The 72,089-nt window shown below is 42.0% G+C and overlaps 3 protein-coding genes across 7 annotated transcripts in view; 1 reads left to right on the top strand and 2 right to left on the bottom strand.

Annotated features, from left to right (window-relative positions):
* The window catches only part of LOC103186537 (regulator of G protein signaling 10), an 18,869-nt gene extending 10,308 nt beyond the window's left edge, over positions 1-8,561 (bottom strand). Inside the window, exon 1 of one of the 2 annotated variants that reach the window (XM_007905644.2) lies at positions 8,439-8,561. In XM_007905644.2, coding sequence (XP_007903835.1) covers positions 8,439-8,490 — 52 coding nt within the window. In that variant the 5' untranslated portion in view covers positions 8,491-8,561. Of the gene's footprint in view, positions 1-4,008; positions 4,105-8,438 lie in introns of those variants that run through there. The other variant, XM_007905645.2, reaches the window with a different exon arrangement.
* Positions 8,562-20,858: 12,297 nt separating this feature from the next.
* Positions 20,859-39,972, bottom strand: tial1 (TIA1 cytotoxic granule-associated RNA binding protein-like 1). 4 transcript variants are annotated; one of them, XM_007905642.2, is made up of 12 exons: positions 39,808-39,972; positions 35,130-35,226; positions 32,293-32,442; positions 30,623-30,677; positions 28,699-28,786; positions 25,085-25,160; positions 23,096-23,204; positions 22,781-22,876; positions 22,569-22,653; positions 21,978-22,101; positions 21,701-21,843; positions 20,859-21,531 (listed from the first exon to the last, which is right to left on the bottom strand). In XM_007905642.2, the coding sequence occupies exons 1-12, from the start codon at positions 39,834-39,836 to the stop codon at positions 21,411-21,413; spliced, it is 1,173 nt and encodes a 390-aa protein (XP_007903833.1). In that variant the 5' UTR covers positions 39,837-39,972; the 3' UTR covers positions 20,859-21,410. The 4 variants fall into 4 exon arrangements, with proteins under 4 accessions (XP_007903833.1, XP_007903834.1, XP_042192565.1 ...); XM_007905643.2 differs by having other exon boundaries at positions 32,293-32,391; XM_042336631.1 differs by lacking the exons at positions 35,130-35,226; positions 39,808-39,972 and adding an exon at positions 32,493-32,507 and having other exon boundaries at positions 32,293-32,391.
* Positions 39,973-48,390: 8,418 nt separating this feature from the next.
* Positions 48,391-58,308, top strand: bag3 (BCL2 associated athanogene 3). Its single transcript, XM_007905641.2, has 4 exons — positions 48,391-48,775; positions 53,377-53,745; positions 54,760-55,263; positions 56,201-58,308. Exons 1-4 carry the CDS (start codon positions 48,587-48,589, stop codon positions 56,912-56,914), a joined length of 1,776 nt encoding a protein of 591 aa, XP_007903832.1. The 5' UTR covers positions 48,391-48,586; the 3' UTR covers positions 56,915-58,308.
* The last annotated feature ends 13,781 nt before the right edge of the window (positions 58,309-72,089 follow it).

The raw sequence follows: 72,089 nt of genomic DNA, 5'->3' as shown, positions 1-72,089 counted from the left end.
TGGGGTGGGGGGGATGGAGGGGGTGGATTGGGACCAGGGAGGGTGGAGGGCAGAGAGGGTAGGAGGGTATTATGATAATAATTATCCTTGCATTTGATGGAGCGCCTTATCACGCCTTCGAGACGTCTCAAAGCGCTTCACAGGATATACAGTAAAGCGAATGGACTGTATATTTTGTGGGTGAAACATGAGGCTTGAACCCACAATGTTCTGACAACAACAACTTGCATTTATACAGCGCTCCTCACGCGGGATAGCGTCCCAAAGACAGGAGAGCTACCAACTGCGCCAGGCTGAATTTTAACATTGGCTGCAATTTTCACACCATACTTTCCGGGTTGTCTTACCTTTGAAGGAGATGGGCAACTCAGCAGATAAATAGTGTCAGTGATTGGTACTTGTTACAGAGTTCTTTTCAGTATCGCAATGATTATTCCTCCAGTTTTAGTGTTCTGGTTATCTTTAATCACCGGGGCCTCTCAATGGGAGTGTTTTAAGCAATAATTTTGAAGGGTCTGTTTGAAATGGATGACAGGTGATGGCAGCCAGTGGACATGTCTTCAGCATGTCTGTTATCTTGTACAGACTCGTCGCAGTGCAATGAGTTGTTCAAAGTATTTCCCATCGAGGCCAAGTATGACCTGTTGGGGTGTTGTTCAGCCTACAGAGCTACCTTTCGCCTACAAAAATACACAGTCAATTCACTTTACAGTATATTCCGTGAAGCTCTTTGAGACGTCTCGAAGACGTGAGAAGGCGCTCCATCAAATGCAAGGGTTAAGGATTATTGTTACTTTTGCTTTTGAATGGAAACTTGATTTTCTTTTCCACTCGAACTCTCATTGCTCTAACTCCCTCAGGTTTGCAGTTAATCATCAACAAGTTGGCTGCCGGTTTCGCCCACAAAATACAGTCAATCCACTTTACAGTATATTCCGTGAAGCTCCTCGAGATGTCTCGACGCTGTGAAACGGTGCTATATCAAATGCAAGGATTATTATTGTTTTGTCATTTCATTAAAGGCGTAATCGGAGACTAACCTACGCGGGGGTAGGAGGGGAGGGTTAGTGGGGTCTCTTTGAAGTTGAACTGGGTTCCAGGTGCCTGGTCAAACTGATTAAACTCCAGCAGTACTTCAACGCACACTATAGGAACAGTAAGCCTTGGTTGTAGCCAACCTGTGCCCAAAACGCTCTGGCATTTACGTAGGTAGGATTGCGTCCCTCCGGGGAGAGAGTAGGCACTCCATTCCAGATATTTATTGTATCCATCCATCGATGGCTATCTCAATGGATATGGAGTTAAGCTCAATAATAATATTATTATTTTTTACAAAAAAACTTTCACTTGATAAAGTAATGATTCAGCAGGAGTAATGTGGAAATATTTTGAGGTGGAATGGAAAAATGTTTGGAAATGGTTTTCGCGAACATAAATAAAATGCACAACGTTTTGCTACACAGCGTAAACAGGACTCGCGTTGCTACAGTAATGGCAAAAACGCAGACTGACACTGAGCCACACCGCACTGCTGCAGTCTATCCTCACCCTCGGCTCTCAGCCGTGGAGATGAAAAATTGGGGGCCGTGCCTTCAGCCACTGCGTCCTGAAACTCTGGAACTCTCTCCCTCAATCCCTCCGCCTTGCCCGCTCCCTCAACCACTTTCAAATCCCTTCCTTTATTGATCGTGCTTACAGTCACCTCCCACCTCCCTTCCTCCCTTCCCTCCTCCCTCTCCCCTTGGCTCGGCAACAGAATCCACCGTGTGAAGGGCGCTATATAAATACAAGTTGTTGTTGTTGCGTTGCCAATGCTACCTACCAGCACTGTAGCCTCTTTCTACGTTTCCTCATCGGCTGTTACTCTTGCTGGATGCAGTTCCAACACAAGCTGCAAGAGGCCATCTTAACGGCCTGCCCAACTCAGTACCACGGGCCAGCAAACACAACATCGCTGCACGAGATGAATGGGGACTCTCAGTCTACCAGAGGCCAAAAAGCACGGTTGATTCCACCAGCAAAGCCAGTTATTGTCACCGTTGAAGTCTAGCACGGACTTCAAGGGGTTCTCTACCATTTCATGAGAAATGCTGCTGTCGTTACAGTTACAGCTGCTTCAGCTCTTGTGCCTTTGCTCTCAGATCCTAATTACAAAAAGCCCTAAAGCCCAGACAGGATGAACAGCGATCATTGCTGTGAGCTCATGAGAGCTCTGGAGCTCCTTCATTTCTGTAAAAAACGATATGACTGTAATCCACTGCTGACTAAGCATCCTGGTATCGGTTACAGTTCTTAATATCTCATGTCTGTGGTGGCGGGGCTCCAGAAAAGGAGATGGAGATCTAAAGTCACTTGACTTTAAAGGAGAAGTGGATTCAGGATCAGTTTCACTCCAGTCTTTAGTGTACACAAGCTATCATGGGTTACTCCCCAAATTAACACAACTCTATATATGCCTTATGCAAGTTAGCTGCCACGTTAGCCTACAAATACACAGTCGCTGCACTTCAAAGTAAAATACAGTGAAGGGCTTTGAGACGTCTCGACAACGTGATAAGACATGAAATAAAATGTAAGAATTATTATTTTTTCCCTTAAGTTCCATGGAGTAAAAAGGTCTTCATAGCCAGTTTCACATCCCTTATATAATCATGGGATTTTACAGCACAGAGGAGGTCTTTAGCCACTTGTCACTGTGCTGTCTCTCTGTTTAGTTCCACACTTCAGTGCCAATCAAGTTACCAACTCAACAACCGGTGGAAAAAGTCTCTCCCCATTTACTTCATCAAAAAGCCCTCATAATTTTGAACACTTCTGAAGTCAATTCTCTTCTCTGTTCTTGTGAAACACACTGAGCCAATGGCAATCAAGAAGCTCAAATGTGTTCCTAATAATAATCATAATAACAATAATAATAATTCTTGCATTTGATATAGGGCCTTATCACGTCTTCTAGACGTTTCAAAGCGCTTCTCAGAAAATACTATAAAGTGAATTCACTGTGTCCCTGTGCCAATCCTTGGAAGATAGAGACAACGTGGAGGCAGCAAGAGACTGATCCAATGTGAGGAAAAATGCAGCACATCTCTATTTGTTTTGCTATAGTTTCTACGTTAGAACAAAGAGTCGTTGGTTGCTAACACAGTCGTGGGAGCAAAACACACCATGTAATTACAAAGTGTTGTGGTGGATTTCCCAACAGGAGATCACTAATAAGGTGCACAATGAATGATTAATGTCACATTTCAACAAGAAAAGAACCAATAGGTTATTTTTTGGTTCAACTAATTTACGAAAGGAGAACAAAGTACAAAAATCGCTTCACAAATTCACAATTGATCAGAGGCAATCCTAGCAATTGGGACAGTCTGTGTGACTGGCTGCAGCACGGAAAATAGCCATTTGGCTCATCATTCCTATGCAGGGGCTAGCTTCTCCCGCTGGAGTTAATCACTTGAATCTCATTTCCTTGCTCAACTCATTGATATGTTCTAAGCCCAAGGCGTAAGGAAATGAACACTGTCCAAATTAGGTGATTAACAGGATCAGAGGCATTCACCAACACTTAATTGTACTTTGATTGATTATTCAGTCCAAATGGAATAAAATAAAATAGCACGACTCCAGACAGCAGCAGTGTGTAGTTGCCTAAGATAATAAGAGCATAAGAATTTGCTGGGCGAAAGAAGACCGAGGTCCATTTAGTTCGCCTTCCGCGATCCTAGCAGTCACTTGATGTTTCGTTTCCCAAACTATATACTGAGGTCACACACACTTCTATGACTATCCGGCGGTTTCACCTTTACATCATCGCATCAGTCGTTATCACATTTGGAAGAGCTCGGTTGATTTGATAATAGCGCTGCACTGACCATGATGGACATGGCTTTCTGAATAGCAACCCATTCACTGTAGAGAACCATTTGGGGTCAGAAGGTTAAATACACAACAGTGTCTCAGAAATAAATCAGACGCATTTAAGGTTATGATCAGTGTAAACTTACTCACCAAAAATTATGTTTGGAATCCGATCCATTCCAGAGACTTTTACACAACAGTGGCGGTGACTGAGAAGATCTGCTTCACAAGTAGCACCGCTCTTAACTCTGCACTGTTGGTTCCTGATTTTGTGTTAAGTAGAAACTAGATTCGCGAAGCAGAAACTGGGGACATTTGTAAATGGAATGTGGCAATTCGAGATCTACCCTGTCAACAGGAATGGTAGGAAATTGCCCACTCAGACTGGAATTCAAGACTATTGTGCATTTTCTATGGTGCCGTGATTTTTAAATGCTAATCCAATTATTGCACTATACAATTTGTATTTAAGGGATTATAGCTACATAAGCAGGCCTCCTCTTGTCACTGACATGAGAATGACGCCCTCTGCTCTATTTGCTCCATGATGTAACACCCCAAGTAACATGGGAAAGCAGTTGCAAGGCAAGACGGGGAGAGCTGTGAACTTTATTCGGTAAATTAAATTGGTAATTCGTGCCCTCCGTTCCACCATCGGTGGCCATGTTTTTAGCCACTACCCCCGGAAACCCTGGAGCACTCTTCCTCTATCACTCCGCCTGGCCCCTTCCTTCCCCATCTTCAGGTCGGGCCTGAAGACCTTCCTCTTCGACCGGTGCCTACAGTCATCCTCCCCCCAGCTCTGCATCGTGCTTCGTGCTCCGCCACTGTCAAGGGTTCTGGGACTCTACCATACGTTAGGGTCGCTGTGCAAATGCTCCTATTAGTTATAATAATCCTTGCATTTGATATAGTGCCTTTCACATTTCAAGGCTTCGCAGAATTTTAATGGGGACGGGAGGATATGGAGGGTGAGAGGGTGGTGATAGCTGGTGTTGCAAAGTACAAGACCAGGACTATTTCCCCTGGGTCTTCTATTTTGCGAACTTTTTAAATTGCTCATGATACAGAGTATGCGGTTATATTTTATGAAGCACCCTAGAAACCGAAGTTATAATAATGATAATCCTCGCATTTATTATAGCGCCAATAATGTTGCAACAGCCCACAGCCTTTGTACCTATCCACCCACCATGCAGATAATTATAATTAAATTGTAGTGACGTTTTCTTGAAGGCAACCCATTTACGCAAGGAAAGTGACAGAAACACCTTGGAATGAATAATCAATTAATATGGAGAATGCTGGTCAGGAAATTGGGTGAAACCTCCTTTTCCTTCCAAATAGTGTATTGGGACCTTGAACAGGCAAACTGAAATTTGGTTTCATGGTTTCATCCAAAGGACAGCATCTCTGGCAACGCAGCAATCCCCGAGAACCTCACTGGTGTGACGGCCTGGGTTATGGGCCCAAAAGATCCCGAATTGGCAACTTACAGTGAAAAATATGGAGAATTTTCATATTAAGACCATAAGAGTTTGCCTGGCAAAAGAAGACCAAGGTCCATCTAGTTCGCCTTTCACCGTACTGGCAGTCTCTTGACATGTCCCAAATGATATACTGGATCACCAAGATATTTTCTAGCAGAAATCTGTCTAATTTCTCCCTCGGGATCCTGTTCCATACGTTTACTACTTGCTTACTGAAGTAGCGTTTCCGCGGATTTGTTCCGAATTTACCCCCACCCCTCCCCCCTTCGATTGCAAATCATTGCCCTGACTTGGTGATTGGAGTATATATCGCTCAAATTCAGGAGCACACATGTCTGTGACTCACCACAGTGGTGAATGCTATCAGAGTGGACCATCTGAAGCATTTTGTAAACCGAAATTTATGCCGAATAATGAATACTTATTATGCTAGTGGAAACTTGAATCAAACAAGAGAACTAAAGTGCTTCATCATTACATCTCACTTCACACGGGTGCTAAGGTATATTGTTCAGGTGAATCATCGCATTTCAGCAATGGTATTGCATCACAGTTAATACATAAGAGAAAGTTACGAATGGTAAACAACTGAACCCCAAAACATGACAAACCTTTCTATTCCTTCACATCTAATCAGCTCTTGTTGTCATCAAAATTAAAGAGTGCATTCATACATCCCGTGCTTGGAGTCCATCTGAAATGGTTTGCAGAAAGTCAAGCGGCTCAAGCTGACGCAACTGATGGAATCATCATCACCCAATGTGAAGGGATGTGCGTCTAAACTGTGGGCAGGAATGTGGTGGCAATGCTCTCATGCATTTCGTGCTGAGTTGTGTTGTCCATCAGGAAGCTCACAGGGATCTTCAGGTGCCTGTCAACCACCTAGTGTGGGCTTACGCTTGTGCAGCAACAACAACAACAACTTGTATTTATATAGTGCCCTTCACACCGGACGGCGTCTCGGAGCGCTTAAATGTACATGTCAAATGACCACTAAGTGATGATACTCTTTGGGGTGGGGGAGGGGGTAAGTGGGGTCTCCTTGGAGCTGAACTGGCTTCAAGGTGACGTGCCTGGCAATGGAATGTCAGAAACAAGCCCACCCTCTGTGACGGTGTCTAGTCCAGTTCCTGAGCCAGGCGGGTCTGCAGTATTCCCGGGCACTCACTATTGATGACAGCACAGCCCGGCCTGGCACATCGGCAGGGCTTAGAAGGACAGACCACTCACTGGGGGCAGGGAGTCATCCCACTCAGCTCTTGTCAACCCTGCAAGCCACAGCCCTAACAGTTAGGGTGGTCCTAGCTGGACAAACAGTGGGAAAGCTTGTCAGGCGGTGCTTTCGATGGCAAGCTACGCAGGCTTAGCTGGTTAGAATCCAGCAGTTAGCCCAACACACACTCTGGGGTCCCCAAGCTTGGCTCTTGACAACCTGCGCCCTAATACTTCCCAGAATTAGGTAAGCAGGATGCATCCCTCCAGAGAGAGAGAGAGAGAGAATGTGTATTCCATCCCAACAAACATCCCTGGAATTTCCATGTGTAGATGGGATGCATGGAATTCTCAGCTTGGTTTGGAGACTCGGTGATGGGTCAGACACCCGGCTGACCAAACCAAACATCACGATTTAAGATAACTATAGATATCTGAATTAAAAGCTAGAACTAGGTTAACCCTCCTGCAGAGGCGGCAAATGGCACAAGATCATAAGAGAAGTTCAGATGAAAAAGTCAATTTGTTCTCATCGTTCAAGAACACCCACCCTACTATCTTCTCATCATAACCCATCTTCCCTTGCAACTCTAAGTGGAATCTGGTCGCCACAGTACAAAAAGGATATGGGAGAAATCGAGAGGATACAGAGGGCAACCAGATTGATTGAGGAAATGGAGGGACTGGACTACGAAGAGTGACTAAGTAAATTGGGTGGGTTCACACTGGAAAAAGAGACGATTGAGAGGCAATATGATTGCTGTCTTTAAGATGCTAAAGGGGGCTAAATGTAGATCATTGCAGGCTGTTTCAACTTGTCCAGAATAGTAAAGCCAGAGGACACGGCCTGCGTTTGAAGGCGGGTAAATTCAGAACAAATCTACAGAAACACTATTTTAGTGAGCGAATAGTGAACCTGTGGAACAGACTCCCCAGGGAGACGGTTGAAGCAGGAAGTGTTGATTCCTTCAAACACAGATTAGATTGTTTTATTTTAGGAAATAACATCATGGGAGATAGTACATAGGTAGTTTGGGACATATGCGACCGCCAGGAAGGTGCACTAGATGCACCTTGGTCTTTTTTCCTTCTAGCATTTCTTATGTTCCTAACAGTTTGGAGGATAAGTTGCACAGAAACAGTTGGAAGCAAGAGTAGATCATTTATCTATCTAGTCTCCTTCCCAAGTTCCCAAAAGTTTCCTTTGACATATTCCTCCAATACCTCTGAATGCTATGGATTTTCAGTGCTAGGGAGATTATCACAGAGAGTAGAAGTAAAGGAGCGTGAGGAGAGAGTCAGCGAGAGAGAGAGAGATTGAAGGAAGTACTTTTCCTTCAATCAATCCTTCACTATTTCATTGCAGTTAAAACATGGATTAAACCAACAGGATCTATATTTAGAAAACAGACAGGACACAGACCCACCCCCCCCACCCCCAAACACACACACACACACACTTTTGCAGGAAATCGCAAGTAAAAATCAAACTGACACGCAGAAAACAAGTGGAAACCTGCTTTATCTGTTCCCTGTAAACTATAGTCACTAAAAAGTTCCTCATTTTCCCCTCAGACAGTCTGACAGTAAACCACCAAAAAAAGCCTTGTGCCTAACCTAACCGAACAGAACTATACAGAACTAAAGAAAAAGGTCCAAACCACACAGAAACTTTTACACATTCAGCAAAAAGAGAGAGCGAGAGAGAGAGAGAGAGAGAGAAATCTGTTGGTCGGTGAGTTTGGCAACAAATCCTCCCAACAAAATCATGAGAGAATAAAAGGACGCGAAGCTTTGAAGCTGGGGAAGCAGAAAAGCAAGGCTGACTTGAATGCGATGGTGGGTTTTTGTTTCCCCTTTTGTCAAAAGAAAGATTACCTGAAGGTGGTCGCTTGCGGCTCAGCCGGCTGACAGCTTTGGACATGAACATTGTTGGCAGAAGATCAGGGTTTGTCCTGGCCTCTCTCTCTCTCTCTCTCTCTCTCGCTCGCTCTCTTCTTTCTTTTCAGTTTTTCTCTCTTTCTTTCTCTCTCTCTCTCTCTCTCTCCCTTCTCACAAAAAAAAATCTGCGAGCGACTGACTCACTGACGCAAAGTGTGCATCCTCCTCCTTTTCTCTGCTGCCTCGCTCACTCACCAAGAGCCTCTGGCTTCCTGTGGTTAGACTTCACTCCACACACAGCAGTAGTAGTTCAGCCCTCGCAACTCATTGAAACTTAACACAGCCTCTGAAAGAACAGGAAGAGAGAGAGAGAGAGAGAGAGACAGACAGACAGAACGAGAGGCAGGGCAAGAAAGATTGAGAAAAGGAAATTCAAGGTTTTCTCCTGAGCTTAGTCACCATAATACTCAACATCCTGTATATTTCGCTTTGCCCACAAAGTTTACAGTCATTTCATTTCATAGTACGTTCTGTGAAGCGCTTTGAGACGTCTCGAAGACATCTTCAATAAGGCGCCAGATCAAATGCAAGGATTATTATTATATTATAATGCATTTCGCATAGCGCCTTATCACGGCATCGAGACGTCTCAAAGCGCTTCACAGAATATACTGTAAAGTGCAGTGACTGTGAGCGTTATTTTGTGAGCGTAACTTAGGTGAAAAGGTGCGTTGCCTCCTTGCACTGCTGAGGAAATAGTTTTAAGTCGTGAGATGGGCCAGTTTCCGAAAGGATACACTTTTATATTAAAAAAATCTTGCTTTTCACCCCCAGGTCAATATTTATCAGATCATTGATTTTTTTTCAGTGGAAACAAGTAATCCTAGACAAGTATGTTTTGCCCACAAAATATACAGTCAATTCACGGATTTGGTGGGATGAAATGGCACATTTCTCTTTGGCCGTGCCTAGGGTCACCTCCCCTCACCCCCCAGTGCCACTGTCAAGCACTCTGGGACGCTACTCTGCGTATAAATGTTGTTGTTGTTGTTCCCATGTCTCTACGTAACACTACGCAAGTTATAACGTAGGATTCAATTAACGCAACCGTCAAGGAACTCTGGGCATGGAGGCGGGAAACAAAAAAAAATATGCAATTGTACTTTTAAACATCTGCCACTTTATGGCATTGCATGTGAAGAAAAAATTGATAAGATCATATCTGTTAAAGTTGACGTATGGTATAAATACATTCTATCCACCAAGCAGACGTAAAGAACCACATTGGCCTTACATTAAAAGCGGTATCTGGCAAGTTTAGCATTTAGCTTATCCAGCTCAGATCACTGTGCCACTTCAGGTTTTGGCTTGCGGGGTCATGGTAGGTAAATATCATTAATCCCTGGCCACAGTGGCCGGTTTGCCCCTCAATGTCCTGCCAACAAGCCCTAGCTGAGCTGTCATCATAGTGGACTGGAATACTATGGACCCGCCTGGCTCAGGAAGTGGATGGCCACGAATACTACAGCGACTTGGAAGATCCCCTTTTGTCCCTTTGGTCACTTCAACCCACGACTGTTTGTGGGACGCTGCTGTGGGCAATTGGCTGCTGCGTTTCGCCCACAAAATATACAGTCAATTCACTTTACAGTGTATTCTGTGAAGGACGTTGAGACGTCTCGAAGACGTGAAAAGGAGCTGTGTCAAATGCAAGAATTATTACATATTATATATATTATATATTTCATAATGTGTCCATTATAGGACTAAACTCTAAGCTTGTTCCTCTCCATGAACAGTCTAGCTCAGTTTGCCACACACTGTAGGTATGAAGTGACCTCACTAATTCCAGCAACTGTACTTCATAACCGACCACATTTCGTCAGGAAATCGGATTGCCAGGGACAGCTGAAGAGAAGCCAGGCAGCAAGGGAATAATGAAGGAAATTGTTATAAAACATCTAGGAAAGAAAGTCACACAGAAAAGCACCAGGTGCAGTTGGCATAGATAGTTTAAAGCAAGTGGTGTTAAGGAGGGAAGGGAAGGGGGTAGAAATTAGAAAGGCTTTAAGATATTTTTAAACATTCACTGGATTCTAGAGAGATCCCCGAGGAATGAAAAAGGGGAAACAAAATTCCATTAAAAGGGAGATATTTATAGCAACTGCAGACCCGTCACTTTTAAAGAAATCCTAACAGTTTTAAGGGATCCTGTGGGTGGGGGGAAAACATCTGAAAACAGTTTGATAAAGGATCAGCAGTTTGGATTCAACAAAGGGTGGTGAGAGATAAATAACCTAATGAACAAGGGAAATGCAAAGGATGTAATATAGTAATGCACTAATGAAGCTTTATCATATCAACCTGTCCGCTCCCTCCGCTCACCAGGCTCCAGCTAGCTCCACGTCTCCCGCCCGGCCCGCCCCACCATCAGCGGTCGGGCCTTCAGTGTTTCTGCCCCCACCCTTCGGAACTGCATTCCACTTTGCCTCCTTCAAGGCACGTCTCAAGATCCTCCTCTTCAGCCGTGCCTTCGGCCACCCTCCTACCCTCCACCCTCCTGATTCCAACCCCCAACTTGGGTCCAAATCCCTGACTGTCCAGCGCCTTGTTCAGGCTGGACTGACGGACAGTGGGAGAAAGGCAGTCCTGTTGTACGGTAAAATAATTCACCGCCATTATCCGGTTCTCAATTTGCAACCTACCCAATATTAGTTATTGAACTCCAGCAGTTTCCCAAGCAAACTCCGGGAATCCCAGATGCTTGGCTGCTGCCAACCAGGGCTAACACTCTCTGGAATTAGGTAAGAGGGTGTGTCTCTCCAGGTAGGGAGTGTGTATTCCATTCCAGACACCGGGGAATTTCCATGCCTAGAGACGGCATACATAGTTGAAAGGTAGGTGTAAGAGTTAGATGTTAGGAAAGGTAGTTGTTGAAAGTTGCAGGAGGCACTCTCAGTCTGGTTTGGATGCTCTTAATGGGTTTCCATGGGTTTCCGCGTGTGTCAGGTTGACCAAAAAGCCACGCAATCTGACTGAAAACAACCTAACCAGAACCGTGATGTCTTTTAAGAGTAATCGCATTCGAATCATTATCTGGCATTTTTAAGGAGCTTTGGACAACAATGCTTACGGGAAAAACCCATGGAGAGAAACTGCTCGTAAATATGTAATTTCATAAACACTTCACGAAAAAGAAAAACTCCATTCTTACCGAGATGAAGACTATCAGACTCAAGTTACCTAACGGACCCCTGCAACTCACAAAAGTTGTTCCTGGGGAAGGAGGGAAGGGGGTGGCGGAATTCTCCAAATTGGTGATAATACTATTAAATGAAAGTTTAATGCTTCCATTTCTTTACTTCAATTTCTTTAATGAAGGGACGATCTTGTTCCCAAACGTGAGTCACTGCTGCTGATTTCTGACTGTGCTTTGAAGGCAGATTTGGGTGCAGTTGAGTTACACAGGTTTGAAATTGCAAAACATGGACGCGCAAAGGCTTGTGGTGCCAAGGTTAAGTCTGCCCAACCAGTTTAGGCTTGCTTAACCTACAGAACGAATGACATATCAGTTAACAACCACTGCAGCACTTCGCTAAATTCCCAAAGTCTTTCCTTCACTTCCCGTTTTTAAAAAAATAAATTGTTTTGACACTTGGCCCAAAACAAATGCTGATCTGGATCATTTTCTCTCACACTTGTATTGAATTTTAATTGAATTTAAATTGCGTTTGCAACAACGTGGGGTTCAAACCTCCAGTGGATGGAGTGTCCGGGCGCTAATCACCATGCTGTGTGCCCTGGGAGACGACAACGACAACAACTTGTGTTTACATAGCGACCTTCGCGTGGTGGAGCATCTCAGGACATCTCAATGGCTGAGCCGAAGTGAAGGGGGAAGTGATCATATACGCGGTCGAAGAGGAAGATTTTGAGGTGCGATCTGAAGACAGGCAAACCAGAGAGATTGAGGCAGGGAGTTCCGGAGTTTGGGGCCATAGTGGCTTCTTCTTCCATTTCCTCCTCTCTGCTGAAGATATTTGAATCCTGTTTCCTTTCTCCTGGAGCACAGCTCTACAGTCATCAGGTCATCTCCTCCTCAGTTTGTTGGAGGAGGAGTTTGCTGTGGAGTCCTGCAGCTCAGTGGTTAGAGCACTCACCTCGCAAGCGAGAGGACCTGGGTTTGATTCCCGGGCAGGGGGCGAAACCTTGGGCAAGTTTCCTTTACTCCACACACCACTGTTTACATAGCACTAAGTAGGAACTCAGTTGTTGGTCGGTTGGCGGATCGCTTTCTGGGCGTAATAACTCCTTTAAAAAAATCTCAATCCACAACTGTCTATGGGACGCTGCTGTGTGCTATTGGCTGCTGCATTTCGCCCACAAAATATACAGTCAATTTACTTTACAGTATATTGTGTGAAGCGCTTTGAGACATCTGTGTAAAATTTGTGAAATGCAAGTATTATTATTATTTATTTTTGTTCACTCCCTCCCACCACTAAGAGATATTTATCTGTCCATCAGAGAATCATCTCTCTGTTAAGCTGTTAAATAGCTGTTTATCTTGCCAGCCTATGGGGACTGAATTCTTGAGTAGATCAAGTGATCAAAACTTCTATCTTGTCATTAAAAAACAGTCTAGCATTAGGGAATGTGAAATGCAACCATTGATTCAACTGTGAAGACATTTCAATATGTACATAGAAATGCCAATGATATTTGTTGGAATGTGTGGGTTATTGGCCTTAACGGCAAAATACGTGATACCTTGAGAAATATATCCAGGTTATTTTTCAGATTTTCCGTGCCTGGCTACAAAAAATATCACTCACATTAAGAAGCCATTGAACCTAATGAAAATATTGTTTATAACTTTGCGGTTACAGGAGCAACACCCAGTATCACAGGAACCAAACAGAAAGATCTCACTCTTAAGCTGGAACAGAAAAGCCTATCTATTGTGGACTTCACCCTCCTGCCTTATCTCCTCGGGGAAGATCCTGTGTATTATCTCCCCGATTCCCAAAGCAAAAACTCGCCAGACAATTCACTCACACCCCATCGCTGCTATTGAACTCTGACCAGCTTCTGTCTAGACAGCATTCCCGCCACTCTCTCCCCGCCACTCGGCCCAGCAGCACAATGTCACCTCGATGTTCCGCAAAAAAGAACATGAAACGAGACTCCCATTCACAGGCTCATTTGACGTGCAGCTACTGTGCACTTAGGCTAAAGAACGTTCTGTTCGCCAAGCAGCAATCTCCTGCTTCCTACAGTGTAGTGGGGTGGGAGACATGTGATACGCTTTCTGTTGGCAATTCTTGGAGCAGGACCATGAGAAGGGCGAGTGCTCTTCTTCCAAGAGGCACCCCAGTGTCAGACTCCATAGGCAATCTGTTGTGTTTCCAATTGTGTACGTTGCCAAAATACCACAGTAGTCAAGGATTGCACAACCGATTAGTCATCTGTGTTCTGCTTTATACAGAAGTAAGCATCATAGGCACAATCCAGTTATAGAGGTGATTTAAATATCTGTCAAGTTCAAGTTGTGAAGATGTTGCATTTAAGACCAGATTGGATTCTTTCTTAAAATACCATTCTGTTCTTTCTGATCTCCACTTGCTACAGAGACATCAAACTTAGCAGGATGTGATTCATTCATCCATTAATTTATTCCATGTTGTCTAGACTGCTAATGTTTATGAGTTTCAATGTTTGTAGAGTGAGGACCGGGTCAGTGATTGAATGCAGAATGTTTGGGTTGTAGTTATTTTTTAAGACCGCATTTTATGCAAATACTGGAGAATGCAGAAAACTTCTACACGTGACCAACCATTCCAACCCACGACAATTTTCATTTAATTATATAATAATAACAATCCTTGCATTTGATATAGCGCTTTTCAAGTCTTCTAGACGTCTCAAAGCGCTTCACAGAATATACTGTGAAGTGAATTGAGTGTATATTTGTGGGGGAATTAGTGCCCTTTGCACGAGTAGCATCTCAGAGTGCTCAACAGTGCTGTGGTTTGACACTGAGTTGAAAAGAGAAGGGCGGTGGCTGAAGGCGTGGTTGAAGAGGAACATCATCAGGTGTGATTTGAAGACTGGCAAAGAGGGCATAAGAGGGAGGAATTAAAATTCCAATACCTGTGGTCGGAAAATTACAACACAGCAAAGATATCCATCAGTTGCATTACCCAAGTGAAATTCCATCAGTTGTATTAACCAGTGTCTCACATGCTTCACAATGGATTAATATAGATGCTGGAAATAATAAATGTGATCCATTGTAAAGGTAACAACTGCTCCACCCATCTTACCTAACCCTGACCCCAAATCCAGGCACAATTTAAACGAGCTAGAAATAATATAAAAATGCTGGGCCAGATATTAACCAACAAACCAACTAAGCCATATTTTAGGGCCCTGAGGTTTGATGGATATTGCGTTGGAAGAATTAGCCATATATGTTATGAGATTACTTAAAATTAATAGGATAACGTAATTTGACATTTTGCTCGGAAGCAATAGGTAAATTAGCTTTTTATCCACTCTTTTGTCCTTTGCAACTTTATTGGTCTTTCACTTCATGGCTGTTTGTGAGACACTGCTGTGTGCACAAATTGACTGCTTCATTCACCTACAAATACACAGTCAAATATGCAGACAAACATAAATACACTTCACAGTAAAAACACTTTCAAGAACTTTGAGACATCTTCATAATGTGACAAGGCTCTGTATCAAATGAAAGGAGAATCATTATTAACATTATTATTATTTCTGGAGTTAACGTGTTGTCCTTTTTTTTTTTGTTGTCGGCTGCAGGTACAACTACGTTAAGTAAAATACACTTGATTGAAATGGGATTCAGTCTATAAAGGTTGCCAGAAGAGAAAGGCAGGTTATTGCACTGGGACTATCAGCTGTTCAATTGAAGGACAAGCGGAAATGATCCCACAGCTGGAATAATAACGTCAAACATCTTTGAAAAAAAATTAAACCTTTCAGAGACCTCACATGTGGCATGAAATAGGAGACTTTTTGATTTTGTATGGGATCCTTTCATCGTGCATAGAGAGGCCCTTTGTTTACAGTACAAGACATTGCAAAGCTGCAACACGATTAAAAGGTTTAGACAACTTCTTAATCTGCAAACTCGAAGACGCAACAAGTGGGACATATGCATTCGGAAAGCAAAATGATCTGTAATCACAAATCTCAAGCCTTTGCAGCTTTCAAATTCTTCTGTTTAAGTTTTGCCCTTAATGAACTACGGGCTGTCATTGGCGCGGTCCTTGAGATGAGACATACTCCCAAGGCCCTGCTCGTGCGGAGGGCAAAGATCCCATGGAACTATTCAAAAAGAGAAGGGAGTTTTCTCCCGGTGTCCTGTCAACAATCCTCCAGCTAAAATTGGTCATTCGCTTGGCTGTTCGTGGGACATTGCTGTGTGCATATTGTCTGCCACGTTCACCTACAAAAATAGTCATTACGCTCAACCATAACCTTTCGTGTAGTGGCAAAGTGCTAGTTCAAACGCAAGGATTATTATTAAACGTCTCTTTTTAAGCGAGTGAAAATTGACGTGAATTATTTTTTTTAAAAAATATGTTACGCAAATAAAATCCTTTCGAGTCTAAAATGGATAGTTACTGTTACCACAATACCTTGTTGATTTGATTTGTTTACCAAAATAACTCAGAGAAGTGTGCTTAAGTAACCGCAAGCATTTGTTTAAAATAATAAACCTTTCCTTTTTTTACAAAAAAAAATCGTAAAAATTTAGATTTTTAAATAGATTTTTGATTAAATGGATGGGTTTTTTTTAAAAAAAATCTGACAACAGGTTTGTACAGCTGGTCTCCAGACTGGAACTGCCGTCTCTGGTGATATTTTAAACGTTGGAATGGCGCTGTGGCATTCATATACTTCCCGTCTTCTCCCCTACCTCCTGCACGTTGCTCTGCGTCTAACCAGAATAAAATTGTTACTCTCAGAAACAGGAAGTAGCTGGCACAAAGGTTAAGTTTTAAAACGCTAATTAATAATAATAATACTAATAATAATCCTTGCATTTGACGCAGCGCCTTATCACATCGCGACGTTAAAACTAAATTAATTAAATCCAAGTTAGCCCAATGGCCTTGGCGGGAAAAGGCAAGGCTCATCCCAACACTAAACCGTGTAAAACCATAAGGTTGCAGATTTGAATCCGATTTTTTTTTTTCTACGCCTGAGACATGGCAGCTGATGACTCGCAACAGTTGGCTTCAAAGCCTCCGGGGCAGAATGAGGAAATGTGTGCCAGGGTTCCCTCAATCACTTGCGATTCAGTGATCTCTGCTGGAAAGTGTGCGTGGATGTGCGTGTGTGTGTGTGTGTGTATGTTGGGTGGGAATCGGCGTGTGTTCAGTTGGTATTTTCACAGTCAAACAGTACTGCTTCCATACAGCGTGTGGGCCAATACACGAATAGCAACTCAAGCGAGGTTTGAAAACCACCAGTGGCCGTAAACTTGCACCACAGCAGGATGCGCTTGAAATTCCTTTGAACGTTAAAATAAGACTACAGTAGGGCTATTAACAGTACGTGGAATTTTCATTTGCTTGATCTTCCTGGAGATTCTGTGCCTTTTCATCTGCGTTTTCTGAGTACGCCATCGCGCCGAATTTTTAATAGACCGTGACAAAAAGCCTTTTCTCCAGATGCATCTGAAATGAAATGGAACATTTTAGTCTGCTTTTGATTGTGTTGCGGAATTGTTGTTGAAGAACGATGATATCACAAAAGATTGCGAGCAATGAAGTTTAACGGAAAACATGAGCATAAATCATAGGGATGAAAACACTTTCGGCACTCTGCGTGGTCAAGTAATTAATAATTTTATAGAATCTTATACAGCAAATAGAGCACGGCTCCACCACATGAGACAGAAAATGATATAGCTTATAGATTAGTCCTTTTGACTTCTATTTAGCAAAGAACGTTCTAAAAGCAAGCTCAACTGAAGCAACCTGGTTAAGAGCAAGCATTAAACTTTTGTACAGAAATATTGACATCAGATGTGGTTCCTGTTTCGGTGTCTCGATGCTGGTTTCAGGGTTTAACAATAATCTTCCAGCTGCACAAATTACCAGACCTAACGCAAGCCTGTTAAAGGCTGGCTAACCGCCAGGCAGACTCAAGAATGTGCTCTCAGAGGAAAACATCTTTAAACATTAATTTTGGAGGGGGGGGGGGGTCACTTAATGACTCGTTTGCCTCATTTGCAAAGATGCATTTATTGTTTCACGGTAAGAGGTTTAAATAAATAATTGATGTCATTTAGTTGGTGCAACTACCCTGTTCCATTTATATAACTCTCCTCTTATTATGTACAGTAGTCAGGTGTGCAGCGACAGTACCAAAGTGCCATTATTACTGTACAACTAAAATATACTCAAGTCTAAAATGGAGTATTTGCATATTAAGCGTCAATCATTTGTCCATGAATATTTTAATCGTAATGAAGGAAACCGAGGATAATTGCTTTCAATACAACCAATGGCATGCATTTATATAGCGCCTTCATGTAAAACAATAATCCTTGCATTTGTTATAGCACCGCATCAAAGCACTTCAGAGCTTATAATGACTGTATTTGAAAGTGAACACTGCAGCCAATTCATGCACAGCAATGTCCTGCAAACAGAAGTGAATACAGAGTTTGATCTGGGAGCTTATTGACCAGGACATTGGGAGAAACTTGCGTATTTTTTTGAATAAACTTTTAACATCTATCTGAAGAGACGGGCTCCATCTTGGCTTTACACCTCAACCATGGACAGGACCTCGGAAAGGCAACTTTCCCAGCTTTGTCCTGGAGTGCCAACAAGCCCAAAAGGACCCTTGAACTCACAACCTTCTCTCTCAGTCCTACCACTTGAACCAGGATGACATGGATTCAATGGTAAAGTGATTAGTCCTTTATGCATTGTACTCCAATGTGCTTTTCCTTTCCCTTCTTCAGATGAAACAGCTGCTCTGTAGAGCCTAAAATTACATTTCAATCCCGAGGAAGGGAAAAGAGACTACCAAAATCAGGCACAATTCCACAAGTCAACATTAATTTAATAGAAAAGTGCAGCTTATGTTTGTTCTGTAAACAGATCAATGGCAGTGAAACCAAAGCTGACTCCCCCCCCACCCCCCCGTGCACTCAGATTCCTCCTCTTGACCTCAAAGCGTGTCCACTTCACTTCCTTATTCGGAATGGTCTGCTGGAGCACTTGGAAGGATTTCTGGCGCAGTCTCATACGTTCACTGTTGTATAAATGCCACTCAAATATTGCAACGCTCAGAAATTGATAAACAAAACACATCTATTACAGTTCCTCATATTTGTAGAGTTGTTCCATTAATTAATTGGGACTCAGTTAGTTCAGTCACTGTACCTTCTCAGTGACATTTGTAAAGGCCAGAGATCAAACATTTCCCCTCTTGGGATGGAAGGAGGTAATTCATACCCTCCCACAAAAACATCAGTTATTAATTTTACACATACTCACAAAGATCTCTTGACCAACCCGCTTTTCTATCACGCAGCAGAGAGTGAATTCAAAATTGGCAAATCTAAATCATCTCATCCCAATTTTAGTCAAGAGATTTATCACTGTGGAACACCTTGTCAAAGGTGTCTAGCAGAAGTTTCGAAAAATACGGGAACCCTAGGCATCCAAATTGATTGAGATATCCCACTTCCCTCTTTGTGGCTTCCACCATCCCAAGAAAATAACACACGACTTTCTTCAAAGCCTCTACTTTTCGAACGGCTACGAGGGAACATGCAACACCCACCCCACCACCTTTACAATTGCACCAATTGTTCGTTCAGCCTGTATAAAGACGGTCTCCAAAGAGTACTTAAAACTATATAAGTAGCATTATTGCAGCTGGATATTATTGGAACTCTTACCGATTAACTATGACTAGAACAATACGTGGACACTAAGTAAATACAAGATTGAGCAGCTCTGAAATGCTTCTGCCCTCCACCCCGGACTCGTATCAACAGTCTGCTGGTATTGTCTAGGCAGACAAAGGGCCAAATAGATGCCACACTGAACACAAGACAATTTAGAAGTTCAAGGAACGAGAAATGAAAGCTTTACATGTCCACGACACACCAACTTGATTCATAACCACTTATTTCAGCGGACAAAGTAAAATCTAACAGATGCAAACTATATAAAAGATTGTATTTAAATTCACTTTTTATTTTTTAAGATACAGAACAAAGAAATAATCCAGACACAACCAATGTTAATTTGCTTTTTGTATGTCTTCATAATTCACCCATTCTACACCCCAATGCTCAAACGAGATGGGAGTTTAAAAACTTTTAAAAATGTGAATCGCACTTAACATGCAAACCACTCAATTTTTTTTTGGAAAAGAAAATTTCACATAATAGTGCAGATTTTTCAACTGCACCCTTCATTAACAAATGGCACATAGCACTGTTAAAAAGATCAGTTGGTTCCGACATGATTGGTTTATTTTACATTTTTATTTTCAGTCCAGTCTTCAAAACGTGACATATTTATAGTAAATGCTCTGAAGTAATGCAACTTTTTCCAATCTTGGAAGTAATTTTATATGGTTCAGAAGAATTATATGACAGAAACGAAGCACAGTAAAGGTAGAAAAACAGAATACCTAATTAAATCTATTTGTTAACGAAACTATGCCCAAAGCAGATAAGAAATAAAATTTAAGGCTTCCATTTGAAATTTACTTTGTATAATTTTATATACTACACAACTGCAGTAGGAAAGATTAACATACTTTTATGAAACACAGGCATACATTGCACATTCTGGGCAATCTGCTACTTCAGTATTGTACAGTTGAACAGTTGTTTTTATTGATCATCAACAACTCCTAATTGACACAAAGTAATAATGTGCTAACTCTACACTAGAGCATGCTTTAAAAAAATCATATTGGTGTATTAAATGTTATCCGTAGATATTTACACTTGTAATCTTTATCCCAATCCCTTGTCAGGGGTGTGTGTGTATCCCAAGTGTGTGTGTATGTATGTGTATAAATGCAGAGCACACCTCAAAGTCCAAAATACAATGCAAGGGATTCCAGCAATCCAAATATAGCCCGTGTTCCCTTTGGAAGTTTCCCGATTAAGCACAACACAATCCTTTTTTTAATAAACAAAAAAGACGTAATCTGCCTTTACCAGGCTTCTTGTTCAATGCGCTCTGTGAAGCTTAAAAACGGGACGGTGAACATTTACTACAATTTTAATTCAAGCCGAGATGCAATAGGTTGTTGCATCTCAACGTTAAGTCAATATTGGCACATCAGGATGCCCATCCACGATAATGAGAAGCCAGTTGGTCCATAGTGATGTGAAATTCAATTAGGTTATGTTTATTGAACACGAAGCCTGCTTTTATTATACATTTTACAGAAACCTCCTGAAGTACTCTTACAGTGGCGTACAAGGTTTTAGAAGTCCCTTTACAACAGAGTATCTATGAAATCGATACTGTGGAATGCTCTACTAAATAAAAAGATTGTCAAAGTCTGGTTGACATTTTCCCACTAACACTGCAGTTTTTATTTTCAAATTCATACACAATAGCACTTCATTTCAAAATAAAGTCAATATCCTCGATTTCGTCTTCACTCTAAAAACAATGAAAAACAAACTGTTCATACATACACTTCCCTCCCTCCCCCCGCCCCCCACGTCCCTGAAAGGAAAAAGAAAAAAAAAGCAGAACTTGGAAACATTTAGCATCCTCCACCATGAGCTCAGCTGCGATAGAATTTTTAAAATATTCAGCTTTAAAATAAATAGTCTATATTTTGTCCATGGTGTCAGTGAACGTTTTGATGTCGGTCATTAGAAAAATCTAGGTTCTTTCATTTTGTAGGTAAAGATTAATGAGTCCCTGCTCATTGCGTCTGGTAACCTGCCATCCCAAAGCCAGCTTGGTTAGGTATCACGGTTGTACCCTGTCCTTGAGCTGGCTGAGCACCAAATCCACCTACCCAGGCAGCTGCAGACGGGGGTTGACTGCAAGGGGGAAAAAAAGAAACATCGCAATAATGAATTTAAAATTGGTCTCAATGATTATTGCACATTACAGATATAGAAAAGAAAATTAAACAAGTACACAGAAGTAGTTATATTGCAAACTGAGAAGCGTTATTGGTAAATCGACTTTGTCCGGTAAATTACTCACTCTACTCCAAAACCTTGCTGATTCCATGCTTGTCCATACATTCCATATGAGGGCACCTGCCAGCCATTGGCCACGTACTGACCGTACTGCTGTGCGTTCCCATACCATTGACCCCACTGGCCCCAGGGCTGAGCAAATTCCATCTGAATTGAAGAGAAAGCCACAATTACTACAGATTTAAGTCGCACACAAAACAACTTGTTAGAACTAAACACCAAAGCGCTCTGAGACACTGCCCTGCATGGAGGACGCTATATAAGTTGTTGTATCAGATTACCGGCTGGTATTTGTTGGCTGAATCTGCAGTTTCTTTGCCCCAATAACATTTAACAACATGTCCTTCAATAGTAGTTCCGTTGACTGATACAATGGCATGAGCAGCACTGTCGTGTGTTGCAAATCTACAAAATTGCAAAGAAATGTGTTAATGTAATCTTAATAAACAACACTGGAGCACAAATCTTTTCTGTCCAATTTGCTTCTCCCTTCCTTCTGGAGGTATGATCTCATAATCCAATAAAACATTAAACACCTAACATAATGCAGGGACACCATCGAGCAACTGCTGAGCAAGGGAATACTACTGCAGCTGCACTTTGTCTAATCGATATACAGGTAGACTTGTACCACTTAGCATACTAAGTGTCTAGTTTCAGAGTTTAACCTTAAATTGTTGCAAACGCAATCAATTAGCTGCTACATCGCTGGGCAAAATAAAATAATAATAATCCTTGCATTCGATATAGCGCCTTATTACGTCTTTGAGACATCTCAAAGCGCTTCACAGAATATACTGTAAAGTGTAGTGACCGTACTTTTGTGGGGGTGGGGGGGGAGAGAGAAAAACACCATTATAAATAAAACCTACCTGACAAAGGAGTACCCCTTTTCTGGGAAAACTCGGATTTCCAGGATTTGACCAAACGGTGAGAAAGTCTGACGCATAAGTTGTTCTGTGCAAATAGTAAATAGGTTTGAAAGTTGAGAAAGGTCAATAGTGTTCACAAAAGGTCGGCAATACAATTGTTGAATTATTTTCTAAAAGAAATTGAACTGAAAAACACTAAGCATTCTGCTTACCTGTCAGACCTGATGCTATGCCTCCACAGTAAACTGTACAATTTGTGGAACTAGACTGATTCACTACTTCTTCAAATCTCAGATGTTTGGAATTACCTTTAAGGAAGGAAAAAAAATGACATTAGATCTTAAACGTTGGGAGGATTTTCCAAATTGGGAGGACATCCCAAGGCGCTGGACAGTTAGGGATTTGGACCTGAGCGTGCGGGGGTGGAAGAGAGGGGAGATTGGGGGGAGGTGGCATAATTACAGCATAATTACTGTAGCATTGTGCAGCTTTAAAATAGTTGATGGATTTCCCCCTGGGGAACTCACTCTCTGGCGTTGTCTTTGGGGCTGGTGGCTTGCGTGTTGCCCAGTTTGTACGAATCTGACGTCCTCCCAGCCACTGTCCACCCATGTGCACAATTGCATTTTCAGCATCCTGTGGACAATAAGAGTAAATAATTAAACCATATTCTGCCCTCCGATGACTCTTGTTCAACTAAAGATCAAAGTCGTTCACAAACAGGAAGCAAAATGCCGGCCCAATTATATGCATTGGGCCCTGATGAGGAAGCAAACTCAAGGCTGAGAAAACAGAATTTTTAAAAAAATAATTTCCACAATATCTAGGTAGTATAAATGAGATAAATAGACAACCAGATGCATAATTGCTTTGTAAACTGTTTTCAACATTGTACTAATTCTGGCGTCATAAGCTGGAAGGTCTCATTAAGCCCATGAGACTATTTGTTTCCCACAAGGGAGGGGCACGAATCTGAACAACGCACGGTTGCTATTCAACTCTTAGTCTCACTAAGTCTAACACTGCTAAAAGACTCAAAAGGCAGGTAATAAGAACAACATTGGCTGAGACTCAAACAGTAAATGGCCATATCCTCCTTAGCCTTGGGTGGAAAAGCTAAGCATCAGGAAAAAGGCTGAATACCTAACAAGGAGAAGTTTATACCACATCAGCAACTAAATGGATAAATTATGCTGGTGATTAGCATCTAATAATTCACTCACTGCTTTAAGATGATCAAGGTATCATGTCATTTTTGACTGCCGCACCCAACCTGAGCTGACCCTCCCAAAAAATACCTCCCCATTTCTATTTAATAACATTAAAATCAGGATTTGAAATGACAGAGCCTTCCCACACAAACAAACTGCGTTCTAAACTAATTTCATTATTTAATACATGCATTTTCTGTTTAGTTTAAAATGTAATCCTATGAAACAAGGACTTATTAGTTGCAGTTAACAATTCAACAGTCAAATATCTTCAAATACTGAAGTTGTAATTAATCAGCCAGTGGAAGATGATGCTGTGAACTACTGTGAGTTGTCTTGTCTTTAAAAATAAAGTCATTTGAAATGAATTGGTCTAACTGTACTCTGCAGTAGGCGTAAATGTGTATCCTTTAGCACAACAAGATTTGGCAACATGGAAAAGCCATAAAATACAATAAGTCTATTCCAGTTGATTCATTCTTTTTGTTTAAGATCGGAACCTAACTGCCTAGCTCCTACCAGAACAATTCAAAGCACAGACTGGAATAATTTCTGGCTCTGGCCAACACCTATGAGCAAAACAACCTTAAAAAGACTTCACAAGATTCATAGTGTAGTGACTGCATTTTCTATTGAAGGCACATTCATTTTCCAGTAATTCACAGAACATGATATTATGCATAACGCAAGGGAGGAGGCGAGGCGGACAGCATGTGGAATGGAGGGCTCCATCATTGTCAGGTGGTTCTTTGGCCAAAAATCCACATGCCAATGATGGAGTGGGTGAGGCACGTGAAGCAGGCGGGAGCCCGCTGAGAAGAGGGAGTGGGCAGGTTGGTAGGGGGTTAGGAGGTCGCAGAGGTTGGGGAGAGCAAGGCAATGGAAGGCTTGGAAAGTGAAGACCAGGATCTTGAACTGTATCCTGTGTGATGAGAAGCCAGTGTAGTTGGGCGAGGATGGGGTGATAGGGTCACGGAACCGGGTGACCAATATGAAACGTTATTCATATTAAAATAAGCATCAACTTGGGTCAGTGGTAGCACTCTCGTCTCTTTTGAGACAGAAGGTTGTGGGTTTAAGACCCATGTCAGGACTTCATCTCACATAGTCTAAGATGGTACTCAAATGCAGTACTGGTGTGTGTTGCACTGTTGGAAGTGCCTTTCTCTGGATGAGATGATAAACCGAGATCCCGTCACTCCATTTCACAGTAAATCCTGAGACATAATTCCAATGTGATCAGGCACTATACCAAAGGCAGGAATTATTATTGTTTAGCAACTGAATTCAGAAAAAAAAACTTACCAGTTTATTGTAGAATGACACAAATCCATAGCCTTTAGACTTCCCTGTTGACAAGTCCTTTACAACACGAGCATCCCTGTGTGAATACACAACAGAATGAAAATAAAGTCCCCAAACAGCCCTGAACAAATTAAAAGGAACCACACACACTGTATCGTCAGCACAAGTCAACTTCAAAAAAAAAACATGGATTTTTAAATATCCCATTGTAACTATTCACTTTAACCTCTACTAAAGCTCATCTTCAGTACAATAGTTAAATAATAAACATGCAAACTGCAGGAACCTGAACTCTTTCACTTATATTGAACTGGAAACCATGAACTGTTCTGAACAGACTTAAACACTAACCCTTTGCTAACACTGATGAGAAATATTCCATACCACAAAATACAACTGGATCCAATTGTCCTTAACCATGCATCTCTATATAGATCTGCTAATGCTGTGTTCTACCTAGCCACACAAATACTTGAAATATAAAAATTCATAAAAGAGGAAAAAATAAGAATTAAAAAGGCATACATCGCCTGTTAACTGAATTCTTTATTTTTCTCGGTATGGTCAATTCTCTACCCTCTTTTTGGACTGTGGGCAGCTGTAAATTTTGAAAAATTGAGACTTTCAGAAATTTAGAAAATGAATATGAAACTAAACAATACTAAGCACACCAGTACGAACAACATAATTACATAGGATTTTTAAGCACGTCAAATATGATTGGGAATATGAAATTCGCACTACAGAGAGCACATTAAAAAGGTTAACAATCAAATCTATAAGTTTATAAAAAGAGAATAAATAGAAATGAGAAAAATCTACAACTGAGTTAATGAACTTCCAGTGTGCACAGTTCCTTGCAGTTAGCCATGGGGATCCTGTCCATTCTTAAGAGCAATTCTGTAAAATAACCAGAATGCTATTACTTTTAATTGTGACTTGAAACTACGAAAAGCTGTACATTTCTCCAATATTTCTGCAGCCTGTGTAAAAGCAGTGTACAAGTGGCCTTCTGTTGAAAATTACACAAGCTTATTCATTTCACTTACTTGTTTTAGGTAATAAAGATAGGTGAACAGTAAAAAAAAAACATCCGGCACCAATGTTACTCTAATAGGTAGTCAACAATAAACATGCTCAGCCTCTCCTTGGCTTACACAGCGCTTTCATTCAGATTTAAATGAATACATTCGGTAGCTTTGTACATGCTGTATCTTGCATTAATCATTTTAAAGAACTAATACCAAGAATCAGTGTCAAATATATCAAGCCACAGTAAAAAGTGAGGTCACATGCCACATTTATCAATGGAAAAAGATGATGCAGTAGAATAAGAAACCATTTATTTTCCACAGGGATCTAGCACCAAAGTTTGTAGAGTACAAAGTATAAACTATTCTGAATGTGAAAGTTATTTTGCCAGTGTGCGAGCAACACCAACTGGTAGCAAATGAGTACTACAAACAGACCTAAGCGAGTTGTGGTTAAATAACTGCAGAAACTAGCTTATTGCATCATTGGTGCTGCAGCTAATAAGATATCCCCCTATATTCATTCAGACCAGTGTGAAACCCTCTTCAGATTTATACATGCCTGTGCATTTTTTGACATAGTTGATATCGGAATGTTGTATTAACCTGAAACAAAACACTAGCCTTTTGCAATTTGCAAGTTACGTCTTCTTGCAAACTGAACATAAAGCAAAGTCATAGGTAAAGTAGTCCCCTGCCCTCCAGCATTTCCTTTATCTGTGCCCTTGGCAGATCTGCCATCAAAGAAGAGAAAGCAAGAAAATGCTATCAAGAGACAAGTTTATCTCAATCTTCATAGAAGTGAAAATGTGCCATTAAAGCCATTTTAATAAATATACACTTCCTGAAAATGTGTTCAAAATGCAGAGTCTGGCATATGGAGGGGCATTGCACAATTGAGATCCAAATGAACCAGGCAATTTGGGAGGAAATGCAAACAGTCCTGGAGTGAAACTATATCAGATACAACACTGATAACAAACATGGTCCCATACCATTGTTTGTGCAATTCACTCTGCATTTCAATTCCTGTCTCTCTTCCCTCTCTCCCATTTACACTCAAATGCCCAGTTCCAAAACACTAGTTCCAATAGAACATTCTGGCATCAAGATTCAGGAAAGCATGACATTCCAAGGCAATGGCCAAATCAAACTTTGCCCTGCTCAATGGATAGGGTACAAGTAGTTAAATGAGAGGACAGATAAGCTGTAAAATCTTCTGAAATATGATACAGGCAATTCAAGACAGTTCATTGTCATTTTAAAAAATAACTAGTTAATAATTACAAGGATTTATTAAGACTTTTAATAACATAAAAGCATACAAAGAGGGGGGGGGAGAAATACTTGTCTGACAGGCTAGGACTGTACTCAGTTCCCTCTTTCAGTTTTATGCCCCAGTTGTACTGCACTAAGTGCTGTAGTACTTACTGAGAGCAAGTTTAACCGTCTGAGTGGCAGCCAATTGTCTATTTATGTCACAACTGATGTAAGAATGGAACAGCTGACCACATACAAAGATACAGATACTGTCCTCTGATGGTCATTACTATTTCTAATGAATGAAACTGTTAAATAAAATTCAAGATACCTAAACAAGTGACTCTGCACATGATGAATAGATACATGGTTATTTGCAGAAACATATTCAGAGTGTCTCATACTTGAGATGAGAACGCAGGACACCAAGGAATCATTATGTAGAATATTTGCAATACAGTTTACAGAAACAGTTCACAGAAATTCTGCCCTTTACTATATATTTACCACCATCTTGAAGCAGCTTCAGTGTCAGTTCAGAAATATCAAAATGTTCCAGTACTATTATCTTTTTGAAGGTCCCACATTTCAAAGGAGGCGGTAGGCATAAGCCATCCCCAAAATTAATCTTATAATAGCAGTGCCAGACCGATAAACTGTATGTGTACAATTATGGGTGCTGCATATTTTGGTACAAGTATCACGGTACTCGCAAACATGACCTGGAAGATCCTAATGTGGTGCTTCCAAACTACCTACACATTTCTTTGCAATACACATTTTGATTATTAGGCTTTTTACTAAAGTCAATGGAATTTACAAAAGTAAATGTTGCTTCTAGTCTTGAATAAATCCTAATGTATTTAGGTTAATATATGCAGTGAACTCATTTTACCAGATTCATTCAAACGGTGCGAAATTCATATATAACGAAACTAGATGCAAAATGTTACCTCATGCTTTAACTCAACTTACTGGCTAATTATAAGCAAGGTCATATACTACTCATTGAATATATATTGTAATACTGTTAAAAAAAGTTGCAAAATTGTGGCATTGTTAAGTTTAATTTGACAAATTCCACAATAATTCACAACTCATAATTTCCTGGCTAGATAACTTTATTTGAAAAACTTGCTTTTGAGCAGAAAAATTACCCAGTCTTCAAACTGCTTTTTGTTCCTTTTAAGCAGAAAGGTCTTCTTCACTTACAAGTGAGAATGAACATGTAATTTCAATGCCCAACCACTTTGCAACAAGGCCCTGATAACTGAGAAGTGCACACAATATTTGAAGAGTTGGAAAGAACTGGAAAATACTTACGAAATTCTACCAAAGGGAGCAAATGCAGATTTTAGATCTTCTGTTGTTATTTCAGGACTTAAGTCACCCACAAACACATGGAAATGATCTATGAAAAAGGTAATATAAAAACAATGAATACATGAATTTAAGTAAAAAAAGTAAATAGTGAACAACACTACATTTTCATGAAGTTGCTCATCGGACCACAAGAGATGGCTATCAAAATATATTCAAAAAGTACTTAAAAACGAACACTTTCAATATGGATTTTTCTCTACAGCTAATATATTCTCCCTCAAAATGAAGAATTTAGCAACTAGTGTCTAGTTACAGCAACTACTAAACAAGTACAGAGACATACCTGACCAAGTTGCTGGTGGCCCCTCTATCACTGCAGCTTCTTACTTTGGACAAACGTGAGGGAAGAGTACACTGTGCAGCGACCTCTGAAGTCCACTCAGCAACCAACCCAATCACAGTGTGTTCGCCCAACTCAAAACACTGAGAACCGTCTTTCTGTGACCCAATAACTGCACTTACACAATGAATTCCAGATTTATTTAAAAATTGCACATATCTGAAATATCCTCAGTCCTGAGCATTTTAGATTTGCAAGTCAACTTAGCCCATTTAGAGTACTATTCAAGATCCAAGTTTAAGAACTTAACAAAATCAGTCCTCAAAACTAAAATTATTCAATTAGTTCACATTAACAACTCCAAACAATATACCTCCCATTTTTGATATCAAGTATTCAAATCAAGCTGGAAAAATGGGATGAAAGGATCTCTCAAATCTGTCCCAAGTTAAATTGCACCCATGTCATTTAGAGGTATAGTAAATGGAAAATTCCAAATGTAGTAGGGTGCTCTGAAGAGTGTGGAATGGTTAAGGAAAATATGGACCAGAATACATTACAATACCTTATATCAAGCTCATAATGTATTGAACTAACTAGACACTAACGTGTCTAATTTGTTATATTTTCTAGCAACTGGCCTACACTGGAGTGACTTTAAAAATAATTTGGAACTTCTACATGCCCTTGGTCATTAAAGGGTTTTAATTGAAAATCACCAGAAAACCAAGATGTTTACATGTATATAATTGGTGAAATCCGAGAAACTATTTAAATTTCAACCCGAGTAATGTTATTTTCCAGACATAACAGAAAATTTATAGGTTAAAACAATTACTAACACATTTCCATACGACTTCAATTGTTTTACCAGGAAAATTTCAATAAACAAATAAGAGGACAGACAAAATGGTCATCCTCTCAAACAAAGGACCACAGGGATACCTATGCGGCCTGTTTGCTCACTTTCTGCTTTAAACTAGAAAGTTTTAAAAAAGCAACAACCTACTTCTATTTCTTGCTGGTTGGATCCCAGAACCAAACATTTGTGTGTTATTTCTATCACACATCTTCAATTAACCACATGCAGCAGTTTAGTTTGATAACTGACTGTAAAATTTTCCACAAGGGCAAGTTACAACTCAAGACAAAAAGAGCAATAAAACAGGAAGTATGTCAATCCAAATTTGACTGCTACGTTACTAGCATATTTGCATAAATAATGTAATCAACATAGGCTGTTATGTGTATCATTCATTGTAATGTTTAATGCAGTTGTCAAGTTTTCTATACATACTACATTTTTCAAATAATGCATACAAAATGTACAGTGTCTGAAACATTGTGGAAATGGGTGAGAGTACTTAACATTTCATGAACTAGTTTGTACTAATTATAATTTTTTTNACTTTGCCATTTGTACCAATTAGTAATTTCAAAATAGACACCATAAAAATCCTCTTTCTATTGGAAAATCACATGTCACAGCACCACTGCATTGGCAGATGTAATACATTTGCTGATTCAATTTGCTAAATTGCTTCCACAACAGAGAAAATATATATTTTTTAAAAAAGTACTTACTAGTTGTATCTTTCTTCTGACTACTTGGTGTTGTTGCCCAGTTTACTTTGACTTCCTAAAAAGCAATTTAAAAGTGAAGAACTTCATTAAAATAGCAGATTTTATTCTCACCCTAAGAAACAAATACAACCAAAAGGAATTGCTGATGGAATAAAAGATGGAAGACAACTACAAAAGAAGGTTTATATATGTTAACTTATTCACAAAAAAATGTTTAATAGGCTTTACATTAAGGATTACATTTGCCTCCCACAGAATAAATAATTTTAGCTCTTTTAGTGAAAGTTAGGTCCTTTTTCAGTTACTGCAAGCTTGAGCTAATTGTGGCTCTTGCGGTCAGATATTGAGGCAAATAATGCATAATTAGGCATTCCTAAGTGTAAGTTTGTCCTGGCTGTATAAAGGCTCTGTGAACAAAGCTTTCAGTGGGCAGTTTGAAGGTTATGTAGATGGTACAAATTTAACATTGCTGAAATCAAAGAGATTTACACCTACTAAGAGAAAAAATAAATTCTGCAGAGTTCATGCTTCAATATTGTGACTTACAATTCTGCAATAAAAGTAACTGTACAGATCTTCAGATTCCCAATTTTTAGTTTAAAATTTGTTGATCCTTGGCAGCATTAGCAAATAAAGGTCTAAACTACCCAGTCTAATAATCTGCCAGGCCTGGTATCATCCTTGTAACCTGTACTCTTTCCATCGCTGATAATATTCTACTTGTAGCGTGGAGACCAGAATTGGACACAATACTCCAAAGTACACAATACTCCAAAGTACACAAAGTACACAAATACTTCCAGGCAGAGGGCGAAACCTTGGGCAAGTTTCCTTACTCCACACGCCTAATAATAATCCCTCCAAAAACCAAAAACAATAATTAAATTGGTCATTTTCAATCTATGACTGTTTGTGGGACATTGCTGTGCGCAATTGGCTGCCGCGTTCGCCCACAAATATACAGTCAACTCACTTTACAGTATATTCTGTGAAGCGCTTTGGGACGTCCTCCCGACGTGAAAAGCGCTATATCAAATGCAAGGATTATTATTATTATTATTAAATGTGCCTTATCAAGGGGTTGTATAAATTCAACATCACCTCCTCAATTTTATATTCGATCCTTCTGAAAATAAACGCCAAGTCTCCATTAGCCTTTTTTATTGCGTAATCCAGCTGTGTAGCTACTTCATGAGATTTGTGGATTCCCAGATCTTTGTCTGGCAAGCATCTCCAGCTACAACTATTCTACAAGTTAAGCATTTTGGATTACAGGGCTAACAGGAGCCTCTGTGGTATTCTTAGTCGTCTGGTTCCTAAATCAGTCAGCACTCCAAAGCACTGTTGATGACAGAGCCAGCAACCTAGCTCATCAACAGGACTTGGAGGGACAGAATAGTAAATGGAAATCTTCCTATTCAGCTCCCATTCACCCTTCAAGCCAAATCCCTAACAGGTAGGGCAATGATTATTATTGTTCCATAGAATTATGGAATATACAATAGAAATTATGTAGTAACATTTGATATTCAAAATCAGAATAGGAAAAACTTGCAGAACCCGTCAACCTCTTTGTCCCAATAGAAGTCTGGCACAAGTAGTTTCAAGTAGAAATGCACACAAGTCTATCAACTGCTTTCCTCACTCACCCTTTAGATACGATAGCTTACCTTACCCATTATTTTACGGCCATTCATTGCAGCCAAAGCAGCTGCTGCATCCCGATGCTCGTAGAACTCCACAAAGCAATAAGGATCATTGCTTGAGTGCTGCAAAACAGAAAATCCAACAGAAGAGTTCACCCTTCTGCCTGCGGTTTGCTGAGAAGAAAAATTCACGAAAACTTAGTACAAAGAAAATAAATACTTACAAATCTACATTATAGCCTTTACCTTTTATAGGCAATCTGTCCACAAAAAAAAATTAAAAATGAAATTACTGAACATTTATGATTTCTGAACATTTCTTTAACACTAGTAATACAGGGCTTCCCCCAGGTTTAAATAAAATTCATCAGTTTACAAGTTGAACCCTAAAATCATCAGTAAAAAATTGCTAACTTGTTGACTCCCAAAACCAATGTTTGGGGCGGCAGTGAATACGAAACATTAAAACTTTTGCAGAGACCTGCTGCAATTTACTGTGACACTGATCTTTGCCGTCTGCAATCTGTAATCAGAAACGGAGCTGAAAGCACATCTTGAGTGAAGGGGTTTATTTTTGCCTGGGAAGAAGCTTTGTAAGACAGCTGCTACATGAACAGTAATTCTTTAAAAAAAAAAGTAAAATCTAATTTACAAGCAAATATTAGATAAAATAGTAAACTAACAGAAAGGTGGAACAGTAAAGGATTCATCTCACCGAAAGGCCTATGGTCAGCTCACAAACCAACCCACAAATTCAAATTCATGAACGTTTCTGACGAAAATCAGAAGAAAAAAATTGAAGTTCTATTAATCTTTTGAAGACTAACTTCTTCACTTTCCAAGTTGCGTCACATCCATACAAAGGTCACTATTCTTGCTACACGTTGGAATCTTTCAAATTAAACTGAACCTCAACATAGTTGGATACATTACCCACCAAAAATAGGTAACATAGGTCCACAATAGTTTGATGCTCGGTTGATTAAAACATTCCCAGACTTTAATGAATGAGAAATGCAAAAAGTCACCAAATAAAAGAACAGCCGCAGATTAGTCTCTCCACTCAATTTTTGTGAAAGTCCACTGATTACAAAGCTAGGTTAGCAATCCAAAAAAAATGCCGTAAAATCCTTTTCTTTAGAATATTTGCAAGCTAACATGCAAAGCCACCAGAAGTTTGACTGAAAAATCAGAACTACACATGGGACAATGCTCTTTACTATAACTGGACCAACAAAATAGTACATAAACTACATATTTCTTAAGCTTTGAGAATAGCTTTTGCATGGTTTGGTTTCAACTGAAATATTTTACACACCATTTAAAATTATCCAAGGACTATGTTAATGTGCTCAGCTGAGGAAAAGGTTGGTCGGTGTCTGCTTCATAAACAGTGATCTATTTGCTTTAAAGAATTTTAAAAATTTGGATTGTTGTTGTGCATGAGATTTTCAGCGTTATAAAATTAACACCAGACTCGCACACACATTCTCTTTCGAAAACAACCAAATCCACAACCACATCCTGCAGCCTGAAGGCCAAGGAAGCCAGCACTGTAGCCTTGCCTACATGGCACTTTCCAGCATTCCAGATGAGCCAACTCCTCAAAAGTACCATATGTAAAACGTAATAAACATAGCTATGCATCAGTGCTGCAATTACATCAAACAAGCTCCTGGAAAATAAAACACAATTCAACCGCACATGTAATTAAGAGATGGAAACACTCAACTCTTAAAAGATTTATACAAATTGAGCCCCAAAACCCCAGAATCTGAAAAAAATTAGTCTGAACTTCTTATAATGTACCTGCGCATTATGACCTACAGCATCACATTTCAAACTGGACAAAAATGTCTAGCGATATTTACATTTATCAAACTAACTTCATTCAGGAAACCACAAATAATCCAATCGTAGCAATTTGGAAATCAAATATACAATGTGTCTGCGTATATTGTAAGATGGCCACAAATGCAGTAAACCCATAAATTTACAGAAGAGTAAAACTAGGTTTCTCATTTCAGGAAAAGAGCATTAAAATGTGTAATGGTGTTTTGAGACAGTACATTGCATCACCATACATTACAGTGGCATATGCTTAATATACCATTTTGTTAAGATACTAAATTGTTTTGGGAAAGTTTTTCAGGGGCTGAATGGTGGCTTACTACATATAGAAGGGCAAGAAAAGTAGTTTATTTGGCATCATCAGAAGCTCCCAAGCAATTGGTTTAAAAAGCAGAATTGGTAGAAGCCTTTGAGCATTCCCTCACATCAGGTAGTACGAGATCTGGGGAGAAAATAGGGTGGATACACACCATCATACAAACCAGAATGTCTTTCATCCCCAGTGATCATATCTTAGTCACACTGAGAACGTTCCCTAATCGAAACCATCTGCTACAGTCTGGTGTGCAATAGTTCTGACATTGCAGAAATCAACTATATAAATTTTAATTATCCCCAGGACAAAGAATGCACGTTCAAACTTCTGTTCCTTGGGGAAGAACACACTGTAAATATGCACAGCTGTTCTGCTGGGGTTGTAGCTGGCATTTTTTGCAGTGCATAATTCAAAACACTGAAGACTAGCAAGAACCTTCGTATGGAAGGCATTTTGAAAGCAATATGTATATTTGGACTTTTGTTTTCATGTTCAATGTTTCAGAATTATCTAGTTACCCAAAAAATGTTTCTTAAGATGCAAAATGGAAAAACTATTTCAGGATACATTGTGTTACTTCAATACTGGACGTTGTGAGACATTTAATATTTCATTGAGGAAAACATCCTAAGCACAAAAGTGTACATTACATTTATTCTGATTCAGAGTATATGTTTAACAGTTGGGTTCTTACCTCTGTAATCATTTTACAACTTTTGCATGGACCAATCTGACTAAAAAGTTGAAGTATAAGGGCTTCTGTCACATCTCTAGAGAGATTACCTACGTAGCTGAAAAACAATTACAAATCAGAAAGTCATTATTTGCAAGAAGCAATTTCCACACAAATGTTAACTTAAATCTTTCCACCTGAAATGGATTACACATCTTTTCTATAGTTAATTCAGTACGGACATTTGTCAGATTAATATTTTCATCATCATCCCAGTTACTGGATGCAATAAAAAAAAGCCAAGGAAGAAAATTCTCACAGGAACTATCAAATTGCTGCCCAATTTAATATGACAAATTCACTCTTTTAGAATAGATAAGGAGGCTAGAATTGGTTCAACAACAAGAAAACAAATCGGCTTCTCATTGCTGAATAGTGATGTGTACCTTTTTCTAAACCGGTCATGTGTGGCTGTCATATGAGGTGCACGGTCAAGCTTGGGTGCAACCACAATTAAATAGCCTATCAGCACTGTCTAACCTTATGAGTAAAGCACTTGGATGATGGTGGCGGGTTAAGTAGAATTATACCTCAATATGATTCTGCCCTCTAATTAGTCTAACTAATTGGCTGAAAAACAGTACAACCACAAAAGAATGACAAGTCAAAAGCTATCAAACGTCATCCCTCCAGAAAAAAATAAACCTTACAAAAATTTAAAAATCCTAAGCAGACACACAAATGCATACAGCAAAAGAGGCAAATTCATTTTATCCCCTACCTTAAACAAGCTAAAGTTTCACCTACTCCCATTTCTTTCTTTATCCCTCGGTTTATTTTGTCAAACACGGATTAGATAGCTTTCTTTTAGGAAATAACATTATGGGATATAGTACATGGATAGTTCGGGACGTATGTATGCGACCACCAGGAAAGTGGAAGGCAAATAGATTGACCTTGGTCTTTTTTCCCCTAGCAGTTCTTATGTCTACTTAAAACACCACTTGCACATGGCAGCAATAGCTCAGAATCCTTATTGGACTTGTTAAAAGGAATATATGTAAATTATGTTGAAATATCATTTAACCTGTTAGAAAAGAATATGGGTTTTTTTTGCCTTTAAGAGGACAGAAGCACCCTGAGGTATAATTCTACTTAACCCACCACCATCATCCAAGTGCTTTATGCATAAGGTTAGACAGTGCTGATAGGCTATTTAATTGTGGTTGCACCCAAGCTTGACCGTGTACCTCATGTGACAGCCACACATGACCGGTTTAGAAAAAAGGTACACATCACTATTCAGCAATTAGGAGCCGATTTGTTTTCTTGTTGTTGAACCAATTCTACCCTCCTCACCCTTACTTGCCCTACTTAGGGAAAATCAAACTGCATAGCCCAGTTTCACTCAAGGTAGTACCTATCAAGTGAGCACCCAAGGGAGTTTAGAATAGACAACTTATCCTTTGTGCTGTTTTCCCTTGGCAATTTTATGTATTATGATTATACTTTTTAAAATCAATTCAATTAAAAAAAGTATGTGTCCACTGACAATAGGAAAAGAAAATGAATACTTTGGGAATTCACTGAAGGTTTCCATTAAATTCTAAAGCAACATTGAACAATTTGCAGTTGAAGAATGTTAAAAGATGATATTTAACTTAATGAATTATGTGAAAATATTTTTTTAAACTAAAATAACTAATGAATTGGTCTATTCAGTCTTGTAAGGCAACTTTACAATTGGCTGTTCATTACTGCTAAGGCAATCACATAGCAAGGCAAAGGTCCTTTTGTAATATACCTAGTTACAATACATGAGTTAGCAGATCAATCGTGAAATGCTTTATTTTAACAACATAATGAGAAGAAACCCTTCCCCCTCACTCAGTTAAGGAATTATGTCAAAGCACACTATAGCGAGCAGCACAATGTGGAAAAGTTTCACTATTGTATTAGGCTAACATAAGCAAAATAGTCAAATTAGTCTAGCTAAATAAGTGGAATTACCTATGATATGGTTGGTTTCATATAGCAATACTACACAGCTTCAACTTTTGTTATCATCACAAAATATTCTGTGTTCTTTATTATAATTTTCAGCAGGAACCAATGTGATTGGTAAAGACTAAGAATGACAAGACCCCAGTATGGATAATGCTCAGAATTCTATGTAGGAGGCATACTAGTTGAACCTACCATGGAAGGGAAAAGTATGAAACATAAAAGCCAATTAAGATACCAGGATAGAACAGGCAGGAACATTCTAAATCGAACTGAAGAGACTACGTGTATTGAAATAACTAAAATGTATTCTGTTGACCGGATATGCTGCAAATGTTGCCACTGTAACACACCCCATCTGGTTTGGTTTACTTTTCCTCTTTACTATACGGCACTAAATACTGTTATGGTATGGTTCAAATGACATCATACCACTGAAAGTTTATGACACCAGCTTGTTCACAAATAGACTTTTTTAGGTTAAAATTATGACAGCTAGGCCCAATATGTTGTAAAATATCCCCTGGCAAAAGCAAAAAATGCAATCCTATTACACTTGTTAAAAGAATATCTAACTAGTAAAAGCTTGAACTTCTCCAAATACAGTAAAAAGCTAAAAATTTGAATAAACGTTTAATTACTCAAGTCCAAACGATTTATTTTTAAAATGAAAATCCCAATAGCACACATTTCTCATGCAGTAAGCGAAATGAGAGGGCACCAATAAATCAAGCTTTGAATTCTATTGTGCTACTGATGGACATATCAGCATTTTCAGCGATGAACCCAACTTAATGGAATCTCCCAAAGTTTACACAGTTGGCTGTGTAGGTTCAGGTACTCTAAGCTATTCCAGAATTCTAACTTAGGGCAGAAAAGAGCCAAAGTTTTGTATCACTCAACACTGAGTACAAAATTTCCCACTTTAGAATCCAGAACAGCTTCAAAGTATAGATGTTGGAATTCTCTCTGGAGAGTAAGTGCTGGTATACTTACACTGAATAATGGATACCCTGTGATTACCATTCAATAACAGCATCCAAGGAAAAGGGGGTGTCAAATGACTTCACAAACCATGTGATGATCCAGTCAGTTATAAGCACCTGACCCCCAGGATGAAACCACAAGTCTAGTTATTCCCACAGGATTACTTTTCAAATAAATATCGGAGATCACAGATAATGTTTCACCATCACGAGTGGACACTGACCATCCACATGTCTGATTTTCTCCCACCGTTAGTTACGCTCACTTTTACCGGGGAAAGACAAGATTTTAAGAGTTGTTCAAACATTCGTTAACATTTCAATCTGAGCCTAAAACTTTAGCCCATTGGAAATGGTACTTAGGAAACACGTCAACCCCCCCCCCCCCCCCCACCCCCACTGCTTGTTTATCATTGCACTCTACATAAACATAACAGCCAGACAAAGAATTTCCACGTACGACAGCAAAAACGTGGCAGGAGTTCGGGAATCCTACACACACACACGTATATAAAAAAAATGACACCACATTGACAAAACCAAACTGCTCAAAGCATTTAAAAACTCGACTCCCGTTTCACTGCAGGAATAAATACGAGGACACCGAAAAAAAAATAAGACACACACACACACACGTAGCAGACAAAAAAAAGGGGGGGGGGGGGGACACCACGGTTTAAACCGGATTTAATTAAAAAAAAACCGCCCGCCTCGACGATCGTATGATCCTCCTCACAAAACCTGAAGCTGCCATACTTTTTTCCTGTGTGTGGCAGCGCCGCCTCCATTAAAGAACTGGAGGCTTTTCGAGAGCAACGTCGATAAGGTAACGCGAAAGGGAAAAAAAAAAAAGCGGGTTCTCCTTCATAACAATTATTATTTCTGTCAGAAATCTTGGCTCTGTCCTCCCTCCACCCTCCCCCCCCCCCCACCACCAAAAGACCCCAACCCTCTCTGTGTGTGTGTGTGTGTGTGGGGGGGGGGGGGTGATGCGTGTCCAGAGATGGCGATTTATTTGTTTAACAGAAAGAGAGAGAGAGAGAGAGAGAGAGGGGGGAAAAGATTTTTAAAAAAATCCCCTCACGTCTGTCCAGTCTCCCTTGAACCATCCCTCTCCCCCTCCTCCTTCCCGCACACACACATATACACCCGCCCCCCCCCAAAAAGAAAAAAATATAAAACCGATCCCGGGGGGGGGGAGGGGGGGAATAAAGGATCGGAAAGGCATTAGAAAGTTAAAAGGCGGCGGAACAAATAAATAAATAAATTTAAAAAATAAACGCAAGAGTTAAAAACGACGTCGACGAAGGGGGTGAGAGAGAGGGGGAGGGAGGGGGGGGAGAGGGGGAGAGAGAAAGGGGGAAAATTCTGGAAATCAATCGGTGGCCGCCCGCCAAAGCCGAGGCCTTACTGAGCGCGAGGCCCTCTCTCTCTCCCTCTCTCTCTCTCTCCCTCACTCACTCTCCCTCACTCACTCTCACTCTCTCTCCCCCCGAGGCAAGAAAAAATAACACACAACACCACACAACACACACACACAATAAACCCAACAAAAATGGACGCTTTCTTCTGCTCTCTAAAACGTCGAAGTGGCGGTTCTTTTTTTCTTCTCTTTCTTTCTCTCACACACACTCTCTCTCTCCCCCCCTCCCGCCCCCACCTCTCTCTCTCTCTCCCCCCCCACACACACACACACAGCGCTAACTCACAGAGTGCGGGGATATGAGTCGTCGTCCATGTCCGAGCCGCGGCCGCTTGACTTGGGGTTCACTTTCTGGCTTCTCTCCGCCTCCTGTTCGCCCCCTCTTCCCCCCGTCGCCACAAAAAGATGGCGGATGGAGGCCGGTGAGTCACGGGCGGGCGGCCTCGCGCGCATGCGCCCTGAGCTCTCTCTCGCTCTCTCACACACACACACACACGCACTGACTGACAGACACGCAGCGTCCGCCCCCCCACCCCGTGCCTCGCGCGCAGGCGCAGTGCGCTCACCTCCCCGCCCCGCCCTCCCCACGCGTTGACTGACACGCAGAGCCCCGCCCCCTCGCCCACACCAACAACAACACCACCAACAACAACAATAACACCACCAACAACAACAATAACAACAACAACAACACCAACAACAATAACAACAGCAACAACACCACCGACACAACCGCCAATAACAACAGTAACAACAACAGCAACAACACCACCAACAATAACAACAGTAATAACAACAGCAACAACACAACCACCAACAACAATAACAACAACAATAACAACAGCAACAACACCACCGACACAACCGCCAATAACAACAGTAACAACAACAGCAACAACACCACCGACACAACCGCCAACAACAACAATAACAACAACAACAACAACAATAACAACAGTAACAATAACAGCAACAACACCACCAACAACAATAACAACAACAATAACAACAGCAACAACACCACCGACACAACCGCCAATAACAACAGTAACAACAACAGCAACAACACCACCGACACAACCGCCAATAACAACAGTAACAACAACAGCAACAACACCACCAACACAACCGCCAATAACAACAGTAACAACAACAGCAACACAACCACCAACAACAATAACAACAACAACAATAACAACAACACCAACAACAATAACAGCAGTAACAATAACACCAACAATAACAACAGCAACAATAACACCGACAACAACAGCAACAATAACACCAACAACAACAGCAACAACAACACCACCAACACAACCACACAACAATAACAACAACAACAATAACAACAACAGCAACAATAACACCAACAATAACAACAACAGCAACAATAACACCAACAACACCACCACCAACAGCAACACCACCACCACCAACAGCAACACCACCACCAACATCAACAACAGCACCACCAACAACAACAACACCAACAACAACAACAACAGCAACACCACCACCAACAACAACACCAACAACAACAACAACAGCAACACCACCAACAACAACAACAACAGCAACACCACCACCAACAACAACATGCATTTATATAACATGCAAATACAAAATGACATTTACGCTGCACCTTTCACGTCAGGAGGACGTCCCGTGGAGTCCTGTAGCTCAGTGGTGAGAGCCCTCACCTGGCAAGTGAGACGACCTGGGTTCAATTCCCGATAGATCAGGGCAAAACCTTGGGCAAGTTTCCTTCCTCCACGCACAGGCCTGATAATAATCCCTCAAGAATTAAAAAATATAATAAATTTGGTCAACTCAATCCACAGCTGATTGTGGGACGCTGCTATGCCAAATTGGTTGCCACATTTTGCCCACAAAATACACAGTCACGACACTTTACAGTATATTCTGTGAAGCACTTTGAGACGTCTAGAAGACGTGATAAGGCGCTATATCATATGCAAGGATTATTATTATTAAGGCGCTGGACATTCAAACATCCGCACCCCAGCTGGTGGTTCGGGGAGGGTAGGGGGTAAGAGGATGACCGCAGACACGGTTGAAGAGGAAGGATCTTGAGACAGGTCTCGAAGGAGGCGAGGGAGGGAGTGAGATGGAGGGACTTTTTTTTACACACACTATTTGACCAATAGATTCCCACTCTCTCCAAATTCCTGTGACAGAGGCTTCATTCTGTCCCCAGCTCACTCCGTACCCAGCTTGCTCTGGTGGGCTCTCTGCTTGCAAACACACACAGAGTGAGCCCCAAACCCAACCCCAACACCCCCACCCCACCCACAGCCAGCCGTGTTCACACGCCATGCTCTCACTCTCACACATTGACTGCCACACACACACACACACACACACAAACACACAACCAGGGGGATGGGGTTAGGAGGGTGGCCAAAGGCATGGTCAAAGAGGAAGGTTCTTCAGACATGCTTTGAACAAGACAAGGAAGGGAGCGAGGCAAAGGCACTGAGGGATGGAATTCCAAAGGGTGGTGGGGGGTGGGCAGAGAAGCTGAAGGCTTGACCAACGTTGGTTAGGTGGGGCGGGGCGGGCCAGGCGATGTCGAGCAGGTGGAGGGAGCGGACAACTGAACAAGAATAATAGCAACAAATTAGATTTGTGTAGTGCTTTACACTTTTGATCCCCCCCCCCCACCCCCCCAACTATTTGTTTGGTTAGCCATGTGGAAACCCATCGCCATTCTTATGAGAATCCAAACCATACCGAGAGCTCCAAGCGCCCCCCCACCCATCCACGTGAAATGCCAGAGATATTTGTTGAGATGGAATGCGCACTCTCTCCCTGGAGGGATGATCCTGCTTGTCAAATTCCGGAAAGTATTAGGTATAGGTTGGCAAAAACCAAGGCTTGGGGGTCCCCAGAGTGTGCGTTGAGGTAACTGCTCGAGTCTTAACCAGCTGAGACAACATAGCTTGCCATTGAGAGCGCTGTCTGGCAAGCTTTCCCGCTGCAGCACCACCACCCTCTCCTCGTCCCTCAAGCTCTCTCTCCGCTTGTCAATCCTACACCTACAGTCTGACTTAGAAAACGTGCAAGAATAGGCCACATTGCTCTCTCTCTCTCTCTCTTTCTCTTTGCATCAGCAATGCTCCCTCAAACGCTCTCTGGTGGTTGTAGTTTCTTGGCCTTTCTCTTTAGATTTTTTGTTTAAAAGCTCGCTGAACTACGTTTCCCACAATCGGCGTTGGTGCTGACGATGTTGCATGACACCAAAGCATGGCGAAGTGCATTTAGTGCATGCTCATATAGGGCCTTTCAAATCAGGATACCTCAACGTACCTCAAATAGGTGACTGGGGAGCCCGTGTGGGGGGTGACTGAGACCTAATCGAAAAGAAAGGTCTTAAGCTATGCTCTCATTGCTTAAGACCTTTCTTTTCGCCCACAAAATATACCGTCGATTCACTTTACGATATATTCTGTGAAGCTCTTTGAGACCTCTCGAAGACACGATAAGGCGCTGTGTCAAATGCAAGGATAATTTATTTATTATTTATTGAAATAAAGGCATCAGTTCGGGCATCTTTATACTTTTTTTATACCCACTGTCAATATCTGCGAAGATGCTTTTCAGTCAACTAGTTACACTAAAACCCAGGCTGGCTGGACCAATGTGGGGGAGATCCAGTTTCAGTTCCATTTACCTGCCCTTTCTCCATACCCTTGCAGTTGACTTTTTTTTCCAGGTATCTATCCAGTTCCCTCTTGAAGACCAATTTGGATTTTGCCTCATCTACTGCCCCTGGCAGAGTATTCCATATTCCATATTCTTCTCCTAACCTCCCCATTTGCTTATTTACCAACTATCTTAAACTGATGCCCTTCAATTACTGATTCTCTGACACTATGTCCTTGTGAAAAAAAATTCCTAAGTGATGGAATGTGAATTTGCTCTCACAATTCCCCCTATGTGACAGGCTGACTCAGTTGGTATGTGTCAGGCTGACTTAGTTGTTTTGCATCAGGCTGACTCAATTGTTAGCACTCTCATCTCTGAGTCAGAAACCGTGGGACTTGAAACTCACATGAGATTAAGAAGACACTTCAATGCAATGCTGGAGATGTCTATCCCGAAGTGAAAGGCCCGATAGAAATGTAATTTGTTGTTGTCGTTGGAGGTGCCATCCTTCGAATGAGACATTAAACCAAGGCCCTGTCTGCCTGTTCAGGTGGATGCTAAAGATCCCATGGCACTTTTTGAAAGAAGAGAGTTTCTCCCGGTATCCTGGTCAACAATCCCCGACTAAAATTGATCATTCACTTCGTGGCGGTTTGTGGGACACTGCTGTGCACAAATTGGCTGCTACCTTTGCCCATAAATCACACAGTAATTGGACTTTACAGTATATTCTGTGAAGCGCTTTGGGACATCTTCCGATGCGAAAGACACCATAACAAATGCATGGATTATTATTATCTTTTATTATTACATGGGAAGCATTTGATCTACATCACGCTGTCATTGGGAGGAGCTGAACAGTGGACAGTTGTACCTATTACTGTATTATCTGAAATGTTGAATAAAGGCACTGCAAAACATTCATTTAGTGTGAGTCTAACATTGCCCTCTGGTGGGCAGAGTATGACTTCAAAAATAAACAAGAAACAAAATGGTAGAAACCAAAAAAAACTGTGGTTGCTGAAATGAAAGCAGAAATGCTGGAAATCCACAGGAGAATAATAAGTATCTGAACGAGAATTCGGTGAAGAAAATAACGAAACGAAAAGTACGATTGTTTTCCTATCTCACTGCGCTAAACTCAAAGAGAATTAAATTGCACACCTGTTAGCGTTTTGGCAGCGGCAAAATAACAGGCAATTAATTGTGCGCCAGTCTCAGATTATTACGGGTAATGTCGCGTCAAGTGGCACAGACACTGGCAGCATGTTTTGCCGCTTGCCACCACTGAAGCACAGTGTGGCACCACAGGGACCTGGATCTGCAACACACTCATCCCAGAATGTGCGTCATCTTTCAATAATAATAATAATAATCCTTGCGTTTGATACAGAGCCTTATCACGTCTTCGAGACGTCTCAAAGCGCTTCACGGGATATACCGTAAAGTGAACTGACTGTATATTTGGTGGTCGAAACGCGGCAGCCAATTGTGAACAGCAGTGTCCCACAAACAGTCGTGGATTGAGTGACCAAATTGTTATTCTCATTATTATTATTATTTTTGTAAAGGAAGGATCCTCTCACAGCTTACCAGAAAATTACTGGTGAACTCTGCAAGGTATAAAAAGTCTGTTGGAAGGGACTAAGGAATTGACGTTCAAATAGTCGAAAGAAGTAGCTTCAGTATAAATGAGTTAACACAGGTATGAGCTGACAACAGCATAGACTCAATGGACCGAATTATTACTATGCTGTAATTTCTATACAGTATTCAAGCCATGAAACACTCACTTTTTTTCTCTTACTTTAATATACTACACTCAGAGTATAAAAAGCTTTATAGAGTTATTTCGGAAATTCCATATTCCTTTTAACTTGAAAAAAAGTTTAACAAGCTTACTCACACTTTATTTTTGTACCGTTTCAAATGCAAGATTTATTTACTTGCCTGCGAAATTTAGTATGGTTATTTCACTGAATAATTTATCACTTCCTCCCTCCTCATGTGCCTTTCTTTTCCACCCCCAACCCCTGCCGTCCGTCCTCTTTTACTCACAGATCAGTTTAGCAGTGATGACAGACTGGGTAAACTTCTCCAGAGCTGAGGAGGTTAAGAAGTTAATGTACATTCCTATGTCAGAAAACACACAAATGATCAAGTGCTTTGTACGTGTTATAAAACAGCTTTGGGTCTTGTCTACCAAGACATGAAATGCCTTTTGTTGAACAGTATTTGGGCAGGGTTCTAAGTGTCTTTGAACAGTACATATCTCACACAAAAACACATTACTCTAGTCATCCAATCTCCTCCCTCTTTTGCTGGATTCTGTCAGAAACACATTGGGGACTGTCAAACGCCAAACACTGACACTAGCAATCGTCTCATTAAGTTTTTCGAATACAATAAACGAGTAATGAAAAGAACGCTCAACTAGCATTTGACGCACGGCAAATGCCATTAACTCACTTAACATCTTTCAACGTTGAACTGTTTTCTGAAACACCCATTCTACCCAAAATACAGCACTTCCAAAATGTCACAATAGTTTCATTGGAACAAGCTGATTGAACAATTAAAGATATATCCCTCCTAAATTCAAGGGTTAGAAATATTGTTGGAGCCAGACAATACAATTCTTTCTTTCCGTTAAATATTCCTTCATAACATAGTAATGACTCTTCACAATTTTCAAATCCTGCTCATTCTGTGAGCCTTAATCTTCAAATGTTTTACAAGCAAAATTCATCAAATGCATTCTCAGAATCCAAGTAAACAATATAATAATAATAATAATAATAATAATAATAATAATCCTTGCATTTGTTATAGCGCTTTTCATGTGGGCTATATCACGTGTGTTTTTTCTGGGCGAAACACAGCAGCCAATTGCGCACAGCAGTGTCTCACAAACAGTCGTGGATTGAGTGACCAAATTATCTTTTTTGAAGGATTATTATCCTCGGAAAAGCGATCTGCCAATTGACTAACAACCGATTGTTCCTACTTACTGCCAGGTAAACAGTGGCGTGTGGAGTAAGGAAACTTGCCCAACATTTCTTCCTTTCGGGAAACTCACTTGCGAGCCAATTGTTCAAACCACTGAGCTACAGGACTCCAGAAGAGAAATATCTACAGAAGAGACATCATCCATGTAATATGTGCTGAGTTTATTGTGCATATTTGGTGGCTATTACCATAGTTATGACAGCGATTCTCCAATAAACATGCAGCACTGTATAAATAGAGTTGAGACACTGCAAATCATCCTTGAGATGTGGTCCTTTCACAACTTGGACCTTATGGATGTAATAAAAACACAGCGGATATGAATCACATCACAATCACACTTTCCTTATTCTTTCAAAAGTCTAAGGGAGATGTTCACATGATCACCTCCACTGGTTCCCCAGCACATCGACGTAAAGGTACATATCACGATCTTCGGTTTCCTTCAAGATCTCAATCCCCTGCCTGTCTATGAACCTCTTCCAGCCTATTCTCTCGCCTGTAACCTGCACTCATTCCTCACTCCCCGTGTTCCACCATTGGTGACCGAGGCTTTAGCCACTATGCTCCTGCCCTCTCTTATTGTATAATAATAATCTTTGCATTTGATACAGCGCTTTATCATGTCTTTGAGATGCCTCAAAAGCTCTTCACAGAATACACTGTAAAGTGAATTGACTGTATATATTGTGGGTGAAAAAAGTCGAAAAGGTCTTTGTCTTGGTTCCTCTCAGGAACATCCTTAATTCTCCTTTTTATTCCTTCTTGCACTGTGTATTTGTGAAGACTTCGAGATGTTCTCCCACGTGAAAGGTGCTACTACAAAATGCTATTTGCTTTTTTATTCGCGTGATAATATTCAAAGCCATATGACTGGCTAACAAAAGCAACCTTTCCCAAGGCCCCTGATTGTCAGGAACAGCGGAATTATCTGCTGCAATCGCAAAGCACTAAAAAGCGATCCTCAAGATCTCTCCGTGTTTCATCCCCCTGAACATCACTCCATAGGAAAAAGATATCCTTAAGTGTTTTGAATAATAATCATATCTACTGTAGCACCTTTCACATCAAGAGGTGGTTTCGAAGCACTTCACAAGATATACTGCAAAGCGTAGTGACTATGGCAGGACAGACAGGATCTCATCCAAAAGAGGGCACCTCTGACAACACCCTCAGCACTTCATTGGAGCATCAAGCGTGAACTTGTGTGAACTGACTGTCCAGACTTGGGGGCTTGAACCCACAACCTTTTGACTCAGAGGCGAGAGGGCTTGCTACCAACTGTGCCAGACTTCTATGCGAACAGTACCATTCTTTCAGTTGTTTTTTTTAAACAAAAACAATGACAATTAATAATTAATACACAACTTGCATTTACTGCGCTTTGCTCACAGATCCTCACTCTCGTGTTCGAATCCCTTCACTCCCTGGCACCTCCCTACCTCCCCGACCTCCTCACTCTCCAATCGATCGGAGGTCGCGGTTTCAGCCACTGCGCCCCAAAACTCGAGAGCACTCTCCCTCAGTCAATTGCGCACAGCAGTGTCCCATAAACAGCCGTGAGGTGAACGACCAAATGATTATGATCGCAGTATTTAGCTTCTTGTAGGGATTATTTACCCCCGGAAGGTAATCCGCCAGTCGACTGCTACAAAGATAGTCATTTCTCAGAATCAGCTTCCGAAACGTACATTTAGAAAATCCACCATATATGACCGCACAGTCCTGGATTTGGAAACGACACCCTCAAACAATTCCCGCTTACGTCTCCTTGCATTCGTAAGAACAGTTTACTACCGCTCCTTCAGACGTGTGTGTGTGTGTGGATGTGTGTGTGTTATTACCATATTAGGGATACACATACCAAGGGATTTAAGAGTGTTTAAGTTAAGGTTTTTTTTGGTGGGTGGTGGGGGGTGGTTTATCACACAAAAAAAGGCAAATCCAATTAGATTTAATGTGATCAGAATGAAAGGGGGGTGGGGGGGGAAATACATACTCCTGATTAATGAGTTATAATGGGCAGTGTGTGTGGGTGGGTGGGGAGTAAATGGAAAGCCAGTAACAGGATAGATCATCTACTTTTCTCAGTAACCAGCTCAGCATTGTTGCAGTGTGGATCCAGTAATAGTTTGATGAGTCAAAGCAAGGTGGGAGGGAGGGAGGGAGGGTGGTGATGTGTTTCAAGCCAAGCAAATAGCAATAGCAGGAGCAGGAGCAGTCAGACAGAATATTCCAGTCTTGGGGAGGACTTGTTTGCCATTCCATCTTCCCCCAGATCACATTCTAGATACTTCCAGCCCAGTCCATCACCCCCTTTCAGCCTCTTTGCCTTCCCACGTCACTCTATATAGTGCAGGACAGGGAGTCCAGTTGGTGGGGGAATGTCTCATTACTTGTCTCCAGGCTTTGGGATGAAGCTTTCTCCTAATCAAATGGCAAACAGCAGCAGCACAGACACTCTGCCTCCTGGCTGGGAAATTAAGATCGACCCTCACACAGGTTGGCCGTTTTTTGTGGATCATAACACAAGGACCACAACGTGGAACGACCCCAGGACAGAGCTGCAGAAGGTCAGTCCATCAGATCCACAGTGTGACACTGTGTGTGTGTGTGTGTGTGTGTATCTGCTCTGAGGCTCTTTAAACAGCCAAAGGGACTTGACTGACTGGTACGATGTACCCTTTTCTGTTCCACACACACTGAATCCTACTGTATACTCTGTGCCTCTTAAAAGATTTCAGCAGTTTGTGCAGCTCTTAAGTGTTCAGTGGTGTATTTATTTCATTCAGTTAAATAATGTCTTAATTAACAAACGTATTCATTCCCTTCTCTCTCTCTCTCTCTCTCTCTGTCTCTCTCTCTCTCGTTCTATCTGTCTGTCTGTCTGTCTGTACAGCTTTGCAGTGTTGGCAAAAGCTCTCTGCCTTCCATAAGGCTTATTAGTATTATTCCTATTAATAGCAATAATAATATAATATATTAATTCCTCCTCCCCTTCCTCCTTGCATTGATTTAGCTCTTGAAAGGCAGTCAAGGATATAGACTGAACCTTTCAAATGGTGCTGCCTTGACTGTAGTAACAATAATGAAGGTTATTAATATCTCCCTTTTCTCTTTGCTTCAACTGGAAATTATGAGCAGCAGAACCCAAAAACCAGTCCATTTCATTTTGAAGAGGGGGATAATGGTAGATTATTGATTTGTTTTTGTGAAAATATATATATATATATACATATACACAGGATAAACAACTGCCCTATTATCTTAAAAAAAAGCAAAATGTCATCGTTTCTTTAAGACCCATTAAGACATTGTAAATGTCTTAATTATTTGGTCACCCGGTATAATACGATCATTTTTTTTAAGGAAACAGTATTTCAAAGTCTGCTGAAGTTCTCCCGGTACAAGATGGCATCCTGATAGTTTCAAAGGTAGATTTGGTGTGTTTTTTTCCGGGTGACGCACTGCAGTCCAATGTGATGAAAGCATCAGCCAGTTAACCTTTAACTCTCGCCCTTTGCGATGTATATTTAAAGCTATCATTGCATTCGCTGGGTCCACAAACTTGTCTTTCACACCACCAGCTTTTCCGCCCTTCGTTACGCGCTACTCGGAGCACGAAACAAATTCTACAGCGTGACCAAAAAAGCAGTGATATCTCCCCTATTGTTTAAACCCACCCCCCACCCCAAAAAAATCATCATTTCTTTAAGGCTTATTATGAATAACGAATAATGATTTAATAATAAAATGATAAAAAAAATTGGGGTCGCTCACTCCACGTCATGTTGGTGGGACGCTGCGGTGCGCAATTGGCTGCCGCGTTTTGCCCACAAAATATCCACTTTACAGTATAATCTGTGAAGCGCTTTGAGACGTCTCGAAGATGTGATAAGGAGCTGTGTCAAACGCAAGGATTATTATTATTGTTATTATTATTAGACATTGTAATGGTATCACTACTTTTTCGGTCACCCTGTCGAATTACAATGCCAGGTTGGCAAGATAAGTAATAATAATAATAATAATCATCATCATCGCATTTGACACAGCCCCTTGTCACTTCGTCGAGACGTCTCAAAGCGCTTCACAGGATACACTGCGAAGTGGATTGATTGTCCATGCGTTTTGTGTGGTGACGGGTACAATTTCAGATCGATTTCTTGAATTCGCGGCCGTCTTGTTTGTTCGGACCGAACGGAGCCAAGCAGCTGACATCTTATTTAACTGACCGAGACAGTTGTCGGGAGAAAGTTTGGGCACATTGGGGATCACGTAGAGAGCTGCACAGCTGTCAGCTGTTAAAAATGGTGCTATGTTTGCCGGTCATTCTCTCTGTACACCCAAAGCGAAGCTCACAGGCATGTGGGGTGTGAAGTATCCACCCAGATATCCTAGGTTTTTAATCCGTGCTGTATATATTTCCAATGACGCGCTCAACACATTTCAAGGGAGTTTCATGTTCACAGAATTAAAGGGGCGAAGGGAAATGTCAACCCCCATTCAACCCAGAAGGACCTCAAAGTAGTTATGTTAAACAGAGGCATTCTGTAAATTTCAGCAGAAATATTTATTCTTATGAATCTTTTATAATCTTTATACAGGGCGACCAAAAAGGCATGATACCATGACAATGTCTAATAAGTCTTAAAGAAATGGTTATATATATTTTTTGTTAGATAATAGGGTAGATATCATGACTTTTTGGTCACCCTATTTTATAATAATCCTTGATTTGGGTATGGTGTCTTCTTTTTATACATATATATAATCTTTTAAAAAAATCAATATAAGGAGCAATTGGATAATTTTATTATCCCAATCCATTAACTCAAGTTTTTTTTAAATACTTCTATTTTGCTTCCATTTTCCATGATTTTCATGCGCTTTTGTATTATTATTACCTGTCACACACTGAGACACACAATCTGGTCAGCCAACAACAACAACAAGTTACACTTGTATAGCGCCCTTCGCGTCGGAAAGACGTCCTGGAGCCACCCTCTGCTCGGACAGACATTGCCAGCTTTCCTTGGCCCTGACAGAGTTGGCTTCCATGTGATGTTCTCTGCGAAGTAACACTGAGGAGATGGGAGCTGCACCCTGGCATGTTGCAGTGGGAGGAATGCTTGTCCTTCAACCTTTGACCTGGGTGAAGAGCCAAGAACTCAGCCATTTGAGCTATTGGGGCTTGAAAGGTCCCGGCTGCTCAGTCCCTCTGGGGGCACAGATATTGCTCTCTCCTGTGTTGAAACAACCCTGACGGGTCCACCTGAAAGAAGCGGGTATTACAACTCTAGAGGCTTAATAATAATCCCTCCAAAACCGAAAACAACAATAAAATTGGTCATTTTCAATCTACGACTGTTTGTGGGACATTGCTGTGCGCAATTGGCTGCCGCGTTCGCCCACAAATATACAGTCAATTCACTTTACAGTGTGTTCTGTGAAGCGCTTTGGGACGTCCTCCCGACGTGAAAAGCGCTATATCAAATGCAAGGATTATTATTATTATTAAAAAGAAAAGTATATGACCAGGATATTCATATCTTAATATGCCTTATGTCTGCATGGCAGGACATGGGATCTCCCTCTGTGACTCCTCACAGTATGAGATCCTGCTCTCAGCTCAATGAGGAGAGACTTGTTTCAAAGGGAGAGAAGATTCGAGATTAAATGAATCTTGCCCTGTCCGGTGGTTGTTTCAAAGGAATATTGAGAGAGTCCTGGGCCTTTGATTCCCAGCTCCTGTCATTGTCGAAGAATGGTCATGGATGTCATCTGCAATGTCGCCCAGGAACGTTACCCCCAAAATGACCCAATTGAGGCTAGTTTTGTCATGGGATGGTTCTTAAAGTTTGAAAAATGAGCGTCCAGCGAAATTTGTCAAAGAAAACGCTTGTCAATTTGGTGAAGACTGACTCATGCCGTCTCTGTTGGGGGGGGGGGGGGGGGTGGAAACGATCGGCCCTTCAGAAGATGTGATAGCTCGCAAGTAACAATTCAAGTCCCTTCCATAAGACAGCAGATATCTGAAAGAAGTTATATGCGTTATTGGTGCAACTGGCAGTTGCTGCACTGTGCGGTCGTACATACTGTGACAATGACAGTGCATCTTGCGAGGGGTATTGACTTACAGAAACTCGCTGTGAGATGACATCCAAAGCTGAACTGAGCCCTGACATCATTTCTGAAGAATGAATGAATCTTAGAGAAAGAATTCCATTCAGCACAGCCTTATTCTTGTCATCGCCGGTTAATATAGGAGCCGGAGTGGAAACCTTTAGGGGGTGCATGACATGACCCTCCAGAAATGTAGGCTAGTTCTGAAACTTTCCAATGGCTGTATGTATTAACGGCCCAGTGTAATTTCTCTCCATTGTCGCTCTGCAGGTTATTTTATGATCTTGTGCAGACACATTTTTTCAATGGAATTTCTTCTTCAGCTTCATGCCCCACCCACAACCATCAATTAAAGTTGTTAACGCTTTGACTAAACACGATAACAGCCTTAAAAGAAAATTGCGCAGTGCAAATGGCAAACTGAGAGCTCTGCCTCGTTTTTTTTAGGTAAAAATTCTCTTCTCATAAGCCATTTAATTCAAAAATAATTTAAGGTTCTGAAGCAATTTAATTTAATCGGCTGTATTCTTCAATCAGATAAATAAGCCTCAAAATGCTACTTTAGACTAATTGGGTTTGCAGTTTGCCATCCATACATAATTTTGTACAGGGAGTTGATGCATGGTTAAGTTATTTTACTGCATGAACAATTTCTATCGCTGTACACAATGGACCAATAACATGGATTCAGCTTGACGACAGTACATTACAGTAGCGTGTTGCAAACATTTACGAAAATAATGGATTTGTTCTTAAAGCTCATGCTCCAAAAGTTAGATTTTTGCGTTGTGACAGCTTAAATGTTTTCAATATTGAAATTAATTTCCCCCGATTTGGGGGGTGGGGGGGGAGATTAATTGCAGCCACTTTCACCGTAATGTATCATAATAATCCCTTGCATTTTCTTACAGCGCCTTCTCACGTCTTCGAGATGTCTCAAAGCACTTCACAGAATATACTGTGAAGCAAATTGACTGTATGTTTATTGTAACCGCAACAGAGGTAAAGCATAGTATTGAGACGTATCCTCTGCACTTTCTGTTTCTAGGAAAGGCAAGCTTTCTCCAATGGCCCATATCCATCAGCGTATCCCGCACCGTCACAAGATAACCCAAAACAGCGGCATGCAAAGGAATTCAGCACTGCAAGTCATCACCTTCGCCCAGGCTACATCCCCATCCCGATAATCCATGAAGGAGCGCCTGAACAATATCAGCAGAAATACCACTATTCGCCTCAGCAGCCTGACATGCAGAGACTTAAAGCTGAATGCCGGGCACACCCGCCAGTGAGAGCACAGTCTCCAACCAGACCCTCTCCAGCAGGGTCTCCATTGGAAGCAACAAAGGCAGACAAGCAAAGTGGTCAAGCTTCTCCAGTTAGCGTTGGACAAGCTCCTGGCTTGCAAGGGTCAGAGGTAATTTGTCTATTGATGATGATGATGATGATAATAATAATAATCCTTGCCTTACATACAGCACCTTATCACGTCTTCAGTAAAAGCGTATTTAATGTATGTTCTGTTGGGAAAACGCGGCAGCCAAATGCGCGCAGCGGTGTCCCACAAACAGTCGTGGATTGAAGCGACCAAATTATTTTTTTTTTAAGGGATTATTACCCCCGGAAAAGCGATCCGCCAATCGACTAACAACCGGGTTCCTACTTACTGCTAGGTAAACGGAGGCGTGTGGAGTAAGGAAACTTGCCTAATATTTCGTCCTGCCCAGGATTCAAACCCACGTCCTCTCATTTGGGAGTTGAGTGCTCTAACCACTGAGCTACAGGATTCATTATGCTTCCCCACCCCCTCCACCCCAATGCAAGGCAATTGCCATGTTTGAGATCTGAATAACTACGTTATCAGCCAGAGTTCCAGAGTTTCACTGGCAGTCACGGTCACACAGGCCAGAGCGAAACAAACAATGCAGACAATGTTCTAAAATTAATGCAAGGTTTGTTCCATAAGTATAAGTATAGAGATATATACTTAAGTATAGAGATAAAAGTGAGGGTAACCGGTGCAGTGAACCATGCCTTATTATTCCGGTTTCTTTTTGTTTAAAAAAAGAAAAACGATCAACCATCTCTTTCGAAAAGATTATCGTCGATTTATTTTTAACTGGGTCATATTTTGCGAGGCTAATAATAGCCCACTCGTGAAGTGATATTCTCGTCTTTCTTCTTTTTCCTCCTGTGTTATAAATGCCGCGTTTCAGAAGCCGCGTCTTAAATCAAAATAATTGCAAATCGCCTCAAAGTCATGAACGCTCACTTTGCTCAGTGAAGAATGCAGGGGTTCAAACGTTTAAAGTGAAATTGTTGAGTTCTTCTCTGGTTGATTAAGAGCAGCTTATTTTACACAGCCCCAAGCTTGCACACTCTTTGTTTAACCGAAGCATCTCCTCCCCTTCCCTCACTCTTTATTTTTCAGCATTCACCGTTCCAAACTACTTCCAGCCCCCAGACATTTTCTTCTCAGCCACATGGCCGATCGAGCGTAGGAAGTTCCCAGCTGCCTTCCGGTTATATTCCGATACCGGTGATCCACGAGGGAATGACGGCAAAACATCCTCAGCAAGCTTATTACCCTGCCCACCAAACACAGTACCCCTCCCAGCAAGCCCATCAGCCACTGCAGCAAGCCCAATACTCAACTCAACAAGCCCATCATCCAATGCACCCAACCCAGCAAGCATATCACCCAGCCCAGCAGGTACAGTACACTTCCCAGCCAACACAGTACACAGTCCAGCAGCAACCGGTTACCCACAAGAGTCCACCCGAAGACTGGGGAACAAGCACAGCTCGGGCACAGTCGCCGTTGAGAGTTGTTCTGAAAGAAATGCCCAGTCGTGAAGCTTCTCCAGCTCAGATTTCTCCACCAGGTCGATCGCAGTCACCTGCCTGGGCTCATACAGGCCTGGACAGACCACAGGTAAGATCATTGACTGACTGTGACTGTAAATTGCTTGACTCTCTAGCAAAATAGCAAAGTGCTTGAGAAAATTCATCAAGTGTTGTTTTAAAACCTAAGGAATTGAAGGTGACACTAAAGGTTATGCATTGTCACCTATGTAATGTGAGAGAGAGAGATATTCTTGGTCTTGTGAGCAGCCACAGATATGTTCCATTGGGGGAAAAGTCGGCAGCAATCCCATCAATAAGATGCAAAGGAAGTGAGGAGTGGGTAAATTCCTTCCCCCACTGCTCTTGCTACAGCTCGAGCCTTTTGTCTGATTTCCAGCAAAGATTGTCAATATTTTAGTCAATTGGATGATGGAAGTCAGATATCTCAAAAGCACTGAAATGTAGCTAAAATCTGAATTTTCGCATCAGTCTCGTTAATACCACATTATATCAGCAAATGCATCATCTCCAATTTACTGAGGTGTGCCAGTCCTTGAAGTCTGGAATTCTAGAGACCCTACGGAACGCTACACGACGTGAGGGGCGCTATAGTATGCAAGTTGTTGTTGTTGAATGCACTGAAGATTTCTAAGGCTCCTTGGAGATCTCTACCCCACATGGCTCAGCAGTATTTTGCAGTGGACAAGAACCAACAAAGTTTTGGAAATTGCTGAGATTGAGATATTTTATATAATTCCATAAAAGTTATTAAAGCACTACTGTTAAAGGTTAATATTTATCAGAGTACAGTGCACACAGAGAATTGGCTACAAAGCAATGTGAGCTATAGATTCTAATGCATGAACCTTATAAGGTTTTCAAAAAAAATTGAGGTCATTCATCCATTCAGAACCCACAAACTGGATGCAAAGTACTGTCTGGAGTACAAAAAATGGCAAAGAAAATGGACGAATTGAAAAGATTTCGATGTGCTAATTATCCATCTAACTGTTTTCTACCATTAGGCTCCTCAGCAACGAGCTCAGCATCAAGAGACACCGAGAATGCAACAGGAAACTAAAGCTGGGTCCTTTGGCACAGAGCCTCCTCCGACGTATATCCCAATTCAGGTCACTCGTGTTGATCCCGACACCAAGCAACCACCACAGAAGCCTCATCCCCAGTCCCAACCTCAGGCTCAACCAGAGAAAGCTGAGAGGAAAACTCCATCTCCTGCACAGAGCGGCAGCTCTCAGCAAGAGCAGAGAACAGCCCCAGAAGAGGCCAAGGCTCAAAAGCCCATTGTGACTGATGCACCTGAAAGGCATCCCGGTCTGGTAAAGATAGATAAAATACTGCAGACAGTTCAGAGGCTTGAGGAAGACGTGAACTCATTTGAAGGAAACCGGGCAGACAAACACTATCTGTTGCTTGAAGAATTGCTGACTAAAGAGCTTCTGGCTCTGGATTCGGTGGATCCCAATGGACGGGATGACGTGCGTCAAGCCAGAAGAGATGGAGTTAAGAAGGTTCAAAACCTTCTCGAGAGGCTGGAGCAGAAAGCCAGCTCCTCTGAGCCTCAACCAGGCACGATTGAGAAATACGCTCAAAGAGATAATATAGAAGGTGACTGCAAGAGAGACAAACACTGCGCAAACACAGTTACAGAAGAATCCAAAATGGAAACTGACCAACAGGAAATGAACCCAGGAGTATCCGCCGATTATAACAAACGTTAACTGTTTTATTAGCCCAAAGTGCATTTTTTTTTAAGATTGGGTTGAATTGTTTCGAAGATGCATGCAAATCGGGAACCTTTTTTTCACATCTGTGTCTCTCCAAAATTATTTAGCCTTCTGGAATACACAGGGAGACAATTTATGAACAAATGTCCGTTCGACACACAAGACTTCAGTTATTTGTAACCAACTTTGAAGAATATTATTCCGCTAATGAATTGCTAATGAATCACGCGTTAAACAAGCCTCTGTGTTTTGCTTTTTTTTTCGCATACCATCTCCCTTGCTATTAAACCCACCCATGTAGCACATGGTGGTGAGTGGTAAAACTGTACATACGCCAGTGTAGTGTTTAGCTTATAAACTGCAAGTATTACCAATGACATGAAGTGACAAGCTGGTCACTGTTGGGCACTTTATGAAAGAGTATGATGAAAATGTACAAGAGATTGGTAGAGTACGAGCAGAACAATGTAGATAAAGGTTTCTCTATATCCAACAAAGAAGCAATAAATTGAGAGATAATTTACAATGAGTGGAATAGCTATTTTGTCAGTAACAAGCACTCGATGTTTATTTTAAACTAATGCACGTTAGGCCCAAAGAATATCCTTGCTTACCAAAGTAACAGACTTTTAAAATTCAGGCAGGAGAGGGTTTCTACGTTTTGACCTCCCCTTTGAAGTGCATTCCAGTCAAATGATTGTTTCTGGGTGTAAGATCAAGCTCTCAAACCGCATGTCTTGTTTACAAATGGCATTGAGCTCATCTCAGCACCTGACGCTATGATTGATAGGACCTAAAACAGTCCAGAATGGAGGTCGCTGGGATTTCTCAAAATAAAACCTCAGCCAGCATTTCATATCACTGTACAAAATACAAACGGGTCTCATTTGAAATATGCCTTTTGGTAAGTAAAGACTCTTTACCTCTTGATACAAGCTAGAATATGCTTCTATGGGACAACAGTACGTAATGATTGTTTTATTGTAACCACGTTTGACATGCGCTTGTGAGAATGTGCGTCACAAACGTTTCCTTTAAGCAGCTGTTTCTGAAAGATGAATTCAATGTTTTTTTTTTTGAAATGTGCATCGCAAACATTTCCTCTAAGTAACTGTTTTCTTGTTAAATCAATTGCACCGCTGTTTTAATTGTTATGCAGACTGCTCCTTCGTAGGAAAGCCTGCAGCGGCTCAACTTTTGCACACTGTTTCCCAAACGCTCCTCGCACGTTCATGCCAAGAGGGTTCCTGGCAGATGTGATCCACGGCACCTCCAGGGGAACCTTTGTGCTAGTTAGGAATCGTTCCTTTGAATAAACAATTGAAGGCAGGGAGCAAACTGGTTTGCAAACTGGGTAATAAATGATCCTTGCTTCAAGTCACAAGGCAGCCTTTATCTGGCAGTGTTTCATTTAACGTTCAGTAATGGGAACATTTCACCTGCAGGGGCTACCACACATCCTTGAAATGGAGTTGGTGCCATTAAATCACATTGCCATGGCAACTGTGTTTGGCTTAGGAACATGAAGCACTCGTTCAATCGAAGGGGTGTTGTCTTTGTGGAAAAGATACTTGCAACACGTGTTCCATTTGTTCCCGAACACATGACGCAACGGCAGAACCCACACCCACACAACACACGATCGCATCACCAACAAAACATGTTTCTGCAATCTGGGCTGCACTGATTTGGCCTTCAGCCTAGTCTTTGCCTTGTTTATCCCTGCCTCGCACTGTTAGGACATCAGTGACAAATCAACTATCCTTTCCCCCCACCCCCACCCGCCCCATCTCTCTTTCAATTGCCTTCTTGGTAATTTCCATCCCATCCCGGCTCTCTTCGATTCAGTGGATTCTCGTCCTGGTCTTCAAATCCCTTCATGAACTCTTCTCTCGCTGCCTACATACATCTTCAGGCTTATTTCCCCCCCCAATGACCCAGTCTCTTGCTTGTTCCTCTCCCCCTCTGTCCCACCATCACTGACTGAGCCTCCAGCCACTATCCTCCACTCCCTTTGCCTTGATCTTTCTGTCCCCGTTTTCAACATTCGTTTGGTCAATTTTTTTTATCTACGACTGTATTTTTAGTCAATAACCTTATATCCTCCCTCTCCTCACTGCTCCCTATTGTCTCTGAAACACTTTGAGCCATTTGTCCTATGTGAACGGTGCTATGTAAGTGTAAGCTGTTGTGTGTGTACCTCCTATTTTTAGTTCCTATGCAGTATTCAGTACCTTTTATTTATCAGTATTGTGCTTATTTTGCTGGTGATCAGCTCAGGTGTGTATGTTATTAAGTTCTCTTTGTAGGATTTTGACCTCTGATTTCAGTGTTTTCACTTGGTTGGTACTTGTAAATTTAACTACCATTCACTGACACTGTAAATTCAAGGCCTCTAACCATAAGCAAAGTCTAAATATATATAAACTCAATAACTAACATAGCAAAAGATGTTTTCTATAACGTTCATAATAGAAAATAAAGGGATTATATTCCGGGATCCAATTCAGTTTTTCTCCAGCTTCGTCCCAGCTGTGAAACCCATTAACATTTTTCTTTCAACCAATTATCTCCCCCGCGACTCACTTCAAGGGCAACAAAGAGTATTTATCGGTGGGCTGCTGGTGGCCGTGGCTATGAGTCCTTAAACCAACAGTCTGTTCAACTCTATCGCACGTGAAGGCCGCTACGTAAATGCATTTAATAATAATAATAATAATAATCCTTGCATTTGATATCGCGCCTTATCACGTCGTTGAGACGTCTCAAAGCGCTTCACAGGATGCACTGTAAAGTGGAGTGACTGCGTAATGAAATTGGTCCTTTGCTGCACGGCTGTTTGAGGGACATCGCTGCGTGGAAATTGGCTGCTGTGTTTCGTCTACAAATACACTCGACAGAAAAATCCTGTGAAGCGCTTTGAGGCATTTTGACGACGCGATGAGGCACCAGATCAAATGCAAGAATTTTTATTCTCCACGTGCCCGCCTCCCCTGGTTAATCAATTCACTTTACAGCGCATTCTGTGACGCGCTTTGAGGCGTCTCGAAGACGTGATCAGGCGCTATATCAAAGGCAAGGACTATTATTGTTATCATCAGCTTCTCTGCAGCCTTGACAACAACAATAACTTGGGTTTATATCGCGCCCTCCACGCCGGACGGCGTCTCAGAGCGCTTCACAGTAACGGATCCCGGGGCCGACCCTCAGGGGGAGGAAGGCGATCAAAGGCACGGTTGAAAGGCACAGTGACCGAAGGCTCTCTCTCTCTCTCTCTCTTTGGAAGAGCTCACTGATGTGCCTGTTTGGCTGGGTGTGGACCTGAGTGGCTTGATGTGTTATATATAACCTGAGTATTTATTTGCTTGCTGTAAGGCAAATTTGAGATTGTGTTGAGAGTAAATATACAAAAGGAGGTGGGGAGAGCTGAACAGAGGGCGATTGCACTGAACATTTACTATTACTACTACTAATAATAATCCTTGCATTTGACATAGCGCCTTATCACAGCTTCGAAACGTCTCCAAAGCGCTTCAGTGAAACCGCAAAGTGAATTGTCTGTGTATTTTGTGGGCGAAGCGCGGCAGCCAATTGCTGCGCGGAGGGGAAAGGGAATCGAACGCACACACTAAGCTTGTAAACCTTTCTGTCGGGACATCAGCGAGTTCCTGTGGATCAGCGGTTCGATATCCTGGTTCAAGTGGATGAAATGGCCACGTTCTGAATTGTCAACTCCTCTCCCAAGAGCGGCTTGAGGTTTAAACCTCAGAGCAGAGGTGTGAATCTGTGTGTGTGTGTGTGTGTGTATATATATATATATCGAGTACTTGCTACTAGTTTAGAAGGTGTACAGCAATACCAACTCATTGCTGGAGCAAAGCTTTCTCTGCCTGTGTGCACTGCCACTGTAAAGCACAAACTGCAGGAAGCAATTGAACAGCCGTCACACGAGCTTTGGAGCTTTAAGGAGCCCGTCCATTTTGGAAGAGTGAAAAGTACTAAAAGTGGGTGTTGTCTACGCTGAGTTCCACTCGGGCAGCTCGCCCAAATGCTGAGCGGCAGGTTCAAGGTCTGCAGCGTATAATTAATAAAGTCCTTGTGGTTGATATAGCTCCTTTCGCATCGAGAGGGCGTCTCAAAGTGCTTCGCGGGATTCACTGTCATTGACTGTATTTTGCAGGTGAACGAGGCAGCAATTTTGCACGCAGCAATGCCCCGCAAACAGCCGTAGGGTTAAAATTCCGGGACTTTCTGCTTTACAAAGGGCGTTTCCTTCCCCTTTTCGAAAACAAGCCTGCACCAAAACCTCAATGCCATGAAGTTGGTCTGGATAAGATGCCAAAACCCGAATCGTTTAACATTGCATGCAAATCGGAGATTACTTTCTCTGCCCTGAAATCAGGCCAGTGTGACTGTCTGTGTGACTATCAACAAATTGATGAATTAACTCTTCCAGTAAGCCGTTGAAGTGACAACTGGACTTGTGGAATTTCAACCACGCTCTCAATCATGTTTCTCTCTCCCTCCCACCTCCCTCCCCCCCCCCCCCCTATCAACTTATTCTCCAGTCAGCTATGTGAAGTCTATTGAGTCATTCCCCCGCTGTGAAAGGTGCTATGTAAAATGTAAGTTGTTTTTTGTTGTGTAGGGGTAGTAGTCAGGATGACTGAACTCCTAAATAAACAACAAAACAAAATTAATGTCAAACACTCAATAAGCAATTCCCTCTTTTCTTTCCTGGAAATCTATCCCCCCACTCCACCCCGGATGTGGGGGAGGAAGGACAGCTGGGGGTCGAGTCACTCGCCTAAGTTGCGCACTGCTTCAATGAGTCTGAGGGAGAGCCCAGGGAGGTTGAGGAGTTTAGATCCACAGGAGTGAAGACGGGAGCCAAGGAGCATGGCTTCCATCTTATCCATATTCAGTTGCAGGAAGTTTACACTCATCCAGGCCTTGATGTCTGCGTGGCTGCGATAAGGTGCCAGCTATATCAAATGCGAGGATTATTATTAACATTATTATTATTATTAAGTCCTGATGAGATGCTTTTGCTTTAGCATTGCTTAATGTGAGATCTGATCACCAGCCCCGATTCCTGGGCCTGTCTGTGAGCGCCAATTTACCAGGAGGGAAAAGTCACAGCTGTTGATCTATGGCGTACTCTCTACTGATAGTCCGTCTGTTCTCTCTAAACCTCCTACAGTGTGGAATCAGAGTGGAGTTTGATCAAAAAATCAAATCAACACCTCTTGAATACCCCCTCCCACACAAGTGTGATTTATAGTGTGCTCTATCTGAATGCCTTTACAGTACTGAAATTAGTGTCAAGTGAGGTGACTGTTTTTATGGGTTAATGCAGCAGCTATTTTACATACAGCAAGTCCCGTCCTACAAACGAGCCCACAAGGTGAACGAGCAAATCGTATGTGGAAGATTGCTTAGCATTGGTATGTTAATAAAGTGAGTTGCCTTCCAATGGTAACCTTGGACGCAGTCTAAGGAGCATTGACCTGCATGGGGAAGCGAAAGTGGTGAACTTCGGCTCGTGTGTGTAACGTTGAAGGATACGAGCGTTTTTCGCGTTTCATTGTAAAACGTCTGTAGAATGATGCCGATGCCATTTAAGTCCTAACAAAGTTGCGCCACTGTCCATTGGGTATTTTAGACTTGCCAGCCACACATTCCACGTGACGGTACCCTAGAGGAGTAAATCCCATATAAATACTGCACCAGGAAATCGGATTCTAGACAATACAGCAAAAGGGAGATAATATGTTGTGGCTGGATTGTTAGCTGTGCTTCATGTTACACTGGAGCCCACTTACGCAAAGTCCTTCCATGAGATCAAATTTTTTTTTTGCCCAGGGTAAAAATCCATTCTTACACTCGGCAATTGATTGCTGTAAGGGCTCAATGGCTTTGCGCTGGCCTCGCTTAAAATCTGATTAATTGCTCTATTTTCCCACGCCAGGAGCTCGTTAATGGCTTTGTAATAAATCTGAGATGACAGCAACAACGTGCACTTATATAGCACCGCCCAGCAGGGAGCGTCTCAGAGCTCATAACTGTGGCGGAGCCTGACTCCGAGCCGGGGGGGGGGGAGGTGGCCGTAAGCGTGATCGAAGTGGTAAGTCTTCAGGCAGGACTTGAAAGAGGGGAGAGGGGGCGAGGCAGAGGGATTGAGGGAGAGCGTTCCAGGGTTTCGGGACGCAGTGGCTGAAAGCGCGACCTCCAATGGTGGGGCGGAGGGTGCGAGGGACGAGCGGGAGGTGGTGGACTGGGGGAGTGAGGAGGTCGGAGAGGGAGGGAGGTGCCAGGGAGTGAAGGGGTTTGAACACAAGATAAATCTGCAAATCTTCAAAGCGTTCACTGGCCTACGACCAATTGACTTTGAATTGCTTTTCAATCCTCCAAAGATCTGCCCTGAAGTTAAGGCCTTTCTTTTCGCTATATTGTATGTCCGACTGGCTCAGTCACTGTAATTACCCTCCACCTTGCCCTCTCTCTGTTCATATCACACCTTAAAACTTAGCTCTTCGTATGTGTTTATGGTCACTTCCCCTTTTCCTTTGCTCAGCGACCAGCCCTCTCGCTGTGAGTCTCAGATCTTATCCTTGGTGAAGAGAGGTATATAAATAGAAAATGTTATACGTAGTAGTGCACTTACCTCTGGGTCAGAAGTTTGTGGGTTTAAGGCCCGACCCACGTTAGGAACTTGAGCTCATAGTCTTCCTGTTCGCTGGCCATACAGAGCGGATGTGGGTGGACATCAGGGTGAAGATGTGGATTTTACCACAGCTCTTGGGGCCATTACAAATAGTAATTTACAACAACAACAACAAGATTCCATTCCATTTATAAAGCGCCTTTCACGTCAGGAGGACGTCCCAAGGCGCTAATTTACAATACAGATGAAGGCGCACGCAGACTTGTTCTGAATTAACCCTAATTCAATCGCAAATTTTCTCTGAAGAATCTCCTTAATTTTCTCTCGGCCTTTTCTGAGGGCAATTTTTGACTTTATCCTCACGTGTTTCTTCGCTAGGATGTTACTGGGGATAACGGGTTTTAGTGAGAAAAATTGGGTGGCGATGGGGAGGGGGTGGAATGGAGATTTACAATAATGCTGAGAGGGTTGAGGGGGTGACCTGCTGGAAGTCTTCAAGGCCACCATAGGGGTAAATAGTAATAATAATCCACTGACTGAGTGCGTACAAATCTAGGACCAAGATCCAGTATTAGTTCGAAAAGATCTTTACACAGAAGTTTATTGGAATGTAAAATCCTGTGGAAGGGTTTGGGAGTTCTCGATAATGTTCTAGGACGCTGGATCCAATGCAAGTATCATCTTTAGCATAAAGATCACCTGTTTGTCACTTTTGGATCAATAGAACTAATCAAAGTGGGTGTAAAAGCTGCTTCAAACTGTATACAGTATTTCTGTCAATGTTTTGTTCTTGGAGGTTTAATTGAAGTATAGACTGGTCAACAACAACAACAGCAGCAGCAAGTTGCATTTACAAAGTGCCCTTCACATGGGGTAGTGTCCCGGAGCGCTTGACAGTGGCGGAGTCTGACCCCGAGCCGGGGGGATAGGGAGTGGGGAGGTGACCGTAAACACGATCAAAAAGGAAGATCTTTAGACAGGATTTGATGATGGGGAGGGAGGGGGCAAAGCGGAGGGATTGAGGGAGAGAGTTCCAGAGTTTTGGATCGTGGTGGCTGAAGGTACAGCCACCGATGGTGGAGCAGAGGGGACGAGGGACAAACAGGAGGCCGGAGCTCAGCTGTTTCTTCCATGAATTCCAGGCTCTCTGTATTGCTCCTAACAAATGCGTGTTACAGCCAGGCACTGGAGCTATAGGGCCATGTTAATAATTCATCCCGTTTCCGTGTAACTGAATACTGTGCATTGCTGCTAATGTGATGGGGATGGGGTAACCGATACCTGGAAGTGAACTGAAGGGAGGAAACGTGAGCCAAGGGGGTGCAGCTGAATCCACTACCTTGTGGTTTGCAACTTCAGCTGAACCTTGAGGTTAGCTTGTGCCCCATGCCCATTCATTTCTCTGCCTCGTCTTACAAACGATGCACAATAAATCCTGTGTGTGAGAGAGAGCGAGAGAGCTTGGAATTTGGCCATTTTGGAGGTGCCAGGCAACATTTTATTGAGTTCCTTCGCCGGCTCGTACGCTTGTCGTATGGTCTGCTTACTACGCCATTCACAAAGCAAAGTTGCGTGATGTGTACAGGGTAATACAACAGTTAGTTCCTAATGTACATCTGGGAAGCATTGCTTGATCTGTGCTGAATTGGGCTGTTCTTTAACTGGGAAAGCAGAAGCAGTGATTCAACTGGTTCCTTGAACCCCTGGGCTGTATGATCCCGAGCTATCCGGTAACTACTCAAACTTAAGCCAGTTCTTCTCAACTTGCCAATAGTAGGATAGGTTGGTGAGGCATTACGTAAGATGTGGCAAAGCTTAACGTGGGCTTGACAAACAACAGGACAGAGTGGTAATGATTGGACCTCTACCCACCCTCCCCCCCCACCTCCCTCCCCAAGCAGAAGTCATCGAATAGTATATGTTACTAATAGTAATAGTATATGTGTCTCACTGTTTGTTGGACACTGCTGTGTGCAGTTGACTGCCGTGATTCGCCCACAAAACACACAGTCACTGCCCTTTATAGTATGTCCTGTGAAGCGCTTTGAGACGACGTCTCAATGAGGTGATAAGGTGCTGCATCAGATGCAAGGATTCTTCTTCTTACTCTTGTAATCGTTTGACCCAAGATCTGCCCCTGCAAACAGCCACGAAGTGAATGACCAGTTTATGTGTGGGGACAATACTAGGAGACCCCACCACCTCCCAAGCAATCATTTCATTTTCCTGTTTGGTGCATGTTGAGTGTTGGCTTGTGAGATTCGGATGTTTCCTTGTCCCTGCTCCGTCCCAAAATGGACGGAGTGGAGTAAGAACCGAAATCAAGTCAGAAAATTTTGTTTTCTCATCCTTCCAAATCCCGCTGTTTGCAGACTGTATTCACGAATCATTAAATTTTCTGGCACACTAATCTTTTTTTTAAAAAAATGATGTTTTATTTATATTAAACATTTTCTATTCTAAATACTTCCACTGTGTGTGTGTGTGTGTGTGTGTGTTTAAAAAAGCCTACAATCCTCCTTTGAAACCTTAAAGTGCGGTACTGTGTAATAAGGTGCATAATAATAGCCTGTTCCTTTGAAGATGGACATAATTGTTTGCCCTTTTTAATGGTTGTATTAGGAGAGTCTTCAAAGGACAATGGATGGGATTATATGGTTAAATTGCTGAAAATATATTTGCTAATGAGTTTGAAGATTTTTATTTTGAGAGCCTTGGAGAGATGTTGTTGGAGCTTCTCTAGAGAAGGATATTTAGACTGCGGCTGATATTGAAAGGACTAATAACTCGAGACTCGTGAAGGATTATAAAAATCTGTAGCGTGAGAGAGAGGTCGGGAGTAGATTCCTTCATGATTACAGGAAGCGCGTTGCTTTCTGATTGCCCTTTTCCCGAGAAGACACATGTGGTAGTTGTCCCTGCCTTACTCCACACATTTGCCTAGCAGTAAGTAGGAACCTGGTTGTTAGTCGATTGGTGGATAATAATAATAATAATAATAATAATAGTGCTGAGTTAGTTATGTTTTTTATTTGCATGCGATGCTCAGAACCTGGTTGCTGCCTTTGCACACACACTGACTCGGTTAAGAAGCCAGCGTTTCATGAAGGCAGCTGATGTTTTTTTTTTAAAAAAAACAAGGTGTTTCTGTCTCGCCAGTATCCCGAGACCACAGCGCTCTGAGCGTCAAGGCTCAGAGACCTTGTTACTGAGCTTCGACAACGCTGGATATTTGCTCGTGTGCGCTAATCCCGAGAGAATTCGTGACTAAGTTCAAGCACATTGCCGCTGCAGCCCCTCATTCCTGTGAAATCCTTGACGTGCTTCTCTTGAGGGTGTGGTTTCGTGACCTCCATCATCACACTGAGGTATTATGTGACTCCCAAATTTAACTAGGTCATTGCCACCATGCGAGTGTGTGTTTTCCCTTAGAGTTCTTCCCTGCCTTTTTCCTGTGCTTACACCAGAGCTAATAATGGCTAACGGGACTAATCAGAACCAATATAACTAAATAAGAAACTGGTGGACATGGGACATTGACTTCTTACAGTATTGCTTTTGGTGACCCAGTCTGCCTTGCTTTTCCTTGCCTTGCCGTGCACTCAGTTTGTAGGTACACAATTTGTTCGTCTCTGTACATATATTTCACTTGACTGTTCCACTGCAAAGAGGGTTTTAAAAGCAAAATGGACTGGTCTGTCTTATTGTATGCCTGTATGGCGAGCTTAACCCAAAATGACCCAAGTCTGGTTAATGCCCACACACACCCTTTATATATACACACACACTTTATATACACACACACTATATATATATATATATACACGCACACACACACACTTTATATATACACACACACTTTATATACACACACACACACACTTGCCCAGGCTGATGGCACAGTGATAAAGTACAGTGAAGAGCAGATGGTGTGAGTGGGGAAGGAAATAGATAAGCATTGTACATCAGCACCAATCAACAGTTTCAGCCAGAAGTTGTGGAGGTAGGTAGGTGTGTGTGTGTTGCGAAAATGACTTTGTACAGTTTTGTTAAACAAATGAGCTAATAATAATAATAATAATCCTTGCATTTGATATAGCGCCCTATCACGTCTTCAAGACGTCTTAAAGCGCTTCGCAGAATATACTGTAAAGTGAATTGGCTGTATATTTTTTCTGGGCGAAATGTGGCAGCCAATTGCGCACAGCAGTGTCCCACAAACAGTCGTGGATTGAGCGATCAAATTATTTTTATTGATTTTTGAAGGAATTATTACCCTCGGACTGAGTTCATGGAGTTGGACTGGAGACCTGGTGCGGGCTGAGGTTTAGTGTGTTGGCCCTGGTACTGTTTGCCTTCTCCAAATCTTGCATTGGCTTCCATTCCTTATCTTTATTCCCAGTCAAGCACAGGTTTTCAATCCGAATCTCGAGCCCCTTGTCTTCTTGGGGGAAATGAATGGAATACGAATTTTGTCAGGTGTGCGGATGGCTCCTTGGCCCAGAGGAACGCAGCTCTCTATCCTGGATAGATTGTTTTGCTGCTCCTAATTGATTTGTAGAGCGACTTCTCAGGAGACGAGCAATGAGGTGACTGCATCGAGCCGCCTGTCAGTCACTGTCACCTATTTTAGTCGCTCTGCCGATTGGAAAGCCGGCAGGGGATTTCAGCAGCGTGGAACCAAATAGCTTCCGAAAGACTTGAGATGGGCTTGGCCTATTTTTTTCTCACTTTCTCTTCAAATGTTTGTTTTTCTCATTGATTCGTCACGCTGCTCTTGCTCTGTGTGTGTGTGTGTGTGTGAAAGAGAGAGAGAGGAAATGAAGGCAGAGGGAGAGGAAATGAAGTCCAGAAGCGAAGTCATGTCTTTCCTCTGATTTCTTTCACATTTTGTTTTTAAGATTCACTGAAAAAGACTCACTGACTGACTACCAAAACCGATGTTTGGTGCAGAATCTGCAAAAGATTTTTAAAAGGGAATTTGACGGCTTTTTGTGATTGTAAAATGGAAAGGGCAATGAAAGGGAGTGAGATCGCATGAAATTGTCTCTTCGAGAGCTGGCTCGATGGGCTGAATGGCTTCCTCTGCACTGTGGTTCTAATAACCATTGCATAACATTTGATATCTGTGCCTCGTGGCACTTCATGTGATGTACTGGAACGCATAGAGACCGTGCATCTTGTGGGCGAACGTAGCAGGCAATTTGCGTACGGAATGAACCCCAAACGGCCATGAAATGAATGACCCATATTATCTGGGGGATTGTAGGTCAGCAGATCGGGAGAGGAGAAACTCCCAATTTGTGGGTGAATTCAGCAAAATAAGTAGCCGTGAAGCAGCTCTGCTTCGGTTTTCTACCTATGCTCGGCTTTTCTTCTTTCCTTTTCATTCACCCCTCCGTGATTTTAGTATAAAGTGTTTTATTTTAAGTTTAAATATTATAATAAATCTGTGCTATGGGTTGGGGGGGGGGGGTGGAGGGGAGGGTGGTGGGGCGAGGGAGAAAGGGAGTTATTTTGTAGGTAAGAGCAACTGTGTGATATTAAAATTTAAAAAATAATAATGATGGTAATTTGGTCACTTCAATCCACGACTGTCTGTGGGACGCTGCTGTGCGGAATTGTCCGCTGCGTTTCAACGACAAAACATACAGTCAATTCACTTTGCAGTATATTCTGTGAAGCGCTTTGAGACATCTCGAAGACGTGATGAGGCGCTATATCGTACGCAAGGATTGCTATACAAGTTGTGCCGTTACCCACTTGTTGAGTGTTCAATGTCAAGCTTCGCATTTCAAATCCCTTTTAATGTCCTGACTAAATACCTAACTTAAATTACAAAGACCAGACTCTGAACCTGCTCGGATAGGGCTAAGCAGGCTGGTAGCAATCCAATTTAAACTGAGGTTTTCTGGATAATATGTGTTTAATCAACAGTGCGGAATAGTTTCCGTTTGTTACTGAACTCTGTCCCCTTGCAATTGGTGAAACAAAGAGGGAGGAACGAAGCTCATTGTTGCTGCTTGTGTATGAAAGGCTTTAAGTACACTACAGCGGTATTTACACTTTACATAGCGGGGGAACATCTCAAAGCACTTTACACTGCTGGCCGGGAACCTGAGCTGGTGGGGTGGGGGGAGAGAGGAGGAGGGGTGATTCAATGAGGTAAGGAGGGCTTTAAAAGCGAAAGGAAGGTTAATCACTCGACTAACTCAAGCTTCTCAAATGAACGGTCGTGCCACACTTGGTGTGCCTGGTTGGTCTGTTCCGGGATATAAGCTGTTTCCACTTTTACTGGGCCGAGAGTTGCCTACACTTGGAAGCTCTGATCAGGTTTATTATCCCGTGAGGGGAGGGAGGGCGATCTTTATATGGAGTGACAGAGCGGGGCATCAGTCATTGGAGAAACTATTCTTTTCTTGAAAGGCTGGAGCAAACATGGAAGGTTGTTGACTACATGCCGTGCTCTCGTTGGCCTGGACCGCAGTTGTAGTCTGACAGGAGGTTCTCAGGCAGCAATGCTGCCTCTTGGATTGCTCGGATGAAGACGCGAGGCGAAATGATGTTCCTCTGGCAGGGAGTCGAACAGGGTTCATCGACAAAAACCTCACTCACTGCCCCCATGCTGATCCTCAGTCAATACAAACCTAATGACTCCAGTAAACTGGTGTTAGCCAAATGTTCTGTCAGTTACTCAGCAAATCTGTGTTGTTGTTTTTTTACCCACTCGTGACTCTTTGCAAACACAGCTTTGGCGTGCCAACCCATGAAAACCCATCACAGCGCTCGAACGTTTTGAGGACACACTTTCAATCTAGATGCGAATACCACTTAATTATAACTAATTAGCACGTTGGAAATATTGGTGTCTCGCCCCCAAAGAGGTGGTGATTCATGTGTGAACGTTGAGTGAGTCTCAACGGGTTATTTCTGGAGGAGAGGGAGAAGAAAGGCAAGAAAATCGCAACAGAAGCCCGATCCTGTCCTCACCCTGTGTGACCTACTGCAGCTCTGGGACGCCACCCTGCGTGAGCAACGCTATATAAATGCAACTCGTTGCTGTTGTAGTTCACCCTAAATCCCTTTCAGACCAAACGGCCTTTATAATAAGTTGTTCTATCCATTTCCAACTAAAACTCTTTGATAGTTTTGTGTGGCTCCAAACGCTGAAGCTTCTGAGTGGCAGGCGGTTGCTTCGGAGCTCGTGTGATGCTGCCGTCAGGTTGAATGGCTGTAATTCCGCAAGCTTTCAATTGGGTAAATTAGCGGTCACGGTTAACGAAGCCATGAATCTTTAATGGTTTCTAGCCGAATGGTGATAAATTAATTGTGAGCAAGAGCCTCCAACAGTCACTCTGACGGATTAACCCTTCTCCTAGACACCACCAGGACAGACTCCAGGAATTCAATATTTACCCTTGTGTTTGATGCAACGCTTTATCACATGGTCAACATCTCAAAAGGTTTTCACTGCAAATCTTAGTGACTGTATTGCTAGCTGATCGTGCTAGCCAGTTTGCGCACAGCAATGTCCAACAACAATGCCCTGTTTTATCTGGAGGATTGTTGGCCAGTACACTGGGGAAAACTCTTTGTTGAATAGCACCATGAGTTCTTTAATGCCCATCTGAATCTGCAGACAGGAACTCAGTTCAACATCTCATCCGACGGACGGCATCTCCGACAAGGCAGTGCTCCTCCCCCAGTCCTGCATTTGATACTCAGCCCAAACTAATGAGCTTAAAGTCCCAAAATGGGGCATGAACCTACGACCTTCTGACTCAGGCGAGAGTGCAATTAACTGACTACGTTTTTAGGCAGCGAAATTGAAGACTTGCTATAGATCTTCATGAGAAGACGGCTGTAGAGATGCGTTCGATTGCAAATGAATTACAGGACTTTCAATAAACCCCAGAGTGAGCGATGGTTCTACTGCAATGAGTAATGGAACACCATGCACAATCCACAGTCGGGTTTCCTTTTTCTCTTGCTAATTTTCTCCTTTGCCGATAACCATTTGACTTGTCTTTCTGCAGGGCTAGTCTCACAGGCGCCAGTCAGTCCACCTCTGGCTCCTTGCCAGAGTAAGCATTACTCACTTGCTGAGCAGGTCGGGATGCTGTTCAATCCATCCTGCCTCCTGTGCGTGCCAATTGTACACCATGGTGGATCCTGCCCTGATGTTGTGCTGCCTCCCAACTATTTCGCCCACAAACTATACAGTCAGTTCACTTGACAGTGTATCGTGTGAAGCGCTTTGAGACGTCTCGAAGACGTGATAAGGCGCTGTAGCAAATGCGAGGATTATTATTATTATTATTATTGAAGCACGCAACCCTGGATTGGTTTCGGTTTCTGAGCACGTGCATCAATCAATCCATCCAGCGCACTAAATGGCGGTCACGGTGACAGGCTTTGATGATGAAGAAGGAAACTTTAGACACTGGAACGGGTTGAACTCTGCAGTCAATGAGCCACTTTTGTCGCAAACCTGTTCTGTTC

This window comes from Callorhinchus milii, unplaced genomic scaffold (assembly GCF_018977255.1).
Source record: "Callorhinchus milii isolate IMCB2004 unplaced genomic scaffold, IMCB_Cmil_1.0 Scaffold7, whole genome shotgun sequence".
Lineage (NCBI taxonomy): Eukaryota > Metazoa > Chordata > Chondrichthyes > Chimaeriformes > Callorhinchidae > Callorhinchus > Callorhinchus milii.
This window is presented reverse-complemented; position numbering and strand designations above follow the sequence as displayed.

What these genes read in the sequence shown, in the direction of transcription:
- tial1 (XM_007905642.2), bottom strand. Translation starts at nt 39,836, where the DNA reads ATGGACGACGACTCATATCCCCGCACTCT. An exon ending in GACTCATATCCCCGCACTCT is followed by an intron (nt 35,227 to 39,807) that starts GTGAGTTAGCGC and finishes ATTGTTTTTCAG; the next exon opens with CTACGTAGGTAATCTCTCTA. An exon ending in CATAGCATCAGGTCTGACAG is followed by an intron (nt 22,654 to 22,780) that starts GTAAGCAGAATG and finishes CTATTTGCACAG; the next exon opens with AACAACTTATGCGTCAGACT.
- bag3 (XM_007905641.2), top strand. Translation starts at nt 48,587, where the DNA reads ATGTCTCATTACTTGTCTCCAGGCTTTGGGATGAAGCTTTCTCCTAAT. An exon ending in CTGGCTTGCAAGGGTCAGAG is followed by an intron (nt 53,746 to 54,759) that starts GTAATTTGTCTA and finishes TTTATTTTTCAG; the next exon opens with CATTCACCGTTCCAAACTAC. An exon ending in CAGGCCTGGACAGACCACAG is followed by an intron (nt 55,264 to 56,200) that starts GTAAGATCATTG and finishes TTCTACCATTAG; the next exon opens with GCTCCTCAGCAACGAGCTCA.